At 42.7% G+C, this 69,669-nt stretch overlaps 1 protein-coding gene across 5 annotated transcripts; it reads left to right on the top strand.

The window, feature by feature from the left end:
* Positions 1 to 9,129: 9,129 nt before the first annotated feature.
* usp25 (ubiquitin specific peptidase 25) lies at positions 9,130 to 57,206 on the top strand. Of its 5 annotated transcripts, none has more exons than XM_085798771.1 (26): positions 9,130 to 9,360; positions 17,373 to 17,450; positions 17,564 to 17,708; positions 20,348 to 20,471; positions 21,297 to 21,459; positions 24,459 to 24,545; positions 26,760 to 26,897; positions 27,440 to 27,513; positions 28,758 to 28,831; positions 29,390 to 29,541; positions 31,061 to 31,188; positions 31,300 to 31,395; positions 31,493 to 31,657; positions 33,715 to 33,953; positions 34,049 to 34,119; positions 34,209 to 34,437; positions 39,152 to 39,421; positions 42,390 to 42,529; positions 47,593 to 47,766; positions 48,995 to 49,090; positions 50,443 to 50,621; positions 51,133 to 51,211; positions 51,566 to 51,645; positions 52,277 to 52,400; positions 53,866 to 54,058; positions 56,322 to 57,206. In XM_085798771.1, the coding sequence occupies exons 1-26, from the start codon at positions 9,319 to 9,321 to the stop codon at positions 56,492 to 56,494; spliced, it is 3,513 nt and encodes a 1,170-aa protein (XP_085654897.1). In that variant the 5' UTR covers positions 9,130 to 9,318; the 3' UTR covers positions 56,495 to 57,206. The 5 variants fall into 5 exon arrangements, with proteins under 5 accessions (XP_085654897.1, XP_085654896.1, XP_085654900.1 ...); XM_085798770.1 differs by having other exon boundaries at positions 27,437 to 27,513; XM_085798774.1 differs by lacking the exon at positions 47,593 to 47,766.
* Positions 57,207 to 69,669: the final 12,463 nt, after the last annotated feature.

Genomic DNA, 69,669 nt, shown 5'->3' with positions numbered 1-69,669 from the left:
TGTCTGTCTCCTTGTCTGTCTGTCTGTCTCCTTGTCTGTCTGTCTGTCTCCTTGTCTGTCTGTCTGTCTGTCTGTCTCCTTGTCTGTCTGTCTGTCTGTCTCCTTGTCTGTCTGTCTGTCTGTCTGTCTCCTTGTCTGTCTGTCTGTCTGCCTGCCTGCCTGTCTCCTTGTCTGTCTGTCTCCTTGTCTGTCTGTCTGCCTGTCTGTCTGTCTCCTTGTCTGTCTGTCTGTCTCCTTGTCTGTCTGTCTGCCTGTCTGTCTGTCTCCTTGTCTGTCTGTCTGTCTGTCTCCTTGTTTGTCTGTCTGTCTGTCTGTCTCCTTGTCTGTCTGTCTGCCTGTCTGTCTGTCTCCTTGTCTGTCTCCTTGTCTGTCTGTCTGTCTGTCTGTCTCCTTGTCTGTCTGTCTGTCTCCTTGTCTATCTATCTGTCTGTCTGTCTGTCTCCTTGACTATCTGTCTGTCTGTCTGTCTGTCTGTCTGTCTGTCTGTCTGTCTGTCTGTCTGTCTCCTTGTCTGTCTGTCTGTCCTCCTGTCTGTCTGTCTGTCTGTCTCCTTGTCTATCTGTCTGTCTGTCTGTCTCCTTGTCTGTCTGTCTGTCCTCCTGTCTGTCTGTCTGTCTGTCTGTCTGCCTGTCTGTCTCCTTGTCTGTCTGTCTGACTTTCTCTATCAGTCTATCGGTCTGCCTCTGTCTGTCTGTCTTTATCTGTCTATTTACCTGTCTATCTCTCTCTATCTATCTATCTGTCTGTCTGCCTGTCCTCCTGTCTGTATTCTGTAGACAACAGCACATCCCCTCAGTGCTGTGTCCTTCCAGAGGTGTTGACCTTTTAAACCCAGCAGGAGTGAAACCATCAACAGCGGTCTAACTGATTTTTAACTCTTTCATATGAAAACTCTGATCCTCAGGAGGAAATGTATTTACCACTAATTTCCTGTGCGCCTCATCGCAAACGATAGCGCAGCGGTTGATCTGCAGGGTCGTGAACTCTTCAAGTAAACATCTCTCAGAATACCCGGCTGAATGAAAGGACGCTTCATAACCAGTCTGCATATGAACCTTGTGCTGCAGGGGTTAAGGCCCACTCCACATTAGTCACAGTCACTGAGCCTGTGCTCTGATGTTTCTCCCACAGGAACAGAAGAGTTCAGTCAGAGCCGTCTGGAGCGTTCTGACTACACTTCAACAACAGAGTTAGTTTGTCAGTGTTAAGGAGCAACCAGACTGTGGAGGGAATAAGTGAGACATAGAAATACTTCATCAGCAGCTGTCTGATGGACTGCCGGGACGTCCATGTCCACATGAGATGAGGGAACCTGAACAGGACCCGCTGCGTCTCAGCACCACCAGCAGACTGAAGATTTACGTAACTTCAAGGATGTTTCCTCTGGTGACTCTGACTTTTTTAAATTTAGATCTCTTTTCCTGTGGTCCTCCTTCAAATTATCAACAGTTATTCATTTAAATATTCAATTTATAATATGCGACCTCCTGGTTTTCTCTATCCCATGGGAATTTAGACAGTAGGCCTAACCTTAAAGGGATAGTAGCATTTTTTTAAGTGGGGTTGTACTATGATCTACAAATAGCCCCTAAGTAGCCTACTTTAATTGCAGTAGAAGACTCAACTCACATATCCCTCTCCGCCCAGGGTTAGCGCCCGCTGATCAGCAGTTGGTTAGGTCCAAATAAAAACTATGTTTTTCCTGCACTTTGAAGGGCTGGAAAAAATTGTATAGCGAACAATGGAACTGTGGTTTTTTTTTTCAGGTAAAACCTCTTTTAGGCCGCGTAAATAGGCCATTTCTTTAGTCTGTTCACAACACTGTATGTTGTAAATCTCTGGGCAGGGCTATGGGCTGGTGTTGCTAACGGGAGGAGTGCAGAGAGTCTTCTACTGCAATTAGAGTACTTAGGGGCTATTTGTGCTTAGGGGCTATGTGTAGATCATACATAATTGCAACCAATTCATTTCTTCACAAAATGAAAAAAGTCAGTCACCTGTGGGACGGACAATCCTGTGAAAACACCATCCATTCATTGTGAACGTGATGTTAAAGTCAATTGGATTGTGCTGTGTCAATCAAGCTGCCGTCTCTGCCCCTCCCTCTCTCCCTCCTCTGCGCATACCGCTCTTCATGCACTAATCGCATGCGCGATCATCAGAGTCTTTAACGAGTTACGAGCTCAGAAAAGACAATGTTAGTGATCCAATGTACCACACTGAAGTCTGATAGGTGGTAATCTACTTCTAAGCTGGATGCTGGGTGGTTTATTATGATGTCAGGTGTTTTCTTTCACTTGAATGAGCCGTGAGAAAAAGCTGCCGGAGAGTTAGCGGTGCTACGCAGTGACACGCGACAATATCGTGGACGGCCGCGCCGCAAGGGGACACCTTCGTGGCTTCACCTTCTTTTGATGTGTGTATTTTTCAAAATGTGGCCTCTAACTGTTTTTCCAGGATCTCCAACCCTACCTTTAAATGTCATTTGTCATGGACAAAATATAAAATATATCACTTTAATGACAGTTACTGCAATTCTAATATAAAAATCACCCCTGGTTAAATGTTTTTGCAAGTAAAAACATAACACAATACACATAGGCTAATTAAAATAAGGTTTCATGGATGAATGCTAGAGAGCAGACAAATATCCAGTTCAGTAATATTAGGCCATACCATGGATAGTGTTACATCAGTGGTTCCCAACTTTTTTTGGCTTGTGACCTCATTCTGACATCACAAATTTCTGGCAAGCCATCAATCAAGATGCACCACTTCTCTTTTATTACCTACTTATATACTCTTTATATTCGAGAATGTGAAAGTATAGAATACAGTTGTTTAAGATTGTGTGTGGTGTTTTTAATCATCATTTTAAAAAGAATAGCCTAATAATTGTTAAAAAAATTTTTTTTATCAATTACCTACCAGACATTCCAGGCGCCCCCACGTGGGGTCCCGACCCCAAGGTTGAAAAACACTGGGTTAGGGTTAAGTGAAACATGTGAAGCCACTTTGGAAACATCTGTTAAGAGGAGAAGCTGCAGTTCAGTCAGAGATTCACCAAAGCTAACAGGCTATGCTATGAAAACATAGCCTAGCTAGCTCTCATGTGCAGCAGCAGTGTGGAGGCCTCACAGTGGGATCGCACAGTGGTCATGTGATACCACTGGTTGTGAAGCAGTTTATTAGTCCCCATGTAGATGAAGCTGGTCTTCCTCACACCTTCATCTCCCTCTGACAGGTGCAGCTGGACTGTGGTCAGCCAACACCATCATACATGTCCCAATATAGTGTTGTTAGCCAAACCAGTGTAGCCTGTCAAAATTACAGCTAACATTCACAGCAAATAGCCTACCAACCAGGTGATAGGGATGATTTACAACACAATCATTCATAAAGACATGGCTCCATGTGTGAATATAGGCTACTGATTCCTACGGAAGCTGAGAAGGGGCTATGCATTTATTTTTCCATTTCATTGCCTTCTTCTCATTGACGTTCTCAGCTTCTGTAGATTTCACCTAATCTAGATGTAGCTACTTTAAACGCCAACACTACACAGACAGTGTCCTATATGTGCATGTATTTTCTGTAGCCTCATGGATTTGTTCAAGAAACTGGTGGAATAAAGTATTTCTGCAATAATTATTGCATCAATGTACCACAGGGCTCTGATTCTTTATACATACAGCTATAGATTCAGTAATATAAGCAGTTAGAGCAACATCCTATGGGGGAAACATTTGCATATGAATCAGTCTGGCAGTGGCCGACTGAGCTCGTGCTATTGAAAAAGTGTATACCACTGAGTGGAGTGGGACAGACCGCTCCACCATTAGTGACATAACACACCAGCTTCTGATCTCATGGAAGCAGCAGAAATGGTCCAAGTGTCTCTAACACACTAACCTGTCATGTGTCTGTGTCAGTGCATCACAAGTAATGAACAGAGTCAGAGTGAGTGATGATGAAAGGATGTTTTTCTGTGTTTTCTTCTACTACTATACAGTTCACTGTCAGCATGTTCTCCTGTGTTGGACTCAACACATGACCTAACCAACTGCTGATCGGTGGGCACTAACCCTGGGTGGAGGGATACGTGGGTTGGTTAGGTCCAAATAAAAACTGCATTTTTCCTGCACTTTGAAGGGCTGGAAAAAATTATATTATAGCGAACAATGGAACTGTATTTTTTTTTTTTTCAGGTAATACCTCTATTAGGCTGCGAAAATAGGCAGTTTCTTTGGGTCTGTTCATAACACTGTATGTTGTAAATCTCTGGGCAGGGCTATGGGCTGGCGTTGCTATCGGGAGGAGTGCAGAGAGTCTTCTACTGCAATTAAAGTACTTAGGGGCTATTTGTAGATCATACAACCCCACTTTAAAAAGATGATACTATCCCTTTAAAAACCTAAAAACGGGTCAGAGGCGACCCTAACACAAGAGGAAGGTTAATATGACAGATTTGACCATGTCATTAGTTTTGAATCAGCTCCACTGTGATGATCAGATCTTCATTTCCTCCAGATGACGACCTGAGAAGGATCTGCCTCCGTCTCCAGCAGCACCACGCCTACAGTACATCCAGCTCCGACCGGCTCAAACTACTTCATTCTTTACACTGTCATGAAATCAATGGTCATACTGCACTCTGGAGGAAATAGCAGGGAGAAAAGGACACAATCACTGCTGTTTACAAGTGCACCATGTATTATTGCCATAACTGTTTCCAACCAAACACACTGATGTGTGCTGACTGGCTGCAGGTCTGATCCTGTGCTGTGTCACGGCTCAGGTAAGAGAGGTTCAGCAGTGACAGATGTTTGTGTGTGCATGTGATATTAAACACAAGGATCAGTAACTACTATCTCTGTGTGACACTGTAATTTCCGCCGGCCGTGGAACAAAACACACAGGCTTATCTTGGATATGAAGACAAAGGCTTGGTACAGCGTATAGAGAAGAAGCTCTCAGATGATACATCACTGCTCGTGTTTTATGACAGATCAATATAAAATACACAGAGTCAAAATAACACTTCATCTGGACAGAGACTGGGTAGTGATAGATAAAGACAGCCCAACTGTCTCCTGAAATCCATGTTTATAATCCACAATTTAAATTCTGCTTTATATTGGAGAATGTGTTAAATAGTGAGTAACTGGAAACCAGTATTAAAGGGACAACGAGGAGTTTGTATTTGGTTATAAAATAGTCTCATGTTAATGTGGATGAAACTACGTTACATTTTTGATAACTATATCATTTTGTCTTTATAGTTATTTTGTTATTTTTATTTAGTGGTCGACTCACCCAGCATTTCCTACTTGCGGTTTCGTGGGCGCTGCTTGGCGGGTTATGGGAATAACACCGCCAAATCGCCGTTTATGGTCGGAACTACGACGGTATCTGATCGTCTTTGAACCTCCGACTTTCGTTCTTGATTAATGAAAACATTCTTGGCAAATGTTTTCGCTTTCGTCCGTCTTGCGCCAGTCCAAGAATTTCACCTTGCGCGTAGGCTCATGGGAAATGTAGTGTGAAAACACTTCGCTTTCCGAAACTCTTCGTAGTCCCTTTAAGAAAGAAAAGCTGGCATCAGCAGAATTTTAGTGTGTAGAGAAACTCACACTTCAGACAAACGTCACTGTGACTGTCAGGTCATTTACCCTTCGTACAGTACAGTGGTCTGTTCTACATGTGATACAACAAATGATAGTGAGCAGATATGTTTGTACTTGTTCCTGTTTGTATTGTTGAAATTCAGAGGAGGAAATTAAGAGGGTTTTGTATCTTTGAAATATATAAAGTGAGAACTAATGTAAAATACTGATGGGTTTCAATTTTGGGAGTCAAACTATGGAATAATCTTTGAGTCTGTGTAGATCTGTATTGAGTTACAAAAATGACCTTAAGATGTAAAAGGATTACAAGTCATTTTATTTGTCTTCTTTCTTTTGTACTGCTGTTTGTTTGGGCTTTTTTATGGATTGTATAGGGTTATAGGGTTAATAGACTTCAGCCTATTCCTTTTTCGGTCACTGTATGAATTGTATTGTGTGTAATGAATGAGTGTAATAATGTATGATGATGTGTTGTTGGTTGTTTATCCACACAAATGGTCAACTTTTGTTATTTGACTGAAATAAAGTATTCATTCATTCATTCTATGTATCCACTGATAGTGATTATGATTTTAAAACAACATCTCCAGCCGTGAAGCCTGGTCCTTCAGTTAAACATGACCTGTGGTCCAGCAGACTGCAGAGGGCAGCACAGAGCCGACGGCCCAGGAAAAAAACACTTTGTTTCCAAAACACTGTTGCAGTATAATGCGTACACAGAGAGTCTGCCAGCTCAGTCTGCTCTGTTTGCACTGGGTCTTATTTTAGCATCAGACTATAAACCCTGGGTGGTGACGTCTGACAGAAAGTAATACAGTAATATATAATAATAAAATTAAATAAATACGGTATTTTATGATCCATTCACTTTGTAGGTTGCTTGTTGTCTTTCAGGATGTGGATAATCAAAGTCGAACTCATCTGTAATATAGAAACAATACAATATGTCACTCCTTTGTTCAGTCTGCAGGATAAAGATCAGGAAGAACTACATAAATGTAACATTGCATCTATATCACAGTGTGATATGCAGTATGAACCCTAAAGAAGGGTTAGGAATATGAGTTGCATCTATTTACTTCCTTGTTCATGAATGTGTGAAACAGACTGTTGTTTTCCCTGACTTTGTAAATCCGTGTTAAAGTGCAGCTGTGACACGGTGCGTGTTGTTTGTGGTGTGTTAGTGAATCAGACAGAGTACGGGGGATTTTAAATATCCTTGTGAGGAGACCAGAGCTATTATAACACAGCCCTCAGGCTCACATTCAGGATCTGTTTTGACCTTCAAAAAAAAAAAAAAAAAAAAAAAATCCAAGCTCGTCATATATCAGCCTGTCAGTCATGGATCTATTCAGATTGCAGTGGCTACTGTTTGACTTTGCCAATTGATTCATCAACTTATTTTCTGATTAGTTTCCTGACAGCTTCCCAGATCCCCTGACTGATAGCTCCGGCTCTCGCCTCCAGATCAGACTGTGTGTGTGTGTGTAATGTGTGTGTGATGTGTCTGACAGAGGGGCTCTGGAGTTAAAGGTACCCTTCACACACTCTGCTGGTCACTCACTGTCTACAGTACTGAGTGACCAGCAGTGACCGTAGTTTTCAGCCGCATATAGAAGCGGCTGTAAACTGGGAAATGATTCCATTTGGGTGAATGAAAGCCATTTACAGTTTACAGCAGTTCCTATGCAGCAGATAGAGTAGTGATTAGGAAGGAGAACGTTGCCCCCTGCTGGACAACACCAGAATCATACTCAATAAACAGCTAATGTTAACTGAATGAGGCATTGAGCCTTTGGCACAATAATCTATGTGCTGTACACATATTTATGCATGAAAAGGCTAACATGACTCAGCAAGTTTTTTTTAAATGCAATGTAATGAAACTGTAACCGGTTTTCTGATTCAATTATTTTTTGTAATTCCTGTTTTTGCTCAGTTCATCCGCATTACTCGTAATATTTACATGTACTTTCTAGATGACTCACTTCATGTTCACAGTGCATGAATCTGCATACAAATTACACATTTACATATAACACCAAATGTATTTAAATAGTAACTCTTCTCAAAAACATTGACACAGGTTCTAAGTCAGTGCAGCTCTCACAGCGCCTCCAGCAGGCCAGAGGACAAGACAACGAGCAGGAGGGGACAGTAGTCTTATTGAGGACACACACTGTGAACCTTTATGATTGTGAAATTATAATGGAAAACAACCATAGTACAGAAGACAACGGCTACGTAGTTTACTAGGTGTTCATTATGAAAGAGATTTGTTTAAAGAAGAAAATATCACACACTGAATGTGACTGAGGTTATGTTAAATCATCAAACCGTTGAACCTGTGTTGTTGTCTATAATCATAACTCAGTTGATCACATAGTTTTACTACAATGCTGAGTTATTAGGATTAAGATTAAGATGCACGTTATCGATGCCAAGCTGGGAAATGATTGTGTCAGAGCAGCAAGCATTGAAACACATATAAAAAACAGTTTTTTTTTGTTTGTTTTTTCAATCTTTATTCAACGTTTTGGTGTAATTTGACTGGTCACATCAGTTACACTGATGACTTTCAATCTAATCAAATATTGGCATAGTGATTAGCAGAAAAAAAACGGAACTAGGCCTACAACAAACAAAATATGCTTTGAGGTTTTGGTGCATAAGAACAACACATGTAGGGTCATATGTTCACAACAAAATAGTTTCACAAAAATTCAGTTAAGTGCCTATATTTTGTTGGTTTCTGTTGTTTTTTTTTCTATTTTAGTCTTGACGATAAATGTGAGCTTTGGCAAAGATGATTAATAAACAAGGAAGCACATTGTGTGTACCCAGGCAGGATGCAATAAAACCACACAAATTATGGAATGGGAAAAGTCTTGAATTATTGCTTCCGGTGTTTTTGAAATAAAGTCAGTTGATTTGATAGCCTAGAAATCTAGACGCACCCTAGCGGCAGCAAAATATATACATTTTAGTGATATAGTCTGGCTTGTCAGGCTATTGATTTGAGCATTTCTCAGAGAAACAGGGGGAAAAGCAGGAATTAAAGTGGCAAATTTGTTTGTGAATTTAAAAAAATCAGCATACAGAATAATGCAATAGAGGATAGCCTAAAGGGGAGAAATTGTTTCTTATATCTTTACAAAAGGTACCAGGAGGATTTTGGTTCTAATGGTTAGTGGGATTATTTGTTTATTTATTTGTTTTTAATGCTTGATTATATATATTTCTTTATTTCAGATAGTCCATATGACAATTAAGAAAAATTAAGACACATAAAGAATGGGAGGAAGTAGGCTATGGTACACATTTCATAGGCTGCACAAGCCATAGGCCTACACATAGGAGACAGCAACACCGTACATATGATTGATTTATTTTTATTTTTTATTTTTTTAATTAGCCTAGCTACTATTAATTTCCTTATTTCTGAAAGTCTACTGTGTGACGTAGTGCCTATCTTTAAGGCGTGAGTAATCGAGCCCAGATCAGTCAGGGCAGAGCAATGTTTTCATGCCTGCTGACGACCTGCGGTGGTCAATCTGCCATGGCGTCCGTTATGTCGCTGCTCGGGGAGGGGACATCATAGCACCGTGTGTAAACTCGCCTCAGTGAACAGTATCCTGTGCGCTTTGCTACCCCGGCTTGACTTTTAATCAGACCTCTGTGTGAACCGGCCATGACAGTGGAGCAGAATGTCCTCCAGCAGCATTCTCACAAGGTAAAGCTCTCAGGCTAACTCGGCGGCTAGCTCCCTTTAGCTCGACTGTGTTTAGCCTGCATAGTTTTAGGTCTACAAGTATTCGCAGAGTCGGCTAACCAGCGCCACGGGCCGCTGTGTTGCCCTCAGCATTGTTGTTTTATTGTGTTTACATTGCACAAGTTAACAACGGCGAGGAGCCGTTTGTAGTTTTTAAATAAATGTCTTTAGTCTAGGCCTGACGTCTTCTAGCTCCAGTGTTTTGCTAGCTGTTAGCCTGTGTTAGCTAACGGCGCTGTTGTAAAGTTGAGTTGAACCACTGCGTTATTCACTCAGGGTGTTCACTGTAAACCACACAGGCTAAGTAATACGCATTTATAACGTTAGCTGGCTCGGTAGCGTTAGCATACCGGGCGGGCTACTGTGTCGTCAGCTGAAATAAACAACAAGGCCAAGTGACAGTGACAGTGAACCGTAGTGCCGTTGACTTCAGTTTAAATTCCCCGTAACGCTTTATTCAACATGTATGTGTTATCCCACTGACTGAAGGGGTTCCGCTGCACCATGGGGCGGGTCTCCGTGTTTGTGTGTTGAAATGCTCCCCGGGTTACTCATTCCACTTCTGATAGCTTTGTTTACAAAGTGTGGCCAGCGGCGATGCTACATAACTGAGTCATGACGCTTGGTGGGGAATGGGGATTGAGTAGCCTGATAGCGGCCAGGCGTGGAGTGGTGCATCACAGTTGGTAGTGCTGTGTTTATGGACGTGCATTAGTGGTAGATCCCGTTACTGGAGCTCCCGGTTATTAGATTTACTGTGACCACCATGTCCTCACACAGCCCGGGTTGGTTAGATGTGAAAACACCATTAACCACTTCACTGTGATTCTCCTATTGAGGAGAGCTGTGTAGTGTATGTTTTACTACGCTAATGTAGTTCAATGCATGGGCTTACTGTATAAACAAAAATCGACCTACCAATCATAAGTTTGCAGTGAGTTGGGTGATTCTCTGAATTCTTTTTTTTGTTTTGTTTTTTGCATTTTAAAGCCATACATTAATGGATCCATGTGTCTTTGGATTATAAAACAAAAACAAAAAAACTAACAATCTTTTCTTTTTTATTCTAATGGGTTGTAAGGAGTACATAACAGCCATAAGCTTTGTCCCTGTTGACCAGAATCACCTTTTCATTGAATTTAAAACAAATAGAAATCGCAAATTAAATTTTTTTTGTTAAACTAATAATATTCCTGACTACTTTAACCAAAACAATACAACAATTTGAAAAAAATAAATACAATTATGTAATAGCAATATTTTAGTTTTGTTCAACCCGGTATAAACATACCAATTCAAATTCATGATTTCCTAAAATCATGTGGTGCTACATGCCTCTTCTTTGTCATAGTGTTGACAGGTTGTTTTGTTTTTTTCCCAAAGTGCACCGAATTCAGAGAATCAGCCAGTTGACTATGTGACGGACTGGAGGCCGTTAAGACTGGAGCACAGACAGAGATGAATTCCTAGCCTTCCATTGATGACTCAAACTTAAAAGTAGCAGTGTAACACAAACCCTATTATGCAGCCTGACCTTTTCCAGAGAAATGAAACCACTATGAATAACACTGGCAGCAAAGATGGGCAAAACATGCTTTAGTTAAGTTTCCTTTTAGCAGTTTGCTTCATTAAAGGCTTGATGTTTCAGTAAATGTACGTAGGTTTAACACAGTTTGAAGTGCCAGCAAGCAAAGCTCTTCACTTGTGATATGTTTGGACTTAGACGTGTGTGTTGTGGGTTTAAGTCGGTGCAGTCAGATGTGCTCCATCATCAGGGTGTGGTGCAGGTCTTCATGTAGTGACCTGTTGATAAACCAGTGAGGTCATAGTGAAGGACCTGGGATCCTGCAGCTCCTTCACTGGCACACACACTGAACGCAGCCATGAGAACCTGTGTGTGACCTGCTGGGCAGCCCGGCCATGCAGGGAATCCAGACGGATGAGCAGTGTGTCAAACAGCCATGTCCGACATGTCACGTGGAGACAGAGTTGTTCAGGCTCTATGTCTTTGACAGATTTTAGTTTAGATTAGGAACCTTTTCTAAGTACTTAGTTTGTTGTGATGGTGAACATTTGCTTTGAGCGAGAATCTTCCAATTATTTTTATGCTGCGTTCAAGACAAGTCGGAACTCAGATCTTTCCCAGTTGAAAAGTCAGAGTTCCAACTTCAAAGCGTTCAAGACGCACCACACCAGAATAACCAAAGACATGGCGGACTGGAGCAAACTTTGCATTCAAAGTGCTTTACATAGGGCATAAAAACATTACAAAAGGCACCAAAACAGTTGTTAAAAGCATTGTATTGTGCATGTATTTTGGCATTTAAATGCATTTAAATTGATGTTTCACTGTTGACGGTGTGGTGCAGACTGCTGTGTGATGCTCGGCAAAGTTGGGGTAGATTTTTTTCTCCAACTTTGCCAAGTCAGAGGTCCGACTTGAGGTGGCGTTCAATTGCACTTTTAAGTCGGAGCCTCGGAGGTCAGAAAGATCCGAGTTCCAACTTGTCTTGAACGCAGCATTAATGTCTACTGTCTGTGACTAATGCAGTTTTAGTGAAGTAATGTGTTTGTTACACTAATGATAATGAAATGTCTCTCCAGGACACATAAACACACTTGGATGCTACCATGTTCAGGTTTACAGGTGCATCAAGTAGAACATCATGGAAAAGTTCATTTATTTCAGTTGTTTAATTCAAATAGTGAAACTCATAGGTTATATTATATAGATTCATTACACACATCAGTGCTTACATTTAATGAAAACCAAAAATCCAGTAAATCAAAGAATGAGAATAGTGATAAAGTTCACTATAGTAACATGATGATGTCACACTCTGATCAGCTGACACAGACCTCAGACCACTGACCTCCGTCATATCCTACTTTATTCAGATGTCAGTGGTGCAGAGGGTTGTTTTGTGTTGTTTGGGACAAACCGACATTCAACAATATAATATAGCATAGAATATATCCAACGCGAGTTTACCGTCCCTCAGTGCAGTGGGTTGTGTCACTGCTGCTGTTCCTCGTACTGCTCTTAGATCAGAGTTGTGTTGGTATGATAACGTATAGTGCAGCAGCTGCTCCGGCAGCCAGCTGGCCTTTTACTGCTTTACTTAGCACAACGTTGATGGAGCTAATGAAGGGGATTGATTCAGTTGTTCATGAGCTCCGACTGTTGGCCTGATGGTCCCACGTTAAAACATTTCCAACCATATTATTATTATTAGCCAAACTATTTACTTTATGTTCCAAAATGCCATCACCATCACTTTTTTAAATATATTTTGTTCAGAAATGTATCTTCTATGATGACAAGAGACAACATCAGATGGAACAAAAACACAAAACAAGAGAGCTATCAGTTTAAGTCAACATATTCTCTTCTTTTAAAGGTTTTAGAAATACTCATTGCACAGTCATTTTCTGTATTGCATGAGTATGAGTGAGTTGACAGTTAGCTCTGTGCAGCTTGCTTGTTTACAGAGTGTGTGTGCAGCGAGTTAACCCAGACCTCACTGCAGCTCTTACAGATCACATTGCAAAGGACTCGATGCCATTAGAAATAGTTGAGAGGCTTCCAGAGGCTGATGAAGGTTGCCCTGTCTCATGACAAAGTGCCATCACAAACATTGTTTTCAAACTAAGAGTGCACAGTGCTGCTGATGCTGTTTGTGGTTCTCCACATAAAACTGGTGAAATGATTTGGAATATTTGTAACTGTTCCTGTGTGTGTGTATATGGGATTTTCAACATTCTAAGCACACTTGACTTTATCAACACCATGATAATACCCTTAACCATGGCAGTTTGGTGGCTTTAATCTAGCAGATAGACGTGCAGTAGTGGATTCACCTGTAGGAATGAATAGAACAACAACAAACCCAGGACATTGCCTCCACTGAGATCTCCGAATTCAGCCCTCCAGCCCACACCTCCCTGATGGAAACAGATGGAACTGAAATAGTTAAAAAGATTCACACATTTTGATATTAATTGCTTGGAGTCTAGAGGGAGCAGGAGACTTCCAGTAAAGAGATGGCTGGTGTGGAAGGAGTCGCTGTGGGTTGTTTTTCTTTCTTTCTTTCAAGACATCTGACCTGGAAACATCTGACCCTACAAACACTCACTTACAAAATGATACAAATAAGTCATTAATGAACAGGTTTGTGCTAATACCACTTTCCCTTGAGACTGTAAACACTCCATCTCACTACCAGGCTTGAACAAATGATATTTGCATATAGGAACATAAGGTGCCTGGCTCTGTCAATATGATATCATGTGTTTAAGTTGTTTATTATCAGCAGGATAAACCCCTTGAGTTGTCGCAACTCGTTTTCGAGGGGGTCCTGTGGTTTGTAAGCCAATATAAAGGACAGTTAAACCTTCTTAATTAAATCAAAGGATGTATATAGGAACATGTGGACTTTTTGAAAAAGAAATGAAAAACCAAGGCAGACTCAGCATCGCCTCCCTGATCCTGGATTAAAGCAGGATCCTCCAGGGTTCAGTATTCGCTCTGAGTTTGTCCACTGATTGTGTGAAGTTGGATGTGAACAGATGGCTTTGGATTCCAGGTCAGCTGGAGCCCCAGATCCTTCAGCTCTCTGAAAGGCAGCGCTTTCAGGAAATCATCATTAAATTGATCCAACTAGGGCACGAGTCCATGCTCTCCCCACTTTCTGACACAAGCAGAAACGGCCGAGGGCTCCAGTGGAGTGTTGAATATCATTTGGGACAGTGGAGGAGAGCCGCCTTGCCTTGGGTTAGTCTTCATTTTGACCCACTCTATGAAATAAACGGCAAAATCCAGACTCTATCATATCAAAGACTGATGATGAGGTCTATACATATACAATTATAATTCAATAACAATATTGATCAATAGACGCGTGGTGTGATAGAAAAAAAAAACGAGTTGATAATACGTTCGATAGAAAAATAAAGTTTCCTTTCCCTTTTCATTATAGCCATCATGTAGTTTAAAGGGACAGTTCAGTTTTTTTCAAGTGGGGTTGTATGAGCTACAAATGTCCATTTAGTATAATATCTGCAGTAGAAAGGTCTCTGCTCCCCTCCACTGAGAAACAGCGGTGCATCACGCTGCACCGACACACAGGCAGTACACTGTTGTCAATGAGAGAACATTAATCTACGATAGAAAGTAAAAATTTACAATGCATCAGCTGGTCGGAAAAAAGTTAGTTAATCTGGAACTAACTAGGGCTGACCCCAAAAAACAAAGCTTCGAAGCTTCGTTCGTTGCCATGGTATTCGATTATGAAGTCTGTGATCATTTTTTTTTTTCCTTTTTTCCTTTTTGACACCGGTTCTCATCAGCAATTGTTACATTAAAATGAGTAGGCTACTTGGCATCCTGGAAACCTGCATGATTTTGGAGATATGCAGTGTTTGTTTGCCTTTACTTTCATTATTTCCGCTACGATTGCGCATCTAGTTTGCGTATCTAGTTTGGATCAGCGGTGTGTGGAAGAGGCATGAAACAGTCTGGGCCGCACCTAAAATAGGAATCTTTTGATAATTATCGATATGGATGTTTTTTATGGATATGCTTGTTTTCTATATCGTCCAGCCGTAGTCTATATCATATATCATCCTTGGCTCAGCTATTTGTTTCACTGAGACAGGAACCTTTTGTTTTTTAACTGATCTCAAATCAATGTAGGTGCAAGGTCAACATGAAAGACTTCACAGGTCTGTTTTAATCCCTGATTCATTTCTGTAGCTCTTTTAATGACGCATCCAATTCCAAACTCTCCCTGAATGCAGCATCCCGTTGTGGGAAGTGGAGGGGACCTCCTCTTGTGTGACTGTTGTTGTGTGATACAATAAGGCAGCAGATACAGTACAAGCCCTTTGTGTGTGTGTGTGTGTGTGTGTGTGTGTGTGTGTGTGTGTGTGTGTGTGGTTGATCAGTGAGGACCTGTGTACCTGTGTTGCCTGCTGCACCTGAAGCCTCCATGCTGTCTCCTCTCTCCACAGACTTGAGACTGGCCCCACTCTGACACTAAGTGCACTTCCCCTCTTCTTTATGTGTGTGTGTGTGTGTGTGTGTGTGTGTGTGTGTGTGTGTGTGTGCTTGTGCTGAAAGCTACTCAGGCCAGCTGAGTGTGACACGGTGAGGTCATCACACCTCGGTGAGCCCATTAACAGGGACCGGCTCTGACAGGGAGCTCCTGATTAGATCCTGTGTGACCCCCCCCACCAGTCTCAGCTCTGATCTATCTGTGACTTTAACATTATGAAGTGATTAATGGTTTGTTTTAATGCAGTTGGTCCTGACCAGAGTCGGTGTGGAGGTCAAAGCAGCAAGTTTTTCCTCTGACCTTTGACCTCCTTTTGACGTTGAGCCAGACTCAGCACAGAGTCACAGCGCCGGTCTTTACCTGACTGGCTGTTAATCACCGCTCACACTGTTGACACTTTATACTATAACAGTGTGAGAATATACAGTGGCGAGAAAAAGTATGTGAACCCTTTTCTGCATTAATCCATTTAATGTGATCCGATCTACATCTGAGTCACAAGTATAAACAATCACAATGTCTGTGAATCAAAATTCAATCTTATTTTCATCAGTCCACAAAACATTTTCCCATCAGTGTTGTGGAGTGGTAAACGTCAAGCCTGCAATGGAAAACAAAGCAATTAATACAAAAAACTAGGACATTCCTTTTTCTTGCCACTGCAAAGTTGGTGCAACACTGTTAGTGCATCCCAGCATAAGTATCTTTTTCTGTTTCCTACTGTTTTGTATGTGAAATCATAAAAGTGAAAGATGCCCCCTAATCTAAACCATTAAGCAATGTGATCCTGATGAAGAGCACATTCACACACTGAACTTTCCAGGGAATAAGTGGGAAAGAGAAAAAAATAAAGAAAAACCATGGTTTGATTGTTCCACAGTTGGTGATGAAAATCTTTCAATTTTGTACCAAATGTAATTGTTCATTATTGTGTGGCCACTGCAGTTATATGACAGTTGATGAAAGGGGGAAGGTCAGCTGAGGGTGTGGTCCTGCAGTAAAAATCATGTGTTTGCATTTAGAAATCCTGCTGTTGTTATTATTATGTGTCCTCCTGACTTGTATTGAGTCTGGTGCTACAGTTTTTATTCCAATTTTCACCATAATACATTTATTATCATATTTATCATATCACCATCTGTGAGTCCCAGAGACTGACTGACCGGTCAGCATCACTGTTAATTGTAGCAGCTCATATTGGTACAGGAGACAGGAAGTGTATCATTATCATTGGTGCAGCTTGTAATGAGCCATCTTGATAGTAGTAGAGTATCTTTGATACCAGATTGTCAGATTAGCTTGTTGTTGTATCTTTTATGGAGGTGTCATGTTATGTTAGCTTGTCAGTTTAGCTTGTTATACAAAACTGTCAGATTAGCTCATTGCATTAGCTTGTTAAACTTGATCTTGTCTGTTTAGCTTGTTAAGTTATCTTGTTGAATTAACTAATTAGCTTGTTACATTAGCATGTTGTATTAACTTGTTACTTTAGCTTGTTGTACTAACTTGTTTTAGTATTAGATTGAGTGTTGAAAAAAATAAACAAACAAAAAAATAGTACTGGTTGCACATGTGCAAGTAGATGAAAAATTTACTTTGCACTGTCTCAAATTTTAGGGGCAAAATGCCTCTGTGTTATGACATCCTAAATAAAAAGATTTCTTTTCTCTTTTTTTTCCGACTTCTTCTTTTTCTTAGGCACTTACTTTCTCTTTTATAAACATCTTCAGATATGCTTGTCCAACTTTTCAGTTCCCTGTTTACACCTGCAACAGAAATACACATTTGTCTTAAAGTTAGCCTAGCAAATGTTGTTTAAAATAGTGAAGAATCCTCTTCATTGTTTTTTATATTTGTTAAACTTCACCTGTTGTTCCTGCTTTGCTCTGAACAGCCTGTGTTTCTTTTCCTCTGTAGCATCAGCAGACATTACTCAACCAGTTGAGGGAGATCACGGGCACCACAGATGTTCAGCTGCTTCAGCAGGCTCTGCAGGTACACCATGAAACACACACACTCCAACGGCAGAGCAAACACTCAACCTGGGCTTCATTTGTTAGTTTGTTATTTGTTACCATCAGTCTTATCAATACACACTGTGGTTGCAGGTGAGCAATGGAGACCTGGCCGAGGCTGTAGCTTTCCTGACGGAGAAGAATGCTAAGGTTCCTCAGCAGGATGAGACGACCTACTACCAAACATCTCAGGTGGTCAGCGACAGATACATCAGCGTGGGCAGCCAGGCCGACACAAGTGAGCAGCTCGCCTCCGCTTCTCTGCACATCTCACAGCATGACTCAAAGAGTTCAGTTCAAACTGTCTGTACAATATGTCTGGATGGAAACTAGAATGCACATAGAAAGTATTCAACAGCTGTCCTTCCATCGGCTTTGGAGCAGGGCTGTACATCTTCCCTTCAAATCAGATTTGAATTTCTAACGCTTCCTATGTTAAATATTCAAATTTTGAATGTGTTTGTTTTTTTTTAGCTCATCATACTAGGGCTGACCTCCAAAAGTCGACTATTCGACGATTCGATTCGGAGGGGTCTGATTCGACTATGAACCTCGTAGTCGAATCTAACCAAGACCGTACCATTCTGACTATATGGGGGTGCCCACGGCTGCTGAGCATAAATTGTTACATAGAATGTCTTTTTTCGTTATAAAAAGCCTATTTTGATACAAAATCTGCTTACTTTCTGTTAATAAAGAGTTCAAAATGATGTGTGCATTTAAACGGTAGTCTTAGCTTCTTGTGTATTAATAAATCACCCACTGCAGTTGCACAATCAAATGAGCGGAGGTTTTTTTTTTTTTTTCAAATGAGTGGAGGTGAGCAGTAGGACCGTCAAAGTCACGGTACTCAGAAGTCACTGCAGAACACTCACGGAGTGGCAAAAAGACGAGAGGAAGAGCTGCCAAAGTTTAAAATCAAGGAAGTCTGACAGTCTAACTTTGTCAGCATTTATCATGCATGATGACCTAACAGCAAAACATTGTGAGGATACATCTGACTTCAATCACGGAAAATAGATTAACTCCAGCGGTGATTTTTTTTTCGATGGATCAGCTGTGTTTACAGTTTCAAGTGTCAATAGTTCTGATGGTTAGACAGATGAATTAGTCTCTAAAGTTTGACATGTCAGAGTTTTTTTTTTTTCCGACTTCCGAGTTGTAATGAACGCACCATCAGTGTCGGGAGTCACAGCTGTGATCTCGTCCCTCTGCAGCCTGTCTGTCTCTCTGCCGGTGCCGCGGTCACACTGTGTGTGTTACAGGATTGATTAACGTAATGTACGGATTGTCGAGTCCTTCTGACCTCCGTTTGTTTTGAAACTACATGTTTTACCCGATTTCTCTGTGTCCACCGCTATCCTTCATCACGTTGAGGGATGTTTGATTTGCCACTCACAGTCCGAGCAGGAGCGTTGTCCAGGGCAACGTGACATAAACGCATACCCTGGCTCACAATGGCTACTAAAAATCATCCAAAGTGTGGGAAATGAATAAAGGTATTTGTTTTACACCTACCATATTTTTTGGGTGGTTTAGCTCTTTTGTTTGAAACGGGAAAAAGTCGCAAATTTGCTGCTATCTTAAAAAAAAAAAATAAATAAAAAAAAGGTTTGACGATCAGTCGACTATGGCAAAATCTGACGAATCAGATTCGACTATGAAAATCCTTAGTCGAAAACAGCCCTACATCATACACACCTATATCAGTTTATTATTACGTCCCACGTCCACTAAAGGGCATTCCAACCAAATCTGTTATGTAACATTTGCAATACACTTAGTACACTTGGTCATCAGTAATAAACCTTTCCGTGAGCCAACCAACTCACTATTTAGTCGCCTGAACATTTTGAAATTCAGGGACTTAGTTGATTACATTACAATACAAACCATGTACAAAGCAAAAAATAAACTTCTTCCTCAAGATATCCAGAATCTGTTTAAAATGAAGGATTCCAGTTATAACCTGAGAAGACCACTATGTATTTGAGAAACCAAAGACTCGAACTACTGTAAAAAATCACTGTCTTTCTGTTAGAGGGGTTAACATCTGGAATAATTGTCCTGAAAATATTAAATTATGCTGTACTCTAGTCAGCTTTAAAAAACTTTATAAGAACAACATAATTTCTCGTTACAGTATGGAAAATTAAGTTCAATGATTTTGTACTATTTTGGGTTATGCGCTGTGTACAATTCTTTATTTTGTTGTGATCAGAAATTTAAGTGTACTGATTAATTTCAAATGTCTGTGATCTGATCCTATTGTATTAATGCGTATATATATTATTTTATTTTATTTTAATTTTTTAAGGTAAAAGGGGTAGGGGTATATAAGCTTTGGCTTCAACCTACACCCTTTCATATAAGCTTGATATACCGAAATAAATAAATTCATTCATTCATTCATTCAAATTTTACCAACTCAATATAAATCTTCAAGAAGGGAAATCGAAATAGTATAAGTAGTGGTACAACGGATCACAGTTGATCCATGATCAGCACATAAGTGGTCCACGGATCGATGGATAAAAAGAAAAAACGAATGTGTGCGTGTAGAATGGGAACACGTAGACGCTCCGCTCCAGCTGGATAAATGGTCAAATGGTCAAAATTTGAAGCTGCAGCTCTACGTCGTGCACAACAACAACAAAATAGTTTGTTTTATCAACATGTTTACTACCTCGAACATCACGTCACATTAATTGCGTCATTGTGGAAGGCACGCGTTGGAACGTCAGTTTTCACCTTCGAATGTTCACATTGTGAAAATAATTTGAATTCTGTTTAATAGCGAAGTTTGATCTGACAGCCCTACTTTGGAACACTTCCTTCAACCTCCTAAGAGTGTCCTTGTTCACTTCCTTCATTCAGATGTCATCGACCTGACTGGAGATGATAAAGATGACCTACAGAGGGCCATCGCCCTCAGCCTAGAGGAGTCCAGCCGGGCGTTTAGGGAAACAGGCATTACAGATGAGGAGCAGGCTATCAGCAGGTGAGTCTGGACCAAACATCTCACATAACACTTACTGTAAAAGAACAGCAGCTGGCCTCGGATCAGCTGTAGGGCTGGTTTTAAACATTGATTGCCTAATTCATATTGAACTTCATTTGAAAGATCCAACATGGATCCATAAAATCCTTAGATCTGTCCTTTAACGGCACTTCCTGTTTGTTAGTCTCATGTAGTTGGACGAGACTAACCAGACAACATCCCAGATCTAACGCTGCTGTTTACATGTTGTTGTTTCCATTCACTGCAGACAAGTTGACATTGACTGCACTGATTGAATTATCACCGAAGACTTATGGGTCGTTCAGACCAAAAGCGTCAAAAGCGTCAAAAGACGCTCTTGATGCTTTTCCGCGACGCTGGTGGTCTGAACACCCTGGCGTTTTGACGCGCGTCAAAGAAGTTGACGTCGGTTGTGGTTGGTCATCCATTTAAAGGGGCCGCGACATCTACACTCTGATTGGTTGCCGCTGCTCCGCATCATCGCTCATTAGCATAAAGTTCAGGAGATTTCAACTTTCTCCTGACGCTCTCGCCGCCAAAACGCGACGCCAACGCCTTTGACGCTCTTCAACGCTCCTCGACGCTGGTTCTCATTGAAAATGAATGACTTCCGGCCACCGCGACGCTCTCGACGCTTTCGGTCTGAACGTACAGTTTCACTGTTTACTTGTGTAGTGTGTTTTAATAATGAACCATCTTTGTATAATCTGCAGCATTAGTTCTGTGAAGATCTCTTTCATAACCAAGTAAAATTGGTGGCAGTGTGTGTGGCTCTCTGGTTGAACTGGTTGTTGGGTCCTGCAGGGTCTTGGAGGCCAGCATAGCTGAGAACAAGGCCAGTCTGAAACGAACCCACACAGAAGTGTGGAGCGACTCCCCCAACCCACACGACAGGAAGAGGATAGACAACTGCCCCGTGGGTCTGAAAAATGTCGGCAATACCTGCTGGTTCAGTGCTGTCATACAGGTGGGCACACACACACACACACACGCTCATGCACACACACTGACAGTCCAAGACAATTAAGACTTTAGATAAACTATTTTTTTGATTCATCTCTTTTATTTCTCTGATAATTCTTTTCATTATTTATCTGTTTATTGACATTTTCAAATAAAGGACAAGTACCATAAGACCAAGGACAAGAAACAGCTCAACCAAATAGAGTTGGAGAGATGCATTAACAATAACAATAAAAAGTTTAAAAAAAAAAGAAAAAAGAATGACATAGAAAATAAAAATAAGAAAAAATAAATTAAAAACCTAAAACGTTAAAGCAGAAAGCTAGAGCTGTGGGCCTCACCACAGCTCCAACAACACCACTGAGACTCCAATAAGTCATTCAGAAATAACTCCAGCTCTGGGACATAAACAAAGACGTGGTCCCACAAACTTGAAATTTCCCAATGGAGCCTTCAAAACACACCTGATCTTTACAAGTCTAACAAAGTTAAGGACTTCTCTGATCCAGAGTGTGTTCGAAGGAGGAATTGGAGATTTCCACTTTAGTAAAATCAGCTAAAAAGGTAACAAATCTGAGGAGGAAAGTGGTATTGTGGATGGAGATGCACTAAACAATGCAGTCATTGCCTCAGACTCTATGAATCTATGTGTAACCTTTGATAATGATCCAGAAATGTCTCTCCAGACGGAGCAGCAGGACAGGACCATGATTCATCTCTAAAACCTCCCCCTTCTGTCTTCAGTCATACTAAACTTAGAAGGACCAGACTGTTGTAATCCTCAGTGCAGTCCTAGGTGGTTGCACCTAATTGTTTATAATTCAGAAATCCTATTTGTCTCCTGCTGCAGACAGCAGCAGACCAGTGTTTATATGCTGGAAAATACTAGAAAGACTTGTCCTGAGGCCTGGAGCCTGTGGTAGAATGTGAGCTGAGCTGAAATATGCCAGAGCAACACTGGATACATCATCACATGGTGGCAGGCTCCTGTTTGTAACGTAACCTCTTTAACACGTAGAGTAAGGCACTGCTTGAACCTGCTGCACTCAACAACAACACACGTAAACAACAACATCCAGATCCTGACACTCAGACACAAGCTTCATCCTGCTGTTGTTCTCTATCAGCATTTGGTCCAGTGTTATGTGTAACAAAGTGAACTGAAAACTGATAATGAGTTTGCTACACACAGCCAATTTAGGAACAAGCTGTTTGGCACTTTGAAGAATATGTGGCAGGTATTTTGATAAAGCTTTTGTATCTTGTGATGTCTGCCATTACAAATACTGTAATGTATTGTGCTCAGGCCTTCGCCACCTTGGCCCTAAAACAACCCAGAGAAAACCCTGGTTCTCAATCACTAGAATCAGTTCATAAAAAGATTTGTTCAAAAAAAATCTTTTAACTGAATCATTCAGTGCTTGGTAGGAGCCCTGGCTGCAGGGTGCAGAGTCTGACTGCCAGCCCATCATAACTCAGTTCATGACTCAGCCCTCTCCTTTTTACTTTCATAAACAGACTATAAATCTGAGCCTGTAGAAGCCACATGCGAAACGTGTTGCTCTGAAATAAATAAAAGAAGATCCTCATAATCCAGTCCAGTGTGCAGTATGTTCCCACTATTTGTGGTTCTCTTAACTAGACTATTAGTTTGTTTATGCCCTATCTGTGACATTTGAAAATATAATGTTAAAACAAATAAAAATTTGAATGACCAAAAAGAAAAGACTTACGCCAGGAATACACTGGGAACTGCCGCGACGTGATACGTGAGCGGGGCGGAGCGGAGTTTTTTAACTGCTACACCAGGCACGGACGCGACGCGACACGGCTTCACTGTTCGTTGTTGCAGCTGTCAGCTTCACCTTGTCAAGCTGCAGTAAATGAGTGCACTTTATGCATCTCAACACATTTTTACATCCTTCCTGTTAAAATGGATTGACAGTACCTTTTTCACTGGTAATTTGCTGACTATGTAGGGTTTGCAAGTGCAGACTATATTAAATGGTATCAATTAACATGATCATGGATCCACAATGTAAAAAAAAAACAAACCCCATAATGTTGCACTGCTACTGGCTTTGCCTCTGGTACATGAGACATTTATTTTAATCACTTTTAAATGTAATATATTCGTTTTATACACAGTTATCTGTAGTTTTCTACCTGTTGGAGGGCCGCGTAGTACGCGACGAGGAAATAAAATAGACTCGGCGCGAAAAAGAATTGAAACGCCGCGCGACGGCCGCAGGAGTGCGCGTCGCTCACATGGCCGGTGGAGGAGCTTCCATTGACTGAATGGGTGCGAGCTGCTGTCGCGCGACGTACGTTTCGTGTCGCGGCCGTTCCCAGTGTATTTCAGCCGTTAGTCCTGAGGCTCCCATCCTGTTGCGGTACTGATGCGTTCTCATGCACATACGTTCGCAAGTGACAAAACGACACGTTTGCGAACGGCACAAACACAAGCCTACTTTCAGCACTACATTCAGTAAACGACACATCCGCAAACATATCATGTCATTTGCAAACATCATTGTGTCGCTTGTATTACATTCAGTGAACACATCACTGAACATTCCTCCACCAGACTGCTGAGTGATTCAGTGATTCAGTTTGACTGCTGACCTGCACCAGGCTCAGTCACTTGATTCAATTCAGTTCGTTCACTCAAACAATTCCTTTTTCTTTTTGAACGAAACGTTCTCAAAAGAGGCGAAACAAGAGCTGAGCTAAAAAATCCCTTCTGTAGCTTCTTGTAGCTCCTCAGCACATTATTTAGAAGCGTGAACAGCTGTCTGACATCTGGACTGTTATCACTTCCCCCATCACCTTCAGTACTCTGGTCACATTATGCAACATGCTGCAGTAATTAGCAAATAGGTCAGGGTCACATCATATGTTTGTATATTCAGCAAGAATAACCACAATAAACATTAGTTTTAATCAGGACAACATCAGACGGTCTCATCTATCTGTTCATTGCATCTTCTCTTGATCCTCCAGTCTCTCTTCAACCTGCTGGAGTTCCAGAGGCTGGTGCTCAACTACTCTCCTCCAGCCAGAGTCCATGACCTGCCTCGCAACCAGAAGGTGAGACCAGCGCCTCGCCACCTGTCCTCAGTGGACTTGTTTGACCTGGGTGTGTGTGGAGCAGTCATGTGTAGTTGGTACATTACCTGCATTGGATCCTGAGCAGGCCACTCAAGAAACACTCATTCAAACAATCCAATAACATTTTAAATGTAGGCTTCATGTATTTGTATTTGTAGTTTTGTTAGCACATGAAAGATATTTAAAACAGCATATTAACTCATTGAGTGCCAACCACGTAATTTCTCGTTTTTCGTTCCCATGCGTTGAGTGCCAAAAACGAGATTTCTCGTTTTTTGCTTTTTTTTTAAATTATGAAACTAGACACTTTAACACACCTTATGTGTGAATTTGGGGACTCTACGACGAGTAGAACTGAAATAGATGACGATCAAAAACTCATGACAGCTCATGATCTGGAAGTTTTTATCATAACTCAGCTTTTGCAAACGGAGTTCTGCATGTGGATGCAGCGCAGCTGCTCTGCTCTCACCCACGAGGCTCCAGCAGCTCGGAGCTGAAACAGGAAGCTCTCAGCCGACAGTCCCGCCCGGTCTTCATCTGGAGCAACACCGTGTCCTCCCCAAGGTCCCCCCCCGCCCCCGATGGTGGTTTTGTGAATAGAACAACATTTGTGTATATATTTATCTTACACGAGCCCTTTGATCCAGAAATGCGAGTGTCAGAAGAGCGACAGGCACAAACAGAGCACCTTTCATAAAATACGCTGTATCTCCTTTTCTAGAAAAAAAGGAGGGATTTTGGTGAAACCCAGCCATGTTTAGCTTGACTTTTCTCAGGAACGGAGGCACATAGAAACAAATGGTTTGTGGCCATTTGAAGCATAAAGTTTCACCTTTCAAATGAGCCACAGTATGTGTTGGTGGCAATAATATAGAATACACTATGACTCTACAAAAATCGTCAAAAATGGTCTAAATTGCCGGTACACTTGACTAAAACTTTGGAAAGGAGCGCGGCACTCAATGAGTTAAAAAGTAGAACAACAACAACAACAACATACAAAGTATACAGTAAATAAAGCAAATGTGCAGGAGAAACCAAAAAACCCCTAAGCGCTTGTCAAGTGGTCCTCCTAAAGATAAACATTCAACATAAGTTTAATTTACAGTAATGTGAAGAACAACATGAAACAATTAGAAAAGAGAGAGAGAGAGAGAGAAAAGCAATATTGTGTGGTGATGTAAAGAAAATATGTGGTTATGCATTGTTCAACTGGGCCAATAGAAAGTGAATTATTTGTTTCTTAAAATAATTCATGCTTGTGCAGTTTCTAAGGTGGATTGGTAATGAATTCCAAAAGTGCGGACCTCTAAGTCTAATTGAGAACTGAGAGAAAGTAGACTTGATGAAGATTATTTGCTGACCTAGTGTTGAAATGAAATACAGTTTGGAAACAGATTGCAAGTAACTTGTGAATGGATTGATAAATAGAAATACATATTTGAAAAGTATTTACAGCAAAAATAGGAAGAATACTCAGGGATTGAAACAGGGGTGTGGATCTAGTGAGTCTGTTAGAAAATGTTATCATTTTGATGAATCCTTTTTGTAAGGTGAGAATACAGTTGAGGGAGCTCTTGAAAGTACTTGCCCATATAATATTACAATATGAAATAAAAGGATAGATCATAGTATAATATAAATGAATCAAGAATTTACCAGACAGTAGATGACGTATTCTTCTGATTACTCCAATATTCTTTCCAATCTTGTTTGAAATAGACAGAATATGACTTTTCCAAGTGAGATTTTCATCAATTAAAATACCTAAGAATTTTGTTACCATGACCCTTTCCAAGATGTTATTGTCAATATAAACATTAGGAAGAGAGTTTGTTGATTGTTGACTTCTCGGAGTAAATAAGATATATGAGCTGTAGGAACCTTTCAACTCTTCATCTTCCTGTGAAAACACTGCAGAAGATTATTCTACCACAGCCCAGAGTCAACTGAGGGAATTAGAAAGTGTGCTAGTGTAATCCAGTGGTGGAAAAAGGGCAGACTGCTTAACATTTCAGTCATGAAGCAGACTGAAGGTAATGTTTCTAGTTGTATATACTGTATATCAGTGCAGCTTTCTGACTCAGACATTCAGTAAAACAGTTTCCTGGGTTTCAGTTAAACATCATTACACACCTGTTGTGGACTCTAAACTCTTAACTGACCGGTCCACTGTGTTGCTGTGACCAGGAGCACAGGAACCTGCCCTTCATGCAGGAGCTGAGGAACCTGTTCTCCCTCATGGTGGGCTCCAAGAGGAAATATGTGGATCCGTCTCGAGCCGTGGAAATCCTCAAAGACGCCTTCAAGTCCAGCGAGTCTCAGCAGGTAAGCCCACGTCCGTCACACCCTTTTCACACACGCCGGAATATATGATGCTGCTGCAGCGTTACAGCAGAGACAGGACAGTCCACACCCTCCATCCCTGTTGGGAGAGTGTTGATAAGATATCACACACACACACACACACACACACACACACACACACACACACACACACACACACACACACACACAGCTGGTAAATACAATCATTGGTGGCCAGGTAGAGTATGTGAAATATTTCAAGGTGGAACTCATAATCTAGCAGCAGAGTGTAGCGATAACACTGATTTTCATTCTGATCCCATACCAAATAAAACCAAAGGTGGTATTGCCGATACCGATACATTTTACAAAAGCTTCACGTATGAAGAGGGAGGAAACAAGAAAACAGACAGTTTCAAATTATAGTTTTGCAATGACACTAAAACACAGATTACCTTTCTTTGGTTTAGTTTTAATTGTCAGTGTGACGTTGCAGCTGAATCCTGAGATTTGACGCCTGTAATTGATCACGTTGTGTGTGTCTGTGCTTTGCCTAACAGCAGGATGTGAGTGAGTTCACCCACAAGCTCCTGGACTGGCTGGAGGACGCCTTCCAGATGAAGGCTGAGGAAGACAGGTAACCTCAACTCCCAGCTTCCCAGAGGAAACAAGGACCGAAACATATCAGTGCTCTTCCACCAAAAGTTTCTTTTCAGGAACTAAATGCTTCCTGTGGCCCGTTGTCGTCTGCGTTTCAACGATTATGCAAATGATAACTGAAGTAAATAGCCTTTAGTCTTAAAATCACACACATATTATTTTGATTATGCATGATGAAAAACAAGCATCTAGAAGCAGTGTTGGACTAGAAAAATATTTAAATTACTGATTACCCCTTTTAAAAGTTTCTGTTCTGTTTACTTTATTTCACAAGTATTAGTAGTAGTTACATTGCTAGTTACATTTTAGTTACTCCTTTCCCTCAACAAAACAAAACTAAAAACCAGAACAACTTCCAGCAGGACAGCGGAGCGGCCGACACTGCGTAGCCCATGATGGGTGCTCAAGTGTGGGTGAGAGAAGCGGGACTGGGCTGAGGCTTAAAGGGATAGTTCAACATTTTGGCCAATTCACCCATTGCCATAATCCCTATAGTTTTAGGAGTAGGTTCTTTACCTTTAATTGTCGGTACAAGCTATTTTTAGATCGGCGGGGCAGAGACATGAGCTTTGCACAGAGCACAGTACTTTCCCCTTTCCCTCATCAAACTCATCAAATACACAATCCAACAACTCCCAAACGCTCTGGTGGACAAGTTGTGACCTGCACATTCACTACGCTACAATAAACATGTATAATTATGTAAAATTACGACACATGAAACAAATACTCGGAACTACTTTCATTTTTGAAATCACTCTGCTGAGCAGCCGTGTCTGGAATGTAGTTAAGGCTATGCATTTGCCTTGAAAACAACTCTGTCTCATAATTATACATGATTATTTCATAGCGTGGTGAATGTGCAGGTCACAAATATTGGGATTATGGCAATAGGCCAGTTTGCCAAAATGTTGAAATATCCCTTTAAACCAGCCTAAACATTTTTATTTATATCGATGGTGGAAAATGAACAAATCCACGTAAAACACAAAACAGTGGGCTTGTAGCTGGAGTTGAATATACCACCGGTTGAAACGCTGCGAGTCCTCATCCTATCAGAGATGTCCAGTACACAGACCACGCCCCCAACTTCCTGAACCTTTCAGAGCATATACTACCCCTCGACCGGGGCTGCTTTTTGGGGGAAATGTTTTACCCCGGAACAGAAAATTGAGTTCACCACTTTTAAATTTTTTTTAATTTGTTTTGTTTTGCTTTCAGGGAGGGTGAAAAGCCAAAGAACCCAATGGTGGAGCTGTTCTATGGTCGCTTCCTGGCTGTGGGCGTCCTGGAAGGTGAGAAGTGGGCGTTAAATTAAACCACATCAAGCGAAAAGAGCGCGACGCAGCCAGAGAATCAGAGAGAGATTAAACATTAGGACGGCCCTGATTACAGCAGCCAGACAGCCAGCAAGTTCTTGCCCCCGGTAATGAAAGGTGACCTTGTCTTAATGAGATGTAGTCCGTGTAAAAAAAAAAAGTGGAGAGTGTCCGCATTGATTGTGGAAGACCTTGACGGCTGATTGACATTGCACTTATTATGCATGACAATACTGGCCCAGAGCCAGTGGACTCTGCTGCTCACACAATGACCTCAATGCCTCATGTGTGTGTCCGCTAGCAGCTCCTCTCCTCCTGCTTCTTGTCTTTATTCTAGTGAAAGGGGGTCTCCTCAGCAGTAATTGGTGCGGGCAGATCCGTGCAGCCATTTATGCAGTTGTGATTGTGCGACTGATTACAAGTGAAAATCACCTCGGCTGTGAAAGTGTCTCCTTTTACTGCCTCTTTTCTCCGCTCTCAAAAAGCTCTTTCAGTCGGCCCCTCTGAGCTCATCCTGTGTCTTTTGTCTGACAGGTAAGAAGTTTGAAAACACGGAGATGTTCGGGCAGTACCCCCTGCAGGTCAACGGCTTCAAGGATCTGCACGAGTGTCTGGAGGCGGCCATGATCGAGGGAGAGATCGAGTCCCTGCACTCTGCCGAGAACTCGGCCCGCTCCGGACAAGAGGTCAGAGACACTTTTAGAAGTCACACAAACCCCTCAGATGAAATCTAAGACATACACAAGCAATAACCCACAGTCACGTGACCTCGGTGAAGAGCCCAGCGTTATGAGGCTGTGGTGGAGAGGGAGGGGGGATTAGACACATGGTGTTTGTTTACATTTTTGGACTTGGAAACTGTTGCCTTATGAACACCGACCACGCATGCTATCAACATCAACTGGCCCGTGGTCATCAACGTCCTGCATTAATCGTCTGAGACGCAGCAGGAGGCGTTAACGTTGACATTAAGGAAAGGAATGTGGATGAAACTTCGGCAAGAGGTTGGACTTGTATGTAGGGCATTTAGGAATGGGATGGAGGTGTTGGTGGATAAAAAAAACTGTAATAACAATCGTTATCTGAATGATGAATATGGAGCTTTTAATTTCCTATCAGCATTGTGGCTAGTCAGATGGATTGAACTCAGTAGTGAATCAGTACCTATACAACACAATAGAAGAGAACCATAATATAGGATTGTGTGCTGGAGCCTGGGTTGACCTCCTTGCCCTCATGTGACACCTGTGCTATTCTGGGCTTGACCTCTGGGTCAGTGTAGTCATGCCAGTGATGTCCCACAGCAGCTGTGAGGAGCTCATTACCAGGTAAGTACTCAGATGGGCAGCCAGCCCTGTGGAAGAGCAGCAGGCGGGGGGGGGGGGGCAGTGATGCTCCACATCATCACATCGTGTGGATGTACAGAGTTTCCCAGGGGAACCTTCTCCATACCAACCAGCAGGACAGTCACATCTAACATTCAGATACCATTCACTGATATGGAGATTGGTTGTTATGACAGTTAAAGGGATGGTTAAACATTTTGGCAAATTCACCTATAGCCATAATCCCTATAGTCATAGTAGTAGTTTCATTAACTTTAATTATCGGTGCATGTTTTTTTTGGATCGGGGCAGAGACGCAAGATGCTCAGCTAACGTAATGGAGGCACACGGTACTTTCGCATTTTTGCCCTCATCAAACTAAATACACAATCCAACAACTTGAAAACACTCTGGTGGAGAAGTTGTGACCTGCACATTCACCACACTATAACGTAGAATTATGTAACATTACGACACATAAAGCAAATACTCAGAACTACTTGCACTTTTGAAATCACTCTGCCGTGTCTGGAATGTAGTTCTAGCTATGCATTTGCCTCAAAAACAGCCGTCTCGAAACTCATTATCTCATAGCGTGGTGAATGTGCAGGTCACAACTTGTCCATGAGAGCGTTTTGGAGTTGTTGGATTGTGTATTTGATGAGTTTGATGAGGGAAAGGCGAAAATACTGCGCGCCGTGCAGAGCTCACGTCTCTGCCCCGCTAATCTAAAAACAGCTTGCACTGACAATTAGAGGTAATGAACCTACCCCTAAACTACAGGGATTATGGCAACAGGCCAATTTGCCAAAATGTTGAACTATCCCTTTAAAATGTAGAATTTGATCATTAATTTCAATGTCCCAATGTCTCCTCTCAGCACTGGTTCACAGAACTCCCTCCCGTGTTGACCTTTGAGCTGTCGAGATTTGAGTTCAACCAAGCGCTGGGGCGTCCAGAGAAGATCCACAACAAGCTGGAGTTCCCCTCCATGCTCTACATGGACAGGTGATTGAACTACCACCGCTGTTCTTTAGTGAACTGCTCGTCTGGCTCTGCTGTGAGTGACTGCTGATCTCTGTGAAACCGACACCTGTGCTGTGATCTCTGTGTCCACAGATACATGGACAGGAACAGGGAAATCACAAGGATCAAGAGGGAAGAGATCAGGAGGCTGAAGGAGCATCTGACACTGCTCCAGCAGAGACTGGAGAGGTACGCAGCTCCCGTCAACAACGTCTCCTCTCTTTGTCTCTCCTGCCCTCCTGTCCTCTTCCCGTCCTCTGATCCTCTGCTCTCCGATTCCTCTCAGGTATCTCAGTTACGGCTCAGGCCCCAAGAGATTCCCTCTGGCGGATGTCCTTCAGTACGCCATGGAGTTCGCCTCCAGCAAGCCAGTGTGCACCTCCCCAGTGGAGGACATCGACTCGTCAGCTCCCCCTGGTGGCACAACAGGACAACAGCTGCCTCTACCAAGGTAAGCGTCATGACGACACAAGAAGTTTGATTTGAGCAGGGGCAGAGAGACAGGTGACAGCAACACATTCATCTTCCTATCATAAACCTGCTTCACTGTTTGACCTGATCAAACCTAGGGCTGGGTATCGCTACTGATTTACTGAATCAAATCCATTCTGATTCACATGGTCCAGATTTAATTTGACTTTTGATTCAATTCCATTCAATATTGATTCATTTAGAGATATTTCAGGTTTAATACTAATTTAGCTTGGATATTAAAAGAGATGGACACAGAACTAATGCTGCAAATTGTATGAAGATGGAACTGTCTGACTGGTGCATTATTAAATATAATACTATTTGCAGTCAAAAAGCAGTTACATGAATGCATATTTATTTGTTATTTGACATGGGTGATAATTGAAGTACTGCAGTCAATGTGAACGTTTCAGCAGTGAATGAACACAATAAAATGTAAACAGCAGTAAAGTGGAAGTGACATACGTTAAAAGATCTAAGGGGGCGGCGTTTAGCTCACTTGGTTGAGCTGCTGCCCCATGTTAGAGGCTACAGTCTTCACTGCAGGTGGCCCCCGAATCCTGCATCGGGCGGCCCTTTCCTGCATGTCATTCCTCCTCTCTGCCTCCCCATTTCCTGTCTCTCTCTCTCTCTCCACTGTGCTATCGATTAAAAAGGCAATAAAAAGCCTGAAAAATATAAAAACATCAATCAAAGAATTTCCTGAATCAATATAAACCTTTCAAATGAAGACTGGTATGAATAGGAAAATCAGTTTTGTAAAGCCAGCCCTAATCGCACCAGTGTTCCAATAGATACTACAGGTGATGTTCAGCAAACTGCACAAACCTAGGGATGGAACGATATGGAAAATTTAACATCTCGATTATAGTGACCGAATTATCTTGGTATCGATGTAAAGCTTATTCATCAGGAAACGTTCCTTCAGTGCAAGTTAAAATAAACACTTAAACTACCTTTAAAACTAATTGAAAGGAGTGAGTTGGTTAGTTCCAGATGAATAAAAAAAATTCCGACTAGTTGAAAAAAATGTGTAGGCTATATAACGTACACTTTAACAGGTGTATTATTTTGTGAGAGTCAAGTAATGGCGCATTATATTGTCAGTAACTTTTTGATGACCCCAGTGTTTCCTCCAGGATTTTTTTAAAGAGTGGCGGCGAGGGTGGTCTGATCAACGGGGGGGGGGGGGGGTGCACGCGCGCGGGACCAGATTGTCCGACCCGGGGGGCGGGGGGCTGCGCGGAGATGCGGGGGCATTTCGGCGTCCAATCCTCCGCGGCATGCAGCGATCATTTCGGCGTTTGATCTATTTTGTGCACGAGCCGCGAGCCACCGTATCAATCTTGGCAGGAAGTCACACAAAGAAACACAAGAGAATCCGGTCAATTTTCAAAATAAAACACCGCGAATGACAAACACGTGAGGCCAATGTGTGTACGTTTGTAGCCTATTTAATAATCGAAACAGAGCGCGACAGATGAACACACACAGAGCTGAGGTGCGAAGCGCTTGTCCCCCGGCCGCCACAGAGTCGTTAATTAATGGTATAACACTGGATGCGCTGGTTGATAAGTTTCGTTTTTAATGAGGAGGAAATAAACAACTCAGCTGTGATTGAAAAGCATGAGTCGAAAGTTGTAACTGTGTAGTGGAAAGGGCTGCAAAGTAGCTACCTAATGGTAACTGGTTGTGGAAACCCTGCTTAACATTGTTTTAACATTAAAAAATTTAAATTAAAAAAAAACATCATTCTGAAGGTGTGGCGGCTTTTATTTTGCCATGGCGGTGCGCCACGATCAATTACATGTAGCGGAAACCCTGGACCCGTTACTGAAAAAAGTAGCGCCGTTAATAACGCCGTTATTTTCTAATGCTGTATTTCCCATCACTGCCCATGAGTGTTTGAATTCAGGAATGAACCAGAACAACAGACCGTATGTGAAACTGAAACTAAAAGGTTAAACAAGACTTAAAAAAGCAGCAGTTTGATCAACTTGTATGTGTTAACTTTGTCTTTCTGTCGCTCCACAGCACAGCTGAGCAGGACTCGTTGCCCCCCCTGGAGAGCTCCGGTCCTGCCTCGGGTCCCGCTCCATCTCCCAGCTCTGCCCAGCAGCAGAGAGTACCCATCCACAAACCCTTCACCCAGTCCCGCCTCCCCCCCGACCTGCCCATGCACCCGGCCCCGCGCCACATCACCGAGGAGGAGCTGCGGGTGCTGGAGGGCTGCCTGCACCGCTGGAGGAGCGAGGTGGAGAACGACACCCGCGGTAGGTGTTTGTCACATCTCTGTCACGGTCTCCCACAGTAAAAATGAATTGTGTACCTACTCACTAATGGATTGTACACTATGTTCTCCCATCAGATCTCCAGGGCAGCATAACCAGAATCCACAGAACCATTGAGCTCATGTACTCTGACAAATCTATGATGCAGGTGAGCAGCACTTTGATTTGTGATAGCGAAGCCGTCTTCATTCGTCGCTCAGCATTTTAAATCTTGTTTTGTGTGTTGTGTTGTCCAAGGTGCCGTACCGGCTCCACGCGGTCCTGGTCCACGAGGGCCAGGCCAACGCCGGCCACTACTGGGCCTACATCTACGACCCGTATCAGCGCTGCTGGATGAAGTACAACGACATCTCCGTCACCAAGTCGTCCTGGGAGGAGCTGGTCAGAGACTCGTTCGGAGGCTACCGCAACGCCAGTGCCTACTGTCTGATGTACATCAACGACAAGAAGCCCTTCCTCATAGAAGGTACGTGGTGACGAGGAGCAGCATTGTTTTTAAATCCAGGTTAATAACAATGGGCCTCATTCACGAACCGTTCTTAAGAACAAATTTGTTCTTAAGTCCTACTTACGAAGTTTTTACGAAGATTGTGGCATTCATGAATGTTTTCTTATCCAGAATTTGTTCTTAACTAAGAACAAAATCTACGAACAGTCAGGAGTATACTTACGCACTTTTAGGTGCTGAGACTTCTGCAAAAATAACCGATTATAGCGTTTTCTTTTGTTCTGCAGTTGTATGACATTATATGATTTGAATAAGAATTATTTTCTTATCTTTTATGATGTTTTTAATAATCATATATATTAATAATAATAATTGACAAATCATTGCAGTCTCTTAAAAAACATTATAGACACTTAATTCATATCATATCTTTTTTTTTTTGGGGGGGGGGGGGGGCATACAGCTGCCGATATGATTTTTTTTTTCCTAATTGCGGGCTGCAACAGTGCACTTAATGTAAGTGTTCACACTACACACAACTGTTTTTTTTTCATATGTGATAATTAGGGCTGTCAGAGTTAACGCGTTAATCGCGATGAGATTAATTAAAAAAATTAACACGATTAAATTTTTTAATCGCGGTTAATCGCGGCCCATTTTGTCCTCTGTCTGCTGGACTGGAGGACTGGAGTGTGGGACCTCCAGTCCAGTAGGTGGCGGTAAGGCACCTTCAAGTTGGTTGCTACACAAATATACACAGTCTAACATATATCCACAGCTCCATCCATTGATTTTTTGACGGCTTCGTTGTCAACAAATGCACATGGCCATGTATTGATTTTTTGATGGTGTCTTGTCAACAAATGCACGTGGCGATGTATTGATTTTTTGACGGCTTCTGTTGTCAACAAACACATGGCCAGGCAGAGACGTAGCAAAGTAAAGGGCAATTTCCACTGGATGCAATTCGTTTCAATTCTGTGTGAGTTTCATGCATCATGTGTTATGATTAGGTAGGCCTGCTAGGTCTGGTCTAAAAGTTGTTTGTCTAGAGATTATAACACTTTGGAGTGTTGAAAGTCCAAAGCGCCATATATAATATTTTTAATAGAGATTAATCGCGAGTTAACTATGGAAAAAATGCGATTAATCGCGATTAGAAAAATTAATCGTTTGACAGCCCTAGTGATAATATGATGATATTTATGATGGCACACGTGAGAGTGTGGTCTCTCTGATAACAACCCGAAGAGCTGCATCCACTGCTGACGCTACTAAATATAGCCTAAATATAAAAATATAAACTAAATATAAGCCTTTGTTTGTTTCTTTGTTTCATTCCTGCCGCAGTAGCGCCACTTCACTACTTAAGTTCTTTTTATGTTTGGAGTCTGGTGCTCCCTCCCAGATTTTCATTTGAGCATTTCAACTTTCTTTCTCACTTCACCTTCTCTGCTCAGTGCCTGTGGGTGCTGTGTGCACACGGCCCTGCAGTCTCATGCCCTTTTACGGGCATTGATGGGGCCGTTACCTATGCTAATCCTATGTTAATTAGACTCACCTTTCACACGCCCTCAACTTACGAGGAGATGGCATTCATCAAGTAGGAACACAGCTGCGAACAATTCTGAGGCTTACGAACGCGTTGATGAATCTGACGTAGGGTTTTCTTAAGGAACCTCTTAAGAACAACTTAAGAAAGAATCTAAGAAGGTTCTTAAGAAGATATTGGTGAATGAGGCCCATTTCTCTTTTCATGTGCCTATAGCTGAGCTCTTTTTAAGAACTTTACACTTTATCTATTTCTTTTATTCTACTGTTTTATTCTTCTTTGCTCCTGCTTTTAACTTTATGTTTGTTTGTTTTTTGTTGTTTTTTTCAAAGTATATTTTTTTGGCTTTTTTGCCTTTATTCGATAGCACAGTGAGATAGACAAAGGGGGAGGAAGAGAGAGGGGGAATGACATGCAGGAACCGGGGACGCCTGCGTTGAGGACTGTAGCCTCTACATGGGGCGGCCGCTTTAACCACTGCGCCACGTACTGCCCTTAACTTTATGTTTAATGTTTACAATTTTTTTTTTCTTTTTTTTCTTTTTTTAATTGTTTGTTTTAATTCTGTTTTATGCTGTTCTTTTTAAATGTTTTGTCTTTATGTAAAGCACATTGAGTTGCCTTGGTATGAAATGCGCTATATAAATAAAGATGCCTTGCCTTACCGTGCCTTCACACCAGAAGCGTCCAGAGCGGCAAGCGTCGCGGTAAGAGCGTCTAGAGCTTCAATTTGAAGTTGAAGGAGCTCAACTTTATGCAAATGAGCAGCGTCGCCACCGAAGCAGCAGCCAATTGCACTCATAATTGTGGTCTCTGGTTTCCTGGAGCTGTTTGATGTCTCTTGATTCATATACAGAGTGTAATGGATAACACACAGTGAAACATGGGTAGCAGTATGTGGTCATCCTTGTAAAGTGCGTGGCTGGTCAGCCAGAAGGACACTGAGCTGCAGGATAGATCTGTAGCTCAGTTTTAAAGCCAGCTGTAGTCGCTCATGACGCTTCTGGTGTGTGAACGCACCGTTACACGTCTGTGAGTGTGTGCTGCTTTCACTCACACACCTGCACACTGTTGACATGTTCTCAGACACTCTGACTGAGTCTGTTTATAATGTGAAATATGAAATAGAATGTCAACATGACCTATGGATGTCAATCAATCAAAGTTTCTTAATGTAGCACTTCACAACATCTGGAGTGATGATCAAAGTGCTTTACATGGATAAAAGATACAAAATAAGAAATTAAGATAACCGCAAGAATAAAACAAACACATTAAAAACATACAGAGACATATAAAAGAGGAAGATGTCACCATATACAGTATAATTATTTATAATTATTAATTATTTTCGTTGTAGTTTCTTTTACAATGACAAATAAAGCTTCTATTCTATTCTATTCTATTCTAATTAGATGTTAAAAAGCCATTCTAAATAAATGGTCTTTGGACTTGTTTGGACTAAAGTTCCTGCTCGTTCATAGCACATAAATCGGGGTGAGGTGTTTCAATATCTGGGGGCAGCCAAACACCGCCCAAATGTTTATGGCTGGAATGAGGACGTCTAAAAGGAGCTGATCCAATGAGCAGAGAGCTGTGCAGAGCTGTGGAGACTTCAAGCTCTCTGTCAGAGATGATGCAGTGAGACTTTAAAAATGAATGAGCTTTAAAAATGAACACTAAAAGCTTCAAAACAGTCCTGGACTGAACAGGGAGCAGAGGACAGGGTCAGTTAGAAGACCTACAGCAGCATTCTGGACCAATCAGGCACAGGACAGTGAAGACTGCTTGACTCAAATGCACACAATAGTCTAATCTAGAGCTAATAAAAGCATGGATTGCCATCTGAAGGTCACGCCTACTGAGGAGGACAGGCTTAACTTTAGTTAAAAGATGAAGCTGAAAGAAAACAGTCAGTCTGAAGCTCAAACTACAGCAGGTTTTAGGTTTAAAAAGAGAAGCACAGTTAGATAGCACATGATCAAGCACACCAGAGAACATACAGTATACAATATTCTTGTTGTGGAAATGTTTAGGTCTGTCTGTTGGGAGTCAAAAAACCAAGACCAATGAAATATCATGCACACTGATTTAATTGTCTGCAGAGAGGGACACAACACATAGGTCTAGTAGCTCAGGTTTGTTCCCCGAAAATAATATTTTTTGTAGATGCATCAAGATTCTTAATTAGACGATTCTGAATCGATGCAGTTATGTTTAAATTCAAATAATTCATTCAAGTTTGATGATGTTGTTCACATGCAGAGATAGTTATTTATTCTATTTTAAAGCACAATGGCAGGGTTTTTCCTGCATAGAGTCATTTTTTTCCGGGCTTTTTATGCATTCATTTTGAAAGGACAGCTGGAGAGAGACGGGGAGGGGGAGAGAGTGTGAGAGGGGGCAATAACACGCAGCAAAGGGACTGACGGGTGGAATCAAACCCAGGATCGCTGCAGCAGGCGTGCTCTACCAAGTGAGATGTGTGTGTTTAATGGGAGATTTCATCGAGCGTTTCAGTGACGTGGGCGGTTTGCACACACAGTAACAGTCACCTGTTACCGTTACCATACCAACAAGCTAACGTGTCCTTTTTAGTTTATAATCTCCTCTCCTGTTGTCATCAACACACCTGGAGACGGTGCTGCAACCAAACTACACAGCTGTTAAATGACTGGCTGTTTGCCTGTCACTCATAGCATAGGGTGTTTCAATGTCCTACATCCTGGAGTTTTACACGGCTGACTTGTATCATCATACAGACATGTCCTGTGGCAACATAGAAAATGGAGGATGTGATGCATCGAGATGCACCGTAGAATCGAATCGAACCAAATCGTAGACTGATGAATCGTAATCTAATCGAATCATGAGGCCAGACCACAATTAATATGTATTTGTGTACAACATAATGTTTCATTTTATTCAACACTGTCTCAGAACATGTATGAAGCATGTGACTCTAGTGCATGCTAACTGGTGGCTCAGTGATCCATAAGACAATGCAAAATATACCAACCCTCATAGTGTAGCCCAGATTTTCTGGTTCTGTTACGTCTCTGTCTCTGTTTTAATTTCAACTAAACAAAAGGTTGGTGGAGGTTATTTTGGTTCAGAGTAGATTCTGACTTTCCTCTGACATGTTTTATCTACATCTTCATTTATCATTCATCTCTGCAGAGGAGTTTGACAAGGAGACGGGACAGATCCTCAGCGGCATGGACAAACTACCTCCAGACCTGAAGCAGTACGTGAAGGAGGACAACGAGCTGTTCGACAAAGAGATCGTGGAGTGGGACACCCTGCAGGCCCGCAAGGCCCAGCAGGAGAAGCTGGCGCTGGCTGCGGCGGCCGCTGCTGCTGCGGCTACCTCCGCAGCGTACAGCACCTCCACATCCTCCTCCTCCCCTCAGCCAATGAGCATCGAGTCCAGCCCTCCAGACAACACAGGTCAGGCTCACCACACTCTGGACACTGTAGAAAGAATCAATACTGTTGTAAGATAAAGACAAAAAGACTCTTAACTCTTTTGAGTTCATTAATATGTAGAATATTTCACATTCAGCCTTCAGCCCATGGAACTCACATTATGGTGGATACATATTTGATTATCAGCTTAATTACACAGTGAGAAGTAAAACCAAAAGCCACACGGCTACACACACACACACACACACACACTTGAATGAAGGCAACGGATGTGCAATCTTACTCTCAACAATTTGCTGTGAGGAAACACCAGAGACTGGATAAAACCAAATAAATAAAAGAAACTAAAAAGTTAGCAGAACTAAAATGATACAATTCATAGGCTAAGAAGACTAAAAGATTAAAATAGATAAATAAAAGGAAAAATAGAACAACATTTAAGTAAAATCCAAAATACTTAAATCATAATTCTGAATGTTGAAATAACAATCTTGAACATTGATAAGCTCCTGCACGCTGCTGCTTTGACAAGCAAGCAAAAATCATTTAAAGGAGCTTGAGGCAGGATCAAGGAATAAAACTCATTAGCGATACAACGACCGTAGCGGCCGTCAGGGTTACTGCAGCCATCAGCCAAGCTGGTGCGGGAGCGCGCATCAACCCGACACAGCAGTGCAGCTGATGCTGTGACAGTGACACTGTGGCTGAATTGGAAACGGCATAACGTTACTATACCAGTGTTTTCCATTAATCAGCCGCCACAGTTTCGTTTGGGTCCGCCGCAGCAGTCTCTCACAGAAAAAAAGAACAGCTTTCACTATCTCTCATCTCTGCCAGTCAGCCCCTCTGCTGTCTCTCTCACGACACACACACACACACACACGTCGCGCTTGGCTGTTAATAAACAGTAAATGCGCCATGCCGCGCTCTACAGTGCTCAGTTTACCGCACACCGGCCGCCGCCTCTATGAGCCGCTGGTGCCGCTCGGCTGCTCTGCACTCCTCCGAACAAGTCGGAGAATGTCCTTACAGGCGTTGTTTGGATAAACTGACCACGGATGAATCAATCGGCTCATTGTAAAACTATTTATTTATTTATTGAAGTAGCCTAAGGGGCTGTGTCCACCAGACGCGTTTTCAGCGCTCTGGGCGTCTATTTTACATTCAAACCCTATTGAGTTGGGCGCTCACAGCGCTCAGCGCCCTCGGCGGTAAAACGCCCTCGGCGCTTGCTTCTTTTTGTCGCGGCGCTCAGAGCGCTTCGAGTTGAAATCTGTTCAACTTTTAGAACAGCGCTACGCTCGTCAATGTCACTTTTCCCCGCACTGACCAATCAGAATCAAGAAGGGGCGGGACTTACGTTACCGACAGCAACACAACCGGAGACGTGGCTCGGTTTATATCATGACCCACACTTGTATTGAAGGTAGGCCGACCTCAGGGTCCATGTCAAAAGCTGCTGCTAATGCTATTGTGTATTTCTGACACTCGTTGTAGTGTTTACATTAAACAAGGCCGGAACACGGAAGTGTCAGAGGACTCGTTTTGTAACCTAGCAACAGCGGCATTCTGACGAGGGAGAGAGAGCGCTAAGCGCTGGGAAAGCAGCGCTGAGCGCGCTGTCAGAGCTGAAAGCGCGTCCGGTGGACACGGCCCCTAAATATGGTGATTTTTGTACGTACAGAGCCCCAAGGCTGCGCTGCTCACACACACCTGAAGCTTCACTTTTCATTCAAATGAACTAATGCGACTGCCACTGTTAGATTTCATCAATGAGACCAGCATTTATCTCCTAAAAACAATTCAACCAGCCGGCAGAAAACCTCTAAAAACCTGTGGGGAAGTTACTCGGCTCGTTTTCTGGGAGGAGGACAGCTGTTGCCCGGCCGATGAGCTCAGCTCCCCGGCTGCAGCCTCTGTGACGAGCCGCTGCTGCTGCCACTCGTGTGTGGCTCTGCACTCCTCCGAAAAATGTCGGAGCAAATCTACTTACAGACGTTATTTGGATAAACTGACAACAGATTGGGACTCTAAACTGTCACTTTCTCGCATGAAAAAATATTAAAATGTAAGAAAGTGACGTTATTTCTCTACTCGCTGCTCACATGACTGTTTAGGCTGCAAGACATCAGCCGACCGCGGCTGGTCGCAAGCGGTGGAAAGCCAAAGCTGTCGAGGACGCGCATGCAGCGTCATTTGACGTCACATCCGCGGACAGCGCGGGAAATTCGGACCCAGAATTGCAGCGCATTATGCAGCACACAGCCTGTTCAAGGCAACGGAGAGATACGCGAGTGGGCTCATTCTTTTTGGTTTTGAACGCTTCATCGCCCATTAGCAGTAAAAAACTTAAAACACATGTGCATTTCTTCACAAATCTTGCCTCATGAACCTTTAAAAATTCTTTGACACAAGAAACAAATTATAATTCATTCATAAATTTTATCTAACCCCCATAAGAAAGCAGAACATTTTGAAAGAAAGCTCACTAAATTGTTTAAGATGCAAAATTAAACAGGGAACATTCATGCACATATTCTGGCACTGCGATAAAGTAAATAGTTTCTGGAACATGATTCGCTTATTTACAAAATCTGTTTTAAGGCCTGAATTTAATCCACCAACATTTAATATGTTCCTGGATCTTATAACTCAATTTTCTTCTCTTGGAAAAAATAACATTGGAAAAAGATAATCAGGCTCATTTGCTCCATGACCTCTGGAACCCTTTGTTTACTCAGCTGTAAAAGCATTTAAGAATTCTGTCACTGTTCATGAATTGATATTTAGCATTCTCCTTTTTTTTTTTATACGTGTATGGGGACGATGGAGTGGGGTGGGACTGGGTCACGTGATGTGGAAGGTGTGGGGCTGAATGAAAATAAAAAAGAATTAAAAAAAATAAAATAAAATTCTGTAACACAAGGTGTAATGTAGAGAAGTGTGCATGTCCTCCTGTGTCTCTGACGGTGCTGTCCCCATCCTGCAGTCCCCCAGCAGGACCCAGAGTACATGGAGCAGCCGTCGCCCACTAACAACTCGAAGCACCTGCAGGAGGACACGGAGAGAGCCATCTGCAGGGCTGCAGCCGAGCAGGAGGAGAGGAGCCCTGAGGCTCTGTTAAACGCTGTATGTACAAAAACAACAACACACACCACAGCATCACCACCATCCTTCCATCACTTTTTATTTTCCCCGTTTAAATTCATCCACTTTCATCTTTCCCAATGAGAACTATATGAATAAGCAGGGGTGCACATAACAGGTATGCATGCACAATGAAAATTAGGAATGTGTAAAGTTGTGTATGTCGACCACGCGCCTTTACGTACCTGACAGTCAGTAAAAAAACAACAAAGGACAGCGCTGCACTGCGCTGAGCTCTCCAGTCGTCTCTGTTCAGCTGAGCTCAACAGTCAGAGGAGTCTCTGCTGTTCTCTGTCTTCAGCTGCTGTTTGGCTGCACGTCGTATACGGAGAGATGAAGATGTGCTGATCAGCTGATCCAAAGGACAGCGTGTGTGTGTTTTATAACGAGAAAAAAAAACATTGTTGATCGTCCTCTCATTTGCTAATAGAGGATCAGGTAGCCAATCGGCACTCCCAGACATATAATAATAGCCTAATTATAATTATTATAGAGCACCTTTCAAAAAGTTACAAGGTGCCTATCAATAAATACAATTAAAATACACAACAATAACATCACATGAAAATGCAGGAATACAGAATAAAAGCTAAAAGAGTCACAACAACAAGAAAACAGAAGAGAACCAAAGACTATCTGCTGGTACTCATCTGAGGAACTCACTAAAGAAGTGATGTGCTGTGAGTAAGTGATATTTAGTGTCAGTACCAGGACAGCCTTTATAATCAGTACTCGGTGATGGGCACCTGGTGTTTCCCAGGCCTCATGTAGTCCATGTAGTCCATGTTGTCCCTCAGTGCAGAAGACGGTTTCCAGACAGGAGTAACCTGTAGGTTTCTAAGGTGTTGGAACCAGTCAGGCCACCAGCTGGAGTTACACTGTCCTGCAATAGAGAAACCTAAAGCCAGGAACACACCGCCACGACGCTTCCCGACGCGACGCCGACGGCTTTGGCCGATGAGTCTGTCGCCTCTCGACCTTTTAGAACCTGACGAAAGTCTCAGGACCGAAACGTTGCTCAATAAAACCTCTGCAAGTGATGACAGTGTGCGGGAGCTTTTTCTCATGCCTCTCGACGGGAGAAAGGAAAAAGTGAAACACACTGCCCCGACTGCCGACCAGAGCGATTGAGTGGCGAGGACTCCCCCATAGAAATACAGACCAATTCTAAGTCATAAAGTGGTAGTAATAATCTTTGCCATGTACAGTAACCATGTTGACCTAACAAAATAAAATGTATTAGACTGATAGGTTCATTGTAAAACATTTATTTATTTACGTAAATGTGGTGATTTCAGTAGCCTACGTAGCCCAGAGGCAGCCCTGCTCACTTTCCATTCAAACAAACTAATGCCACTGCCACAGTTGTTAAATTTCATCAATGAGACCAACATTAATCTCCCCAAAACAATTTAACCAGCCACGTGTTAACAGCGCTAAAGCCAAAATTAAAACAGTTTTTAGCAGCTTACTGCTGTGGCTCAGTTGCCGCGAACTGGCGATAGCCGATGCTAATTTCTGTTAGCCCGTCTATGGTGTTTTACATTACGTTAGCATTAAGCTAGCGGGCTTTATATGCTTAGTTGTGAGCTGTGTGTGTTTTGAACGTTGTTTCAAACTATGTGGGTTTGATTGAACATCTTTGATGTTTAAATATATATATATATAGCCGCGTAATATATTGCTTTACTCCTCTTTTTATTTTGTATACCATTTTTACTGTAGGACAGGCTAGGACACGTTTGTTTACTGTGGTCACATTCACTACTGTGGTCACATTCACACTTCCCACACACCGCGCTGATTCGCTTAGGGCACCGCCAATCAGAATCGCCATAGCTAGCACACAGCCAATCAGAATACCCGACGAGTCTACTCTCCCGATGGCCGACGAGTCCCGATTGAGCATGTTCAATCGGCCCCGACGAGACCCGACAAGACCCGACGCTTCTCGACGGAGAGGAACACACCAAACAGACGAGCTCCCGACGCCGTCGCCCGACGGTCGGGCCGGTGTGTCCCTGGCTTAAGAGTCCAGTTCTACCAACTGCTTAAACGATCATTTGTTGTCACCGTGGCACCACTCACATGGACAGATACTCAAACAATAAAGCAGCAGAGTAGGAGCATCACAATGAGGACCACTTGACCAACTTCCAAACAGGAAACTGTGAAAAGAACAACTTGGTTTGAGCGAGGCGGTCTGGGCTGGGAGCTGCATCAGGGTCAGGCTGCACGCTGAAGGACAAGTGTTGCTAGAGCTTTTTGTTCTTTACAGATATGTAAACAACTATCATCACTGCCCTCAAAGGAAAAACACACAGACCATAATGACACAGGAGTCTTCTCTCAAGGCGTCTTGTTGTGTTTCCCTTCAGCTTGCTACAGCACAGAGGGCCTTGTCCAGAGTGAGCAGCAGATGATAACACAGCTAAGACGTTTGAATTGGTCTCTGACAATTGACATTCAAATTCTGGTCTGAACTAGTTTTGCATTAATGTGAGTACTTGACCCTGGTGCTGGAGGAGAGGACAGATGTGATGGATATTAGCCCAGCTCTCACCCACACACCAGACACTGACGCTTCATCTCAAGTGCAGCAGCAGTTATAGAGATTGTGTGTTTGGATGTGAGCAGCTCTCAGCTGCTGCTACACACCACCCAGCAGCACTGTGGGAAAACACACTGGATCTGTTGATCCCCTCCAACACTTCTCTACTGTAGCACTAGTTTGGCCTTTAAAGCAGATATCAGTGGAATGTTTTTGTTAATATAAGTCCTAAATAGTCCTATTTTCCGTCAGCAATCACTTACATGAAGTATTTCAGCCTAAACACGAGTCTCTCCGTCACTCTGCTCTGCTGTAACCCGAGGAGAAAATTTTCCTTGTGGGATACAAGTGTTATCCAATGAGGGGAGAGAACGGCATGAAGGGCTGTGTGTGCAGCCAAGGGATGCGCGTGAATGTGGTGACGTAGCACGAGGACCAATTGATGCCTGACAAGGGCGGGGGCTGCTAACTCATGGTGCGTTCAAGGAAACTCGTACTTTGTGTTTTTCCTTCCTGTGAAGTCATACCAGTTCGATCTGGTACGAGTTCACGGGTCGGAAGTTACGAGTGGCCGTTATAGTGACTTTCACAGACAACAGGACGGTAAAAACACGAGCTACGGGTTACCTGGAACGCTACCAAGTCGTAGTTGTGACTTGAAGCTGTAACTTACGGTTTCAAAAGCCTGCCTTGAACGCAGCATTAGCCGAAACGGCCGTGCCGCTGTTATCTGCTTTAATGTTGTATTATTTGTAGTAATTGCAGTTTCTTTTTCTTATTATAGTGAGAGGGAAACCGTTCTGTAAATCATCAGAAGGTTGTAGCCTTGTGAATGAGATGAGAGCAGCTTGGAGGGGGGTTCTGAAGGAAAGCATCTAGACTCTTTAGTTTGAGCTGGTGGGAGGCCAGTTTGCCCCCGATGGCACCAGCTTGTTACTGACTGGTTTACTGCTGCTGCTTTCATTTTGAAGGATGAGAGGGTCAGGGAGGGGTTGATGGACTCGTCAATGACAATTCGGACTGGGTAAGACACTATGTTAATAAAAAAAACTAAACTGTAAATATAAAAATAAATCTTTAGTCAGTCTGGATTGCAGATCTTACCTCCAGTCTTAATGACCTTAATATGCAGGTGCAGGGGAGAGGGCCAGACTGTAACAGATGAACACGTTCCAGTGTAAACTAGAACCAGTTCAAACAGGACCATCCAAAGCTGGCACATGTTCCAGTCTGCGATGAGATGCACAGAAATGTCTCCTAATGTGAGAAAACCTTTGTCAAGTTCAGAGCTGACTAGGGCTGTCAGAACGAACTTCGCTATTCGAATACAATTCGAATGTTAGTCAATGTTAGTCGAATGTTTCTTTTAACGTGGCAAATGAACGTAGTGCGTCGCGACGTTCGGAGTAGTACACATGTTGATAAAACAAAATGCAGTTGTTGTTGTGCACAAGGTAAAGCTGCAGCTTCAAATATACGAGCAGTTTTTTTAATTGCCCGTTCATTCGGCTGCCACGGTGCGCGTATGTGTCCCCACACTACACGCACACCTTTTTTTTTTTTAATTGATCGATCTGCGGACCACTTGTGTGCTGATCACGGATCAGCTGTGATCTGTTGCACCACTACTCAGGGCTGTATAGGCTACCCCGCAGCCCCCGCAAGGCGAGGGGTAGCAAAGGGGGGTAAAAATTGAAACAGTAAAATAACAAAAAAAACAAAACAAAAAATGAAGCAGTAATAAATGAAAGAAACAAGATGAAGAATAAAAGATACAAACAACCAGTAAAAACAATCAAATACAACAAATACACATAAAAGTAATAAATAAAGTAACTATAAACCATAGAATTTTGATAAGACACTACAGAAAAGCCAGACTAAAATGTTTCCAGCTTCACTCTGATCCTCAGGCAGGTTGTTCTAAAGTTTAAAACAGTACAACGTTTAAAGCCCAGCAGTCAGTAGCCTTTCTCCTGTGTTTCACTCAATCATCATGTTTGGAAAAGTGTTTCCTACAGACAGCTGCTGGGTCAACTGACCAAGGTGCTGAGTTGTCAGACAGCATTTTGAACAGCACTGTTTCACTGCTCTGTTTCTGTCATTACTGGAGCAGTACACAATGTATGGATGTTTCACTTTGCCTAAATGATGAAGATGAAGAAGATACAGTTTCTCTGTGTGTCTGTACCCTGTCAGCATAGTGACCGTAAGCTCACCATGGAGCCAAATAGTTGAAGTGAGTGTTAAACTGTGCTGTTAACGCTGTCGGAGGCCATGTCCTGCTCATCTGGTTTACTGGGGGGTTTTAGAAACACTAGTGTCACATGATGTTATGATAATGAGGGAGACGCTGCTTCACGGGACCTCTGGCTCTGTTGAATCTGATGAGCACTTCATTCTCCCCCTGAAGAGGAGAGGGGAGTTCCATCCACTGTCCCTCCCTGTCCATCATGTGTCTCCTGTCTGTCTCATTCTCTCTCTCTCTCTCTAGTCCGCCCCCCCTCCCACCTCTCCTCAGCCTGAGGTCTTGGTGCAAAGCCCCTCCACCCCTCCACCTCCCGCGGCCATGGAGGACGAGCCTCCTAGCCAGTGCACAGTAGAAGTGGCCATTCCTAATGTGGGGACCTTTGTCATTGAGTCAGAGGAGGGGGGGTATGATGACGAGGTAGCTATCTGCCTGTGGTCGTCTGATTCATGGGGTTTTCACACCTGACAGATAGGCCTGTCACAATGACTACATAGGCACCTGATCACAGTTATTTGATTCTGTACAGAAACAGCTGGATGAAACTAACAGACATGTCATATTTGAGATTTGACCTTTAGTGTCATCGTCACATTGCACCTCTTTTTTCTTCTTCCATGGTTTAATGACACATGAGTGGAGCTCAAACAAACTGTTTATCTGGAGGAGCTTCAGTTTTTAATATTTCAATGAACATCTATCGACATCAGCATCATGGATTTAGTTACAAAGCCAATAAATGGCTCTTCTTCTAACTATGTTTAGGCTTATACTATACATGGTTAATCACAATTATTTCTATGGCAGTTATGCTGCATTCACATGGCGTCTGGCAGACAGGAGACAGCAAACGGACTACAGCCATAGAACGGAATGCAAAAAACAAACAAAAGGTCCGACAGAACGGCAAGACGGCAAAACGATTCACACGTAACAATATGTTGCTATGGTGATGGCGTAATTCCGTGGCGGTGGATGGCGAATTTTTAATTCGGACGGCATTGCCGTTTGCCGGCCTCCCCCAAGTTTTGCCGTCGTTCTCTGGTCCACTAACATGACCTCTGGTGTGCCGTCTGCCGGACTCCATGTGAATGCAGCATTAATGTCATGATTGTGACAGGCCTACTGATGAACTCAGGGTGAATCGACCTGTTTGTTGGTCCTCGATGTGAAAAGTCTCGTCTTGAGCCTGTCTGCATCTTGGCACTCAGGCAGAAATCAGTTAGCAGGAACAATCAGAACCGACAGGTTTAGAAAGTAAAAGCACCTGCACTGGATGGTTTCTACAATTTGTCCAGGTTTGATCCAGTTCCCACCAGGTTACTGTTGCTGTGGCTTCACATCAGTAGCTGTATCAGCATGTTGTGTGTGGACAGTTGTTAGTCACAAACAGCTGTCATGCGGCTGCTCTGGTTTTCTTGCATCGTCCTTGTGAGGGTGGAGCGTGGTGCCATTGAACTGACCGACCCAATCTGTCACAGTTGTGTCACTTTAACTGATGCATGGGTTTGTGAGTGCTGCCTGGCGCCCTGACTCTGGCATGCTGTAACACAGAGCCTCGCAGCACGTTAACACACAGGCTGACCTTGCTGCTCCGTCCCAAGGACCTGTTTGTTTTTGTTTAACGTGGTTCCTGCTTCCTGGGCAGGCGATGGTGACCCCCAACATGCAGGGTATAATAATGGCCATTGGCAAATCCAGCAGCGTCTATGAAAAGAGTGGGCCTGAGGCAGCCTTTTTCAAGGTACACATTACCTCTCCGTCACTTCTCCATCTCCACCTTCACCTCATGTCATTCCAGGTACACAGCATGCCATTTACAGTACCTAGCAGCAGTAACTCCTACTTCTCTGATCTCTCTCCAGTCATTTGGGTTGTTTAATTCCTGAGCAAACAAACAAGCAGCTGCCTTTTTAAAGGGGAACTTTGCAAGATTTGCTGTGAGGTTTTACAACAGTGTAAAATATGCACTCTGTTCACTTTTTTCTCTACAGAGCTCCGCCTACTGTTTCAAAACAGCATAAGAGCAATTGGACTTGTATAGTCCCCCTTTAAATCTCCACAAAGTGCAAAGTGTAAATTGACAACTGGAGGGTTCCACAGGACTAATTTCTACAGGGACTATAATGTGTGAGCAAATAAAAGGGGCGATTTCAAAATTAAAGTGAAGATATGAATTCTGTAAATTGTTTTCCCAGATCAGATTTTGTTGAGAATATTTCAGCTCCTGAAGTACAGATACAGTGTCGTGCAAAAGTTTGGGCACCCCTGGTTAAAACTTGTGTTAATGTGAACAGTTCAGCAAGTGGAAGATGAAACGATCTCTAAAAGACATGAAGTTACAGATGACACATTTCCTTTACATTTTAAATAATATCATTTTTTCCAATTCTTTTGCAGGCTGCTGATTTGTTTCCCTTTGTCTCTCTAAAATTGTAGAAAACAAAAATAATACAGTGATATTGCTTAAAATATTGCAAAAGAGTGTTTCATGTTTAAATGGATAGTTCAACATTTTGGCAAATTGGCCTATTGCCATAATCCCCTATAGGGGTTGGCTCATTACCTTTAATTGTCGTTGCAAGTTGTTTTTGGATCGGCGGGGCAGAGACGTGAGCTGCTCAGCTAACACAACAGTAACCTCTCGTAACAAGTTGTTGGATTATGTTTTTGATCAAGGAAAGGCGAAAGTACTGTTCGCCTCTGTTGAGTTAGCTGAGCAGCGAGGGTCTCTGCCCCGCGGGTCTAAAAACAGCTTGCACCGACAATTAAATGGAATGAACCTACCCCTAAGACTGAAGGGATTATGGCAAGAGGCAAATTTGCCAAAATGTTGAACTATCCCTTTAACTTTATGCCGTTTGGAGATCATTTCATCTTCCACTTGCTTACTTGCCACTTTACATTAACAGAAATTTTGACCAGGGGTGCCCAAACTTTTGCCTGCCACTGTATGAGTGTAAAATGACAGGTGTACTGTAGTTTGATAAAGTATCTCAGAGTGAAGAAACAACCTGCAGGTGAGTAAGTAAACATCAGCACCCGCTCAGCGTCAGAGTTTTAACCAACGCCTGTCTGGACGTTGTCTCCGTTCAGGCAATAAAGCTGGAGTACGCCCGTCTGCTGAGGTTCGCCCAGGAGGACACGTCGCCCGAGAACGACTACCGGCTCCAGCACATCATCGTCTACTTTATCCAGAACCAGGCCCCCAAGAAGATCCTGGAGAGGACTCTGCTCACACAGTTCGCCGACAGGAACCTGGCCTTCGACGAGAGGTAGTTACACCGCCGCAAATGTTCACCCCCCCCGTGTTCTGAGCTTTTCCTGAGTCATAGATCATTTACATAGACGTAACTCCTGCAAACGAGCAGCAGAGGGCAGCAGAGCCCTGACTCCAGTCAGCTCACACACAGACCATTAGAAAGATATCTATACCACTGTCTGCACACGTCACTGCTGAGCCCGTGATGCTGCTCTCGTCAAGTTGCGTAACGCCCCTTTACTACCTCCTTAAACTTTTCAACTACGCCTGTTGGCCTCGATCCATATTCATGAGTTCTCCCTTCTCCCTCTATTTTCAGCCAGATAATTAGATTTATGTTTGCATGTGGCCTCAATAGGAGCCTCCAGAGGAGCGTTTCACTTCTCCTCTCAGCACTAAAGAGTGATTCATTAGGCCGTGTTAGGGCCTGGGGGCAAGGTGGACCATTTCATCTCCTGGTGTTACTCACAATGACTCACCATCTCACCGCTAATGCTTCCTCTTCTTCCTGCTCCTCCCCCTAGATGTAAGAGCATAATGAATGTGGCACGTGCCAAACTGGACCTTATTAAGCCCGAGGAGGTCAACATGGATGAATATGAGGTCAGTCAGGAAGTCCTCTGGGCTTTTTGTTTTTTTTTTTCTTTTCAAATCTAAAATAGTAGACTGCCTACAAGGTGGTGTTATACAGTAGCAGTCAGAAGTTTAGACACATCTCCTCTTTAATTTTACAGTTTTGTGTTTACTACATATTTCCTTCTACATGTTCCTTCATAGTTTGCTTGATGTCTTCAGTTTGAAACTAAAGTCATAAAAAATAAAGAAAGACCATTATGTCCAAACGTTTGGTACTGTACATGGTCTGCAAAGCTTCTACGCAGACACAGCAGATGCTTTTAAAATGTTCATCTTCATGTTGTTGAGTTTCCTTTGGTAACTTGTGTTTGTCTGGATAAGATGTGGCATCAGGACTACAGGAACTTCCGGGAGACCACCATCTTCATGATGACCGGCCTGGAGCTCTTTCAGAAGACAAGGTGATACCTTCACTCAGTCTCAGACCTTCATCTTAGAGCAGAGGTCTTCAACAGGGGGGGTTTGGGTCATTAGATCATTTTTGATATTTTTTCTTTTCCACATTGATGTTTAAAATACACTGCCCGTCCCCCCAAAAAAAAGTCACCACTTGGATTTAACTAAGCTAATAGGTTAGAGCCTCCCATTGGATAATTACTGTATAGATGATTATGTTTCAGCTGGCAACAACTGATTTAACCTTAACTGATGCAGTCTCATTTCTTAAACAACCATGTTGGAAGACCCATCCTGTTGTCGTGGAGAAGATGTTAAATTATTGACATGAATCAATACAGACACACCATTTCCACATTTAAAATGACCAAGTCAAGTGCAATGCATTTGAAGAAAGCTGAATATCAAACACAGTTGTATACATGATAGGGGGTCCCTGTTCAGCTTGATGTGAAGCAGCCAGTGGATGTGGAGTCCAGTCCTGCAGAGGGCAGTGTTTTCCTGCGTGCAGCCGTACAGTGGGTTCATGGGGTTCATTTCCTCTGTTAACCGCTTTACTCTCTTTGTTCTCAGCGCATATTTCACATTGGTGCTTTTATCTGAAGGTGACGAGTGTTGACGGACGTCTCTTTTCAGTTACGTGGAGGCTCTCATGTATCTGATCTACTCGTATCAGTACAACAAGGAGCTTCTGTCCAAAGGGCAGTACAGAGGTCACGACGAGGAACTCCTGGGCCTCTACCGCCGAGAGTGTCTGCTGGTGAGTCGCCATCGTCTCTGTACCACTGAAGAGATACAGCAACAAACACATCCAACAGGATTACAAAGAGAGAGTGTTTCAGTCCAGCGGCCTCTGCTGCGTCACGACTCGGCAAAACTATCATGACACACTGGCTCTGCTGAGATGTTATTCTGGCTCACTTGCAGCCCCCAGAATATTCCACTTAAGATTTCTTCATCTGATACTAACAGATGAAAATCCTCTCTCCATTGTGATGTCAGCCTCTTTTCATTTCTCTCCGGTGTCATCGGTCCGGGGGGGCCGAGGGGTATTTTGTTTTGATCGGCCGGGCGCTGATCTTGGGCAGCCCTCTCCCGCCGCTGCACTCAGTAACCTTACACCGGCATTGTGCTTGGTAATGTAATCACCGGAGTGGGAATAGGAAGCAGGAGGGCCCATGAGTGTAAACACATTACCATGAGACATAAGCACGTCCTCAGCTAACCTCAAACCCCAGGTCCACGCCGGCCCCATCAGTCATCTCACATCTCTGGCCAGAACCTCCGGCTCCTTCCGCTCAGCTGTTTACCTTTTAGCTCTTGTTTTAATTGAAAACACTGCTAACATTGACACAGTTAATGTACTTGGATGTTTTGCAAATCCACTCTCACAGTTCTCGTTTCCAAACCGGCCCCGAAAGAAAAAAAAACAGGTGGTTTCCTCGGAGAGAGGAGGTCAGAGAGTTTGTCTGTTACAGCAAGGTGGTTTTGGCCAAGAGCAGGGAGAGAAAAGCCTGTATCCACATGCAGAGGAGAGCGTCAGGACCCACTTAAGGCCCAGTGGCTGCAGGATACTGTGTCTGTTAATGATGCCTGGAAGATTACTGCTGCTACTGAAACTGTCACCGATTTATCATCAAGACAAATGGAAACAAGAGCAAATACACAGAAACACACATGTCAGCAAAGCCGAGCAAATGAAGTGCAGTCTTTTCCCCGGATAAAAGCTATTCAACGTTCACACTCCTGCTAACAGCTAACACAACACACTCCTAATGCTGCAGCTGACAAGTTTACAAATACACAGCTCATAAAGCCCACAGGGACTGAACAACTCCATGAGTTTGTGAAACTTTGACCAAGATTGTGACGTATCAAAGACTGATCACTACCTGAGTTAATTGGGTTTTTTTTTTTTTTTTTTTTTTTTAATAATTTATGTATTGTTTTTACTTGTTGAATCAAGTACACACATCAGTAAACAACATTACACACACATATGATTTAAACATAAATAAACAAAAAACTGTTATTCATGTTTCCCCCCCAAAAGTATAAAACAAAACAAAACAAATGAACGGATGAAAATGGATCTTATTGCTTATTTTAGAAATTTAGACAGAACAAAATGTGTGTATTCTACATACAGAAGGTGGTTTAAGAGCACACTGGTGTTCATATTTATTCACATTATTTATATGTGGTTTCTATCTCACTCCCCACAGAAACTCAACGAGCAGGCGGCCGCCATGTTTGAGTCTGGAGAGGAACCGGAGGTGACCACGGGCCTGGGCATCATGAACGAGCTGGTGGTGCCCTGCCTCCCCCTGCTGCTGGTCCACGACACGGAGCGGGACCTTCTGGCGGTGGAGGACATGAGGAACCGCTGGTGCTCCTACCTGGGCCAAGAGATGGAATGTGAGTCCCTGAGGGAGCGGGAATATCTCAGAGGCCGTGGTCTGCACGGCCTCTGAGATATTTCTGGAGAATAGAAATCTAAGATTACCAGAACATTCCTCAGCACCTCCGCCGAAGGTCACGGTAATCAGGCCACGGCTCGGCTCAGTCGTCTGAAAGGCTTCAAGGCTGAAACCTGAGGTGTTGATGGACAGATAAATAGATTAACAGATAGATGGATAGGTGGATAACCTGTCTCAGGACCACCAGTCTGTAGCCGTTTATCTCAGCTGGTTGTCCTACTTTCAGTACTGGAAGAAGTCCTGATGTTTCCACAGGACTGGGACTGTCCCTGTTTGTAGTTTAAGTTGAAGATCCTCAGGATAGGTTGAGCCAGCCCAGCTGCACAGGTGTTACACAGCCTGGGACACACACACCCTCTGAGCCAGCTGCTTTCCCAGCTGACACATCATTGGCTGTAACTGAAAGTAGAAGTGAGTCCAGGTTGTGGAGGAGATGCTGCTTCTGAAGCACTGAACATCAGAACAAATGTGTTGTAGGGCCCAACAGCCGGACAGCCCGAGGGCATCATGCACAGTCACTTCAATAATTCAATAATTCAATAAACCCATATTTAACTTAATCCTTTCAATCAAAATATAATGAATAGGCCTTTATCTTAAAACCACAATGAAACATCCAATTTAACTACTTTAATGTCTGAAACATTAAAAGCCTACAAGTTGTTATGGGAGGGTGAGTTTTTAAATTGACGTTCTGATCGTCACGTAATCACAATCACGTATTTATCATGCTTTTTTTTTATATATGTCTTTTACGGACTTATTCTCTTTTTTCGGCTGTGCAGATGCTTTTTTAAAAATGCTGCTTATTTCGGGGCTTTCTCTTGGCATCCATCACATCCCACTTTGAGTCTGACCAATCAGCACCAAGTAAACCTCAAGCCCCACCCAGGGGTTTTTCGGGGCCGATCTGAGTACCTACCCCATAGGGCTGTCAATCTTCCCCCAAAATCAGATTTGAATTTCTAACGCTTCTTATGTTAAATCTTCAAATTATATTCAAATTTTTAACTTGTGTGTTTGTGTTTTTTTTTTTAGCTTATCATATTCACCTACACCACTGTCTTGTGTCCACTAAAGGGCATTCCAATCCATCTATTTGCAACACACTTAAGTTTTACCAACTCAATATAAAACTTCAAGAAGGGAAATCTTATTATTAGTAGTGGTGCAACGGGTCACAGTTGATCTGTGATCGGCACATAAGTGGTCCACGGAACGATCGATTAAAAAAAACAAGTGTGCGTGTGGTGTGGGAACATGTAGGCGCCCTGCCCCAGCCAAATAAACTGGCAATTAAAAAAACTCAGCTTGGAAAAACTCATGTTGGAACATCAGTTTTCACCATTGAATGTTCTCATTTTGAAAATAATTTGAATTCTGTTTGAATAGTGAAGTTCGATCTGACAGCCTATTGCCCCGAGTCAGGGACTCCTTTCAGCCCCGTAATAGTTCCTGGACCTGGTCCTTCAGTGGCGGGGGCGGTTCCTGCAGTGGAAATGCATCTAGTGATGTTTAGCCGTCGTTTTAAAAATGAAACCATCAGAGCTTCGAATCTGTAACTGTTTCTTCACAGCAGAATACTTGAAGGACACTATGTTTTCATTTATTTACCAACATCAACAAGACAATTAAAGCAGAAGTAAGCGATCCGGTCGTTTTGTCATCGGATGGAGTTAGCAGTCCCCGCCCTCGACCCTACGTAACCACATTCACGCGCATCCCTTGGCTGCACACACAGAGAGGACCGCCCCTTTATGCCGTTCTCTCTCCTCATTGGATAAAGGTTGTAGGATACAAGGAAAGTTTTCTCCTCGGCTTACAGCAGAGCAGAGTGACTGACAGACCCGTGTTTCAGACCAAACACTCTATGTAAGTGATTGCCGTCGGAAGATATAACTATTTAAGACTCATATTAACACAAATATTCCTCTTACTTCTGCTTCAAGTTGTGAATGAAGGAAATAGATTCCAGAGAAGTGAAAGAGTGAAGCCAGCTGTCTGTCCAACAGTTTATTGGACTCAAGTAGATGGAGGCTGCAGCATGAGTCCACAGTGTCCTCTGGTTCCTGTCCAGTCTTACCACCCAGACCAGTGTTACAGTCTGTTGCGTTGAACACGCTTCAAACTACTAATGATATCAGAGAAAACACTGACCCTGTTCATTCTGTGTGTGTGTGTGTGTGACCTTGTGCCTGCAGCCAACCTCCAGGAGAAGTTGACCGACTTCCTGCCCAAGTTACTGGACTGCTCCACAGAGATCAAAAGCTTCCACGAGCCCCCCAAGCTGCCCTCCTACACCACTCTGGAGCTGTGCGAGCGCTTCAGCCGCGTCATGGCCGCCCTGGGCAGGGTGCCCACCGAGGGGAGATGAGCTCCGAGGGACGAGCAGGCGCACACCCCCCCTCCCCCCCTCCCTCCCTCCCTCTCTCTCACCGGCTCGGCACCGGGCAGAAACCCATGGACCTCTCTTAACCCATGCCTTCCTTCTAAACCCAGGGGTCACTCGCTTCTAGCTATTATTCCTCTGTTACTCTTTTGCTGCTATAGGTTTTATCATTCTCAATATTATTTCACTTTTAAAAAGCAAAACACAACGGAGGAAGGAGGAGGAGACAAGGACTGTCGGGAGGAAACAGAGGGAAAGTGAGGGGGAGACGATGGAGAAAACAGAGGCGACCCCACAGTGGTGGAAAGCCAAAGCACATCCCGCTTCAGAGTTTTTTTTCATAGTTTATTATTGTTGTTGTTGCTGTTTGATTCCAGCTTCTCCAGCTACACTCATAGCCCCCCCCCCTTTCTGAAGCACCCTTCTCTGTGTGAAAGGATCATCCCCGCTGCTCAGCCTCCAGTTTGGTACAGTATTACCATGTTTTTGTTTTATTTTCATTCTTAGGAAGTAAGGAAAGAGAGCCTTCAGATTTATCAGCAGCTCAGAGGATCTCACCGGGCCACACGTCTTCGAGGACTGTGCCAGAACGAGATGTTTTAAGTGCTGTGGTAGCTGGCCACGGACTTCCTGTGGCTTGTTAACAAATTGAGAGAATAAAATTTTATTTATGGCCCTTTTAGGCCAAATTAACCAACGCTGTGCCTCATGTTGGTTTTTTTTCTTTCACTTATACTGACTTTATTATTATTATTATTATCATCATTATTATTATTATTATTATCATTATAATTAACGTTGCATGTTACAGTGATGCACAGAGCAGCTGCAGCTCAGCGTCGCCACTTTCAACAAATGATCCATTTCGGGCTCCTGCAATAATGTTCATTCCTGCGAACAGTGAACGCTCCATCCAGGACACTACGAAGAGCTCGTACGAAGGAGACAGGAAACATTTCACTAGCCTCTCCGCAACATGGCCACCTGCACTGTGCAGAGCACCAGATCAATCATCTTTCAAAAGTGAACATTGAATATAATAAAAGATAGTGTTGTGTTTTGACTTTTACTCTTCTTCTACTTCAGCTTGAGAGTGTTGTGTTTTAACCTGAGGCCAGCAGATGTTCTCAGACCTGACACAGACCTTCACTAGAACTCAGAAATGAACCGGTGGTCAGAGGTCAAAGGTCACTGAGGTATCACAAAAGATGTTTCTGGCACAACACAATTTAACACAAATATCTAACAGGACAAAATGAAGTGATGAGATTTGACATCTAAAAAGTCAAAAGGTCAATGTCAGATATCATAATGTTCAGCAAAAATATTACAACTCCACACTCTCGGGGGGAACAGAGACTGTGGTGTTTCCTGCAACTTAAAGGGATGGTTCAACATTTTGGCAAATTCGCCTATTGCCATAATCCCTATAGTTTAGTAGTAGGTTCATTACCTTTAATTGTCGGTGCAAGCTGTTTTTAGATCAGTGGAGCAGAGACGTGAGCTGCTCAGCTAACACAATGGAGGCTAACGGTATTTCTTGGTTTCCCTCATCAAACTCATCAAATACACAATCCAACAACTCCAAAACGCTCTCGTGGACAAGTGGTGACCTGCACATTCACCACGCTAAAAGATAATGACGTATTATTACTGTATATAACATTACGACACATGAAGCAAATACTCGGAACTACTTGCGCTTTTGAAGTCACTCTGCTGAGCAGCTGTGTCTGGAATGTAGTTCTGGCTATGCATTTGCCTCAAAAACAACTCCGTCTTGTAATGTTCCGTTATTATTTCATAGCGTGGTGAATGTGCAGGTCACAACTTGTCCATGAGAGTGTTTTGGAGTTTGTTGAGGGAAAGACAGAAATACTGTGCGCCGTGCAGAGCTCACGTCTCTGCCCCGCCGATCTAAAAACAGCATGCACTGACAATTAAAGGTAATGAACCTACTCCTATGACTATAGGGATTATGGCAATTGGCGCATTTGCTAAAATCTTGAAATATTCCTTCAACAGCTTCATAGAGACTCATGACTGAGATGGAAACTAGTTACCATGTTCACAGCCACAGGGCAAAATCAAAAGTGGTGGTGGAAACAGGTTTGAAGCATTTGTGCTGCTAACCCTGGCTTGTAGTGGCAGGTTTCATTTGTTTTGTTGTAATGAGATTAACAGGTGAGATATTCAGATCACCTACCAGTACAAGTACAGTGATATCAAAGTCAAGTAAAACCTCTCTTAGACCTGAACATGGAGGACACCAGTCAGACAGGTCCCTCAGTCCTACAGAGCAGTGAGCCGAGCTGCTTCCTGTTGGACCATGTGGTCAGGTGTTCAGGTCAGATCGGACTGACCACAGGACGTTCAGCTCATTTGACTGTAGACGTCAAAGAACCTGAACCTCCGTTCTGACAGGGCTCCATCTGCCCCTAAATGGGGCATTTTGCCCCTAATATTTGAGATGGTGCAAGAAAATGTTTCACCTACTTGCTCATGTGTAACAAGAAAGATTAAGATTAAGATTTACTTTATTAGAAACTTGTCTTGGGCACAAGTGCTGACACAGCTGCATCTAAGACCACACATGCATATAGTGAGCACATGGTACTCATACACCTGCACATTCACATGTACACATAGTGTACGCACACATCCACATACACGCAGAGAGCATAATTACACATACATGTCCATATACACACAGAGCATATTACACAGAACATTACAACTATGCAACAACCAGAGAGCTGCAGAAAGTATGGTGCACGTGGAGCACATAGACAACCACCATTATTTAGATTAAAAGAATAGAAAAAAATAAAATAAGAATAAGACTCAGACGTCCATAACACCTGCTTCTACTCTACTATGGAGGAGGCAGGGCCGGTTTATGTGCCTCTTTTTTTTTAACACTGGTGAAACTTGAAGGGACGACTCAAAGAATCTGGAATCAGGTTTCAGGCCAATGTATGTGAGGATCATAAATGAAAAGGAAATGTGAATATTTGCTTTGCGATTTATGCTGTGTGACCCTAAATCTTCTGCTTGCGCTCCTAAAATTTTTAGTCAGGGGCCCCTGTGCTCCTGGTAAAAACAGTTGTTATTATTATGTATGAGGAGGACGGGCTGGGTGAGGACCATTGTCTCCCAGCAGGCAGGTTCTGGGCTGGAGCTTCCATGTTCTTCCTGTGTCTGCGGGGGTTCTCTCCAGGTTCTCCAGCTTCCTCCCACAGTCCAAACACCTGGTCGATATAGGATAGACTATCCCGCCTGTTCATCTCTATGTGTGGACTCTGTGGTGACCTGTCCAGGACATACCCAGCACTCTCATGACCCTGCATGAAAAAATGAAGGCAATGGATGGATCTACAACAGGAAGGTGAGCTAAAAGAGAACGTGGAGCACTAAAAACAACAGCAACAATAAAAAACACACGTGATGTGACCGATAATGGATGAAAGGCAAGGCTTAATGAGTCAGAATCAACTACCCACAGTGTTTTTCACCACCAGCAAATATATAGTAGCTACCACTTATATTTGCCATTTACTTCTGCTAGGTCATGTTCATCAGTCCTGGTCAGTGCTGAAGACTCACCTGTTCCTGTTTGTTCACCCCCCCCCCCCCCCCCCTCCTTTCCTGTGCAAAATTCTCACACCTGTGTGTCCTTCAATATTCTTCAAAAATGCTCGGACGGACACTCTCCAACTTTCAGCACCACAGAAAGGTTCTATCACAACTGACTGATGTTGGGGGAGGATCTTGTCGACTCTCAGAGTGAGCCAGAACTGTGGAACGAACAACTTCTGAAAACTGGCAAAGCATCCACATTCACTTGGAGCTCTAGACATACACCACTCGCCAACTTGCACTTATTTGCCTCCAAAGAGGTTTTTTAATTGACTTCAGGATTCCAAAGTAATGGTACGTCCCGTCAGCCTTTTCCTGAACAACCACTGACTCCAACTGCGAAGCCCTCTGTGGCGCTCTGCCATCATCAGGCAGTGAAGGATGATGGTACTAGAGAATTTCAATACTTTATTCAATTCACTGTATTGTATTTTCTTCTAATACCCAATTGCATGTCAAGTAATTTCCCCATTCTTCACTATGCAAGCAATTGGAGTTTAAATGATTCTTTAAATTCTGATAACAGAATTTAAAGAATCATTTAAACTCCTCATGCTCAGAAAAACATGATTCACGGTCTGGTCCTTCTCAAGTCAATAGATATGTCCTCAAACAAAACCAGAGTCATTTGACAATGCCAAATAACCCATGACCCAGATTAACCCCTCAGTGTCTGGCAGGAGGAGGAGTTTGCCAGACTTCACAAACAAACCAGGAAAAGAAATGAAATGACAGTTCTGACTGTTACTATCAGCTTTTTTCACAGGAAACAGAGGACAGTGGTACAGTGATTTGTTCAACTACTTTTTCCTCAGCCTGTCCTGCTGCACCTTTACCTGATTTCTGATTTTTCTATGAGTAATCAGATGATGCAAAAATGAATAATAGATATAGAATATCTAGATCAGTGGTTCTCAAACTTTTTTACATCAAGGACCCCTAATTGACACAGATTAGACCACGGACCCCCACTGGACAAAATTCTGAAGTAAACACCAGAAATACACAAATATTTGTTCTGAGACTGAAGAACGTTACTTTTTTAGTCATTGTATACGTTAAAATTAGGGCCAATGGTGTGAATTTTTGGAAATATTGTAGAGCAATTTTTGAAATAAAATGGTACAATTACTCATTTCTATAAAAAGTGATTAAAAAAATATCTCTTTTTTAAAAAAGAATTATAGAAAGAAAAGATTTCATCAAAAAAAATAAGTCAATTTTTTTTTTTTAGAAAAACGTGGTAAAAACTTCTCAAAAAAAAAATTCTTAAAAAAGTGGTACATTTTCAAGACAAAGTTGGGGAGTGGACCCCCTTAAACTCTCTCAAGGACCCTCTTGAGAGGGACCCCACTTTGAGAACAACTGATCTAGATGGAAACAGTATGTTAATTTGGGTTGACTTGTCTGTGTCCACTCAGTGTGATGCCTTCACTAAAATGTCATTTTAACATGTAACTGTTGAAGGGTTTTCTCTGAGAGGAGGTTTCCAACAAGCAGACCAATCCATGAGCCTGCTCCGTCTTGTTGATGCTGATGTAACGGATGTGCACTCACTCCACCCATAAAAGACGTGCTAACCAACTTGCCAAGTGGTTGTCAACCTCTTGGCGAAGAGGTTAGCATCGTCGCCTCCGGTGCGGGAGGTCCTGGGATCGAACCCCACCTAGGGCAGGCCGTGAGAAACACAACGCAGAGGGCCAGATATGACATCGGCTACACTGACTCACTGAGTCCTCAGTCAGACTCAACATCATCCAGCCCTGTGTCTATGACTGTGTATGGTCCTGGTGTTGGTTATAAAACATACGGGTGGGAGGTCTAATCTGTATTGTTCTAGCTTCCATAGGGTTGGCCTTTTTATCCGCCTATCTGAGCAGACACAGTTTATGTATACGACTATACTCTGTTATTACTGGCAGCAGTCAGCTCTAATTCTAATTATTTACATTGACTTGTCGTGGAGGCTGAAGTCAGGTCCTGTGTTAATGATAGAGTCAAACACTGCAGTGATACTGAGGGAGGCTTAATTGGTGCTTTCACAGGTTTCTCAACAGAATGAACATTTTCACCCCACAGACTCACTGCCACTGATGTCATACTATTACATGTGTTTCTTTTATAAAGCAAACTGCTGTTTTCAGTTCAGTCTCTGGCCACCAGGCACAGATCACTGAGGATGATGGCTGACACCATGCTGGACCTCATGCTGCAGTGGAGTCTCACTCACACACTGGGTCACCTTGCCTGACAGCTGCTTCAACAGCCGTTGCCAAGATGACTGTCGATCAAAAGATGAATATGTTTTTTTCTTCCTTTTTTAACTTTTCATACGATGTGTTTTATAAATGCAGCTTTATTTCAGTCAGTCAGTCTGCCACCATCTTGGAATTGAACCAGGCACTGAAGGAGACTGCAGGTGCACTGTCACAGTCAAACTGATTTAAATATCACATATTCATTCAGTCAACTGAGAAATTCAGAGATTGATCAAATTTCAAGATACATTAAAAGTAAATCTCAGTTTCTGTGACTCATTATTCGTGATTTCCACAGTTAAGAGTTCAATTCATGTGGATTCAAAAACTATTCACGTTTGTTTTTAATTCAGCTCAACATGCATGTTTCTCTCCTGCAGGAAGTGATAAAGCCAGAGGAGCAGAAAAGTAGAAAGGGTTCATTCTTGTTGCACTGGCCCTTTATTTGGTCTGCATGAACCCAGTGATGCAGGAGTTTAAAACACTGAACGTGGATGTTTTCTGTGGTTTCTGACAGATTGCTTTTTGTCTGATTATACAGTATATCCTTTGGCCATTGGATAATTATACTGTATATGTTATATATGAGATATATTTTCTACCTTCTCATACTGTACTTATCATCAGTTTTTTTCTCTCTCCTTCTCATTTTGAAACACTACAGGTTATCAGTGGTTCCAACTGGGTGAAAATAGAAGTCAGCTGGTGACCTCTGCAGTGTGGTTTAAAAACAGGTGGGTGCAACAGGTTTATAGCATGATAAGACTGTAGGCTAGTCTTTCTATTTTTATTCTGTTGTATGTTATTTAAAGTAAAGATGGAAATGCTTCTCTGTAAAATGATAGAATGTATTGTCAGTACCTGCAGTGAGAGGGATGGAACAGCAGACCTCTGTGGGCCTGTTAGGTTATAAATATTTTTAATTCATTATTTTTATAGACTACACAGTGCAATCTGATTGCAGTTCCAAATTTTCCTAAATGCATCCACTGGAAACAAATCTAAAATGTCATGTAATATTGACATCCAGAAACTGTGTGAAGAACGTAGTTCAGGATCAGATCAGGGGCAGAGTTTATTTGTTTTACACATCCAAACATACCTGATGAAAATATCAACAGTCTCATGTTAAAATCTGTGGATTTCTACAACAGGAGGGAAAGAGTAGTCAGCTGGAAATGCTCTATTGTCCTTTCATTTTTACCATGTATATCCTGTTGATCAGAATGATGACCACCTGTCTAATATTGTGTTGGTCCAACAAAGTGCTGCACTGTGTGTTCTGACAGCTTTCTATCAGAAGCAGCATGAACTTGTTCAGCAGTCTGAGCAGCAGTATCTGGTAGGGCTGGGTATCGTTAAAAAAATTTCGATACCAGTACCAATACCAGTACCCTTAACACGATACTGATACCAAGTGAGTACTTCATTCGATACTTTTTTTCAACTTCCTTCCATACTAATCATGTGAAAAGAAGGCAATCGGTTGCATGGATGTCACCACTCCTCCCCACTCAAAAGATTTTTACTAGGGATGAGCAATGAATAGTCATTCAATTAAAAAAAAAAAAAATCAAATAGTTTTGAGACAATCGTCTTGTCTGAAAAAATGTAAATGTTTCCTTTTCACTGGTGCAGAAGGAGAAACATGGAAAGACTCAACAGAAAGTTCTGTGTGAAACTCTGTCAAATAAAAAACTAATGAAACTGAGGTGCAGCTCAAACTCTGCAAGGTGCCGATTCTGATTAGAAGCGGCCGGAAAATACTGACGTTTTACACCGGGAGAGAAGACTTCCTCATTTAGATTGCGTGCAAAACCATAGAAACAGTCATTTTTTTCTTGATCTGAGTACAAAAAGTATCGATTGACAGGCGCAGTTTCGATACTACTTGGTACTGGGTTGTTTCGGTCGATACCTGAAAAGTATTGAGTACCGATACCCAGCCCTAGTATCTGGTCTGTTGGATGGGAGCACACGGGCCATGCAGCCTTCTCTCCCACGTGTATCTATGAGCCTGTGGCCGCTTCACCACTCTTCCTTCCTTGGACCAACTTTTGATAGATCCTGACCACTGCAGACCTGGGAACAGCTCACAAGAGCCGCAGCTGCAGCATGAGAGACCCAGTCGTCCTTGGAGAACTGGACCAGATCCTTACTCTGAACATTTTTCCTGCTTCTAACACATCAACTTTGAGGACAACATGTTCACCTGCTGCCTAATATATCACACCCACTAACAGGTGCCATTCATATACAGTACTACTGTGCAAAGGTTTTAGGCATTATAAGTAAAGTGAAAATGCTTAAAAATAATGCCATGAACCGGCTTTATTTATGGTTTAACTTCATACAGAGTTCAGTCAACAGCAGAGACCTAAATCATGACTTGATTTTGGTGGATTTGGTGTGACCAGACTTTGTCTTTTGTCCTCCAGACACTCACACACAGTTCTTCAAGGTTCTTGACTGGCAGGTTGTTGAAGCATCTTGGAGAACTTGCCATAGTTATTGTGTGGATAGAGGCTGTCTCAGTGTCTTCTGTCTCTTCATGTATTACCAAACGGGGGGGGGGGGGGGGGTGGATTGAAAAGAATATATATACTGTGCTGCTGCAGTAAATTTTGCACTGACAGTGTGTGAAGCTGACAGATGGCAGCACATGGTTTCATCTCTGCAGCCAGTGAATGTTACACAATTCTTCCTTCCCCACCAAGGTTAATTGAGTCTCTTTCCAGTTGAGTCAGCATTTTGTTTGTGAAGGAATTCATACTTTAGAAGTGTGCAGTAAAAAAAGTTGTGGGAGCCGGGCCCTGTGCAGCTGTAGCAGCTGATTGACTCACACTGTTTACTCTGCAGCTCCTGGCAGCGGCCAGCACGGACAGAGAGCAGCAGAGCGTCTGTTCTCCACACAGACACTCTCAACACATATTTAACATCTTTGTTCGTGTTGGTCGTTAATCTCCCTGGAACTGAATAGCAATTAACAAGCACCTCTTTGTCGTCAGGTCTGAGAATGGCTGGTGTTAAACAAGGGATTTCAAACTCCGTCACTTCATATGTATGGAGCTTTCTTAGACTTCTCCCATGTTGCCTTGTGTTTTATAGTCAGATAAAAGTTGTGCAGGGAGAAAAATGCAATGTGGGTTTAGAGCCAGCGGCTGATGTTTCACAGCAGCTCCTGCCTCACTTGGTGATGATGAGAAACAAGAGGGAACGTTCCCATGGAGAGGCAGCTGACTCTAACAAAAAGAAGTATTTTCAAGAGTGCTACTTCTTCTGAAATGAAAACAAGAGAGTACGCCTTGAGTCTACTAGTCACAGATATATTTCACAATTACAGAGTATATTTAAAATTTTAAATCAAATCAGTTTTATTTGTATAGCACTTTTAATACAGGATGTATAACTCAAAGTGCTTTTCTTATCAGAGACATAAGAGACATAACCCCCACCTGTCAAGACAGGGAGCTGTTAAAACCAGAGCAAACTGAGGAACAGGAATAAAAACACATATAAAAGCTAAGGAACAGGTATGAGAAAGAAAGCTAATCCCTAATTAAGTAAAAGGGAAAGAATTATAAAATATGTAATAAGTCTGGCAATAAATTACTGTATAGATGAATAAGTAAATAAATACAGCTACAAATAAAAATCTAAGTAAAATGGCATAAAATAATATACAAAAAAAAAATTCAGTGATTAATTGAGTGATTTGCGGTTGACCTTTGTTCAGTTTTGTGTCTTAATTTTTCCTATGTTTGAATTAATGTTGGGTATTGCAGTGTTCAGACACATGATTCAGTATGAAGTGGATAAACTGCTGAACTTCCATGTGACATAGGGCTCTGGCCATGTTTTTATTGCTTTGTTTGATTGTTCATGCCTCATGTGGTCCCATGGTCCAGTTGAAGGCCTGAAAGTCTGGAGTTATGGTTCACCACTGCTGTATACCAGAACTTTGCTTAGGTTTACTTAAAGGGATAGTTCAACATTTAGTAACACTTTACAATAAAGGTCTCTTAATTAACGTTAGTTAGTACATTATTAAGCATTAATGAACTGTTTAGAGATATATTAACAATCATTATTATGTATTACTTAGGATTAGGAAACACATTGATTAATGTAGCCTATTAGTAAGCAGTTAATTAATGTTTAGCCTACTACTCAAAGTTAGTTCATAAATTATTAAGTAATAATAAAAGTTGAATAATGTAATTAGTTATCATTATGTATGCATTACTCAGCATTAATTAACACATTAGTTTATATATTAACCCTTAAAGGATCATAGGGCAGGATTAATGAGAACGGCCAGTGACGCGACGGCCGCTGCGCGTAACTACAGCAACCAGCGAAGCCACCGGCACGGGAGCGCGCACAGACTCTTCACTGTTTACTTTACTCTTTACAGTCTTTCCTATCTGGGGAGGGAGGGGGGGTATTTTACTGTAGGTTCTCTCTCTCTCTCTCTCTCACAGACAGACAGACACACGCACACACACACCTGTCTCTTCACTGTGCTGCAGCAGGAGGCTGCTGTCTGTTCCTCTGAGCTCCTATGCATGGATCTGTATGGGCTCCTACTCCTACAGGCCGGTACCGAGAATTAACGCGCCGGGTCCGGGTGTCGGACCGCATCTGTCAGGGTCCACGATCCCATGCAAACCAATCAACACCAGACATAGGCTATTCATGATTTCATTAAAAAAAAAAAACGGACGCGTCGCGGACACGCCGGCCAGGACGTGAAAAGTGGACGTGTCCGGGCAAAAGAGGACGTTTGTCCACCTGCCTGATAACGTTGTTAAAGTTATAAAGTCGGCTTTTAACAGCTAGCTGCGGCTAACGGCTAATAATAAGACAGTAGTGATGAGGGAGAGGGTGTGTAAGTTAGTGACCTGCTGCTGCTGTGTGGGTGTGTGAAGGGAGGGGGAGAGAGAGCGGCGGCGGGGGGTTAACAGGGCTTTCAGTTGTGCTGGGTCGTTTGCTGGTAGTAACCTTTACAGTCTATGGCAGTAGGCTAACAGTAATTTGGATCCACCGTGGTTCAGAGCGATTGATATAACAGGGATGTCGCCACTCTGTTACTGTATCAATGGCTCTGCCGCGGTTGCCCTCTTCATGTCTCCATTCCATTGATCCATTCGAAGGCAGTCGTGGACGCGCTGACGTCAGGTCCGCCGGCCAGCGCGCGAAATTCACCCCCTGAATTGCAGCGCATTTTGCAGCACAGACCCCGTTCAGGGCAATGGAGAGATACGCGGATGGGCTCGTTCTTTTTGGTTTTGAACGCTTCCTCACCCATTATTATTTAAAAAACGTAAAACGCATGGGTATTTTCCGGTATTTTCTCACAAATCCTGCCCTATGATCCTTTAATAATGTGCTAACGTTAATTAACTCATTGAGTGCCAGCCCTTTTATAAAATGGTCAGTGCCTTGTGCCAGCGTTTCGGGGCATTTTGCGTAATATTTCAAGACCCACAGAATATTTTGTACTATGTCTCTGAAAACACCAAATAGCTCAAAGGAAAGAAGAGACTCTCTATAGGGAAAAAAACACATTTGTTTGTACCTTGTTCCATTCTTGATTTATCTTAAGTTGAATAGAGCCTGGTTGCACCAAAAAGACCCCTTTTTATATCTCCGTACCGATCGCACTGGTCTTCTTTTTCTTCTTCGCTTCTTGCTCTGATCTACAGTCTTCTTCGTTCTACGCATCCCAGAAGCCCCAAAATTACTCACAGTGCGTGACAGCGTCCCCCTTTACCAGCCGCAGAAAACTGCGTTTGATGTATATATACATCAATGGCACTCAAGCGTTGGATTGGACTCAATGAGTTAAGGGACCCTTATTGTTAAGTGTTACCCAACATTGTAGCCTATTTCCATAATCCCTATAGGCATAGCAGTAGGTTCATTACCTTTAATTAATTGGTGCATGTTGTTTTGAGATCCGTGGGGCAGAGACGCAAGCTGCTCAGCTAACACAATGGAGGTGAGCGGTATTTAATGCGTCTGTCAGCTCAGAGCTCTGTTTTCAGGGCTGTAGAAGGGCAGCGAGGTCTCTTTATTGTAGACCATCCCTGTCAACATTCCTTGTTCTCTAACTGCTCTGTCCAATCACAGACCAGGGGCTGTGAGAGTAGGCTACTGTGCCACCAGTCTCCTGTACAAGCTGTGTTTGGGATCTGCATTCAATCAACACATGTGACAGGACCCAGCATGTGTTTGCCCTGATAAGACTGGAGCAGGGTGAAGCTGTGACATCACAACATGGTCACCAGAGAATATAGGTTTGTACATTGTGGACTTGCTCTGTTGTGGCTCCGCACTTCATCAGTGATGAACATATAGTGATGTTTTTAATGTGGAGCCATACATAAATACATTTAATCCAGATAGACTGAGTGTATCTAGATACAGGACAGCTTTGATACTGACAAGGCTCCAAACACTTAAGCCACCAGAGGTCTGTCTAAAAATAGCTCTGCAAATGAGGTGTCTGATGAGCAGTAGAGTCACTCTGCTGCTAAAACCACCACTAAGGCCTGAAGGGTGGCTGGACATTGAATAGTTTAAAAACAGCAAATGTATTTCATCTTCCCTGATTCATTATACTATAGTGATTCTTTCTTTCTTTCTTTCTTTTTTTCTTTCTTCTTATATCAATTAAACACATTACTGCCTCTGGTTAACCCTTCATAAGGACCTCTAAAAATTAAAGTATTGATGAGACAACTCTGAAGCCCAATTGAACCTTCTCTTTCAGATGTGGCCAATAAGAGATGCAGCCATGAGCACAGAGCTGCGAGCACTCCAGACCTTCACTTTGTGTTTAAGCTAAAAACACACATGATTAGAAAGAGCTTCTTGGATTCCAGTCAACAGGAAAGACGACTGATGAATTTAAAGGCTGTGTCAGCTCAAACACACTGTAGCCTGTAGGTCCAGCACAGAGGGGCTGACGGTGACACGGTGGCAGGGTTCATTGTTTCAGGAAGGGACATGAACATTTTTGGATTTATTTACGTTGGACAGAGAAAAAGCAAATGCCCTTGAGTGGAGAATAGTCATCAAACTTTTGAAATCATTTTAACACTAGAACCGCCAACATTCCATGTACTCCTAGAACTGCCAAGAGGTCATTTTGACCTCCATTCATTCTAATGCAAAAATGGTAAATGTACTGCATTTATACAGCCTTATACATTATATAGCCAGCCAGACACACAGTTCAAAACACTTTATAGTAAT

This window comes from Trachurus japonicus, chromosome 14 (assembly GCF_045865225.1).
Source record: "Trachurus japonicus isolate A0001 chromosome 14, Traja_1.0".
Taxonomy (NCBI): domain Eukaryota; kingdom Metazoa; phylum Chordata; class Actinopteri; order Carangiformes; family Carangidae; genus Trachurus; species Trachurus japonicus.
The sequence above is the reverse complement of the archived record's forward strand: the minus strand, read 5'-3'. Positions and strand labels throughout refer to the sequence as shown.

Coding starts and splice junctions, on each gene's coding strand:
- usp25 (XM_085798770.1), top strand. CDS start 9,319: ATGACAGTGGAGCAGAATGTCCTCCAGCAGCATTCTCACAAG. Junction 21,460..24,458: donor GGTTCAGTGCTGTCATACAG/GTGGGCACACAC, acceptor TTGATCCTCCAG/TCTCTCTTCAACCTGCTGGA. Junction 31,658..33,714: donor CAACAGCTGCCTCTACCAAG/GTAAGCGTCATG, acceptor GTCGCTCCACAG/CACAGCTGAGCAGGACTCGT.